Below are 72,089 nucleotides of genomic sequence, written 5' to 3' on the forward strand. Positions count from 1 at the left end.
CACTCACTCCAAATCAAGAAAAGGAAATCAGTACTGAGTTAACTATATATGTAATACAAAACCTATGCAAGGATCCACTTTTCTATACATCACCTTCCAGTAGATATATTCTGTTTATTTAGCTAAACTTCTAAAGTGCTTAAACCTTTACAAGCTACATCTTGTTCTCCTCCAAAAGAACAGAAAAGAAACAAGAAAATACAACTGTTAAATCACGAGATCTCAATCATGAAATCATTGTAAGCAATGTGATTCACGAGAGAGGCTCCGGACATCTTGGGTTCACCCTGCTGCAATTCATGAATCTATGATTGTTTGAGAATCAAGTGTGATTGTACCTCGAGACAATGTATTCTGCAGTTGCCAATGCTTGACGTCAAACCAGGGAATTCTATTCCAGCCCCAGAGATACTATGGAAATCCTCCCCCTGCAGTAGTTTGAGCGTTCAGGTTCAGATATTGACTACTTGAGATTAAAAATAAACTTTGAAGCTGATATAGTATGATGACAACCTGAATAATAACATGTGGCAAGTGAAATTGCATTGGAACCTGCTACATTTATCAGAAGTTTGGAAGCAAAATAATCTGTGGGGATACAGGAGAGTCTAGAGGATGGTTCTCCAGCTCTTTGCTTTCAGAAGTTTTGAAGGCTGTTCGATATATGTAGAACTGAATGTGCAACTTCAGTTGTGCATAAACACTACATCATGTGAGCTTCAACCACACGACCACCACACTCAATCGAACATCATTAACATCCAGAACTGTAACATCAAGCATTGTATAAAACAGCTCTGCCTAGTGCCTACATAGTCGTTGTCCAATTCCTTCGCTCATTTTCTTCAGTTACACGAGACGGCAACGCATAAGACCACTTTGATGGGTCACAACAAACAAAATAGATGGTGTGCACAACAGAAGACCAAATTACCTATAGTAGATTGAACAGTCCACACCAAATATTGACTGCTTTCTCATAGTAATTTTCAGGGACTGGTTTTAAGCTTTGCATAATCCTATTGTCGCAGTTGCATTGCTCTTTGCTACACACATGAATCAACCAATGAAATCAAGTGAAAAAGAAAGCAATGTTATTTATATGTAAAAGAATGACAGCAAAAATTTCAGATGCCTTTGACTGAAAAAAGTGATGCTTGTAATCATCACTAAGCTAATAATAAAGTTGATACCAACAAAAATTTAGCATGCAGCTTCAAGTAGCCCAACTATTATCAAAGAGGAATATAGCCGCTGCAATTCATCATAACAGAAAGGTAAATTTCTCAAGTTCAGTACCCTGTTCAGAACAGAAAAACAAATCTGCTTAATTAGGATGCACCTTATGCAGATGTATAAAAGTTAAGTACCCTGTTCCTCCTTCCCAAATCTGCAGTTCCTTTCTTTCCAAATCTACCAGACTGCTTAATTTTCAAACAAAGAAATTGTGATGCTTGCCATGGAAGAGATGGAGGCGGGGGAAACAAAAACATGTTGTTGTGCTGCTTGCCGTGGAAGCAGGGCCGGCCCTGAGGGGGGGCAGGGGGGGGCGGCCGCCCCGGCCCCCCAAGATCGAGGGGCCCCTCCCTAGGTATACACATGTTAGCTATGGTCCAACATATTTCCGGTCATCAAAAAAATTCTGTGGACTAGACGGCTGGGCCTCAGGCAGCACGATGGATCGTACGCACGATGGTCCAACATATTTGCCGCTAGGAAGGAAGCCAGCGATCGATTCGGTCGTTCCTAGTTACTACGTGCACATTAAAAAAATGAACTGATTGATCCTTTCCGATTCTTTCCTTGATTAGTTCGTGCATGTCGATAAAAAAGGAACAGATTGATCCCTTCTTCCATCTCGCACGCAGTTCACGCAGCGATTCCCAATTTCTGAGCGGCCCTTTCCTTCTAAAACAAAATTTCCTCACTAATTCAGATCAACCGCCGATTTCAATTCCCTGCCTCCATGGGGCCGTCGAAGCCTTGCCTTGCTCTCCGTCCGTCAACGATTCGACCATCCGAGGTATATCTTCTATTCATATTGAGGTTCCTAGTTTATTAGATGAATAGCCGACACATCGGTACTGTTCAACAATTGTCAATTGATGCAATTTATTTATTTATTTTCAGCATTGTGTCTTATATATCCTGTCATCCATAAGAAAGTTGTGGATGAATTAGTACAATCACAGAGTAGAAATATTCATAATTTTTTCTAAGAGAGTTGGCATTCCATAGAGGAAGGGCAACCAACTAATGGCAATTAAGAACTTGATCAGCGACAAGAAAATATCGACACCAACAGCAACGATAACAACGTAAGGTGCTCTGACCTCTGAGTATGTAGGTAATTCATTGGATGTATATGTACAGTCAGCTAGTGATCATGAACAACCAGTTTATGCTACTGATATTTATGAAAAAATTAGGATAATCTTGATAAAAATACAAGAAACATCTTACTTGAGAAAGGGTCTATGAGAGAGGACAGAAAATGCCATACCATCTACATGATGCAGGAAGATGTTTTTCATATGGTCATTATCATAGGAAATTAAGAAATGGGGAGGAACATGATAAAATGACTAGTTTATTCAAAAGATGTCGACAAAGCTTTTTGCTTCCATTGTAAGACCTTCAAGTCTAGCATTAGTAGGAGTTTATTCCAAAGGTTGACAAAGTTTTTTGCTTCAACTATAAGATCTTCATGTCTACCATTAGCACGAATCAGAGATCATCAGCACATGATGGATTAGGACATTTTTAGGTAATATGTGTAAATTATTTGATATATATACTGATTTTGGATGCATGTAGGTGTTATTGGCAATATTTCATACATATGCAGATTAATTTTTATCGCTATTATGTCTACATTAAGGGCCCCGGGTTTTAGTCTCGCCCCGGGCCCCGAAAATCTCAGGACCGGCCCTGTGTGTATGAAGAGAGGTTTGAAGCGCCAGGCTATAGATGCTCTTATATTTATTTTTTTTGCGCATGGAAATTTCAAATCTTGCTGCGATTACGGATATCATTGTGAAATCACAATACATTGATGAGGGCAAAGCTTGCTGAAGCTTTTAGCACATTATACGTTTGTTCTCCTCACATGGAAATTTCAAATCTTGCTCCGATTACGGATATCACTGGCTTCGCAATATCACCGTTTAATTGCAATTCATTAAGGAGGGCAAAGCTCGCTGAAGCTTTTAGCACATTGCACGGTACTGTACTATGATGATCACAATCTCATTCCGTTACTGAAGTTATCCATCAGGAACTGAATTTATCCCCGCAGAAGATGCCGGTTCCGGTAAATGCATAATTTTGACTGACTTCACAAAATTACAGTCAAGTTAGCCGTTCCGTAAATACAAACTCGAATTGCTTTGAGTGAATTATATTGATTTGTTTTAGCAAAGAGTGAATTATATTGATGCAAAATTCAGCTCGATTTTCAGGCTTTGCCCAAACCCAAACAGTGCCGTGAGCGATGTATGGGCTTTGCAACGTGGGCTGTGAGGGCCATACAAAGCCCAATCAACGTGAGGACTCACAAACCCTAAATCAACGTGGCAGGCCCAGGCCGCACCCATCGGCCAGCCGGCGCCGCAAACTCTGCTTTCCGTCGGCGAGCGACGCGGCGGCGACTCCGTACGGTCGCCCGCCGGCGCAAGCCCAAGCGGCTTCCCCGCGGCGGCCGCCCGCCGGTGCAAGCCCAGGCAATCTCAGGTCCGCGGGCGGCCGCGGCGTGTGAAGCAGAAGCAGCGGCGACTCCGTGCGGCCGCCGGTGCAAGCCCAGGTCTGTCGTCCCCCCCCCCCCCCCCCCCCCCCCCCCCCCCCCCGCAGAAACGTCGGAGCGGGCGGCGGCCCCGCGGGGTGCCTGACCAGGTTCGCCCCTCAGCTCATCTATCGCAGCTCCCAACTCAACTTGGGGTTTCAATGGTGACCGACAGACTGAGCAACTATACATTTTCAATGGATCGGCAGGCTCGTCATGTCGTCCTTCACCGGCGTGTCCATCATCGACGGCGAGCAGTGCTGTTGCGAGGCGTCGGCCGTGGTGGATGCCGGCGGCGCGGACAGCGGGTACCACCTGCTCGTGGTCCGGGGATACTCGCGTACCAAACAAGAGTTGTCCGCCGGCGAGAGCATCACCTCCGATGTTTTCACCATAGGAGGCCATTGCTGGTACATCGAGTACTACCCCAACGGCGAAAACCCGGACTGCGGCGACTTCATTTCTCTCTTTGTTACCAATTACGACAACAGTCTCAAAGAGCCCCTGGAGACTAAGTTTTGTTTCAGCTTCGTTGACGAGGTTGAGAAGCAGACGCCAATGTACATTCGTGCGGCTGGTAAGACTTACAGATTCACCGACGGCCATTGTTCCTGGGGCACCGACAAGTTTGTGAGAAGAGATGCCCTTGAGCGATCATCGGACCTAAAGGGTGATTGCTTCACCATCCGGTGTGATGTCATGGTCATTCGCAAGGACCCCAAAGCCGAGGATGCCGGTGGCCATGACACCAAGGTGCTCCTGTCTGACATAGACCAGCATTTTAACACTCTCCTTCAAACCAAGGTGGGTGCTGATGTGACATTCGAGGTCAGCGGCGAGACCTTCGCCGCACACCGGTGTGTGCTCGCTGCCCGATCCATGGTGTTCATGGCACAACTATTTGGCCCCATGAAGGAGACGTCCCCCGTCATACAGATCAAAGACATGGAAGCAAAAGTGTTCAAGGCACTGCTTAGCTTTATCTACACAGACTCATTCCCTGTGATGGAGAAGGACAGCATGGAGGAGGATGCAATGGTAGAAGTTATGGAAGATGGGCAAGAAAAGGAGGCAGCAGAGGATGAAATGTTGCTGCAATGGCTTCAAGACTTGTTGGTAGCGGCTGACAGATATGATGTCCAACGGCTCAAGTGCATCTGTGAGAAGCAGTTGTCTGAGAACATAGGTGTGAGCACGGTGATGTCTGCTCTTGCTCTAGCCGAGCAGCACCACTGCAAGGGATTAAAGGAGGCGTGCTTGAAGTTTATCCAAGTCCAGTCCCCCTCGTGCTTGCAAACAGTAATGGCAACGAATGGCTGGGATCATGTAGTTTTGACCTATCCCTCGGTTTTGAAGGAGCTCTTTCTCAAGTTTGCTTCGAACCAGCGAAAGTAACACCCTGCATACGGTACGTTATGCATGTTCCTTAGTTAGACCTGAATTGACACTCTTTTGTATATATGTGGGATCCTCTAGAGAGATGGTAATCTGTGTGTATTGCTTTTGTCTCATCATGTATATAATTTGCCCATGTGCTGAATCAGGGAAATCCTAAAATATGGCAAATTGTCTTTTCATGAAATGGATGGTTTGTAAATTCAGGAGTAAGTGTCAAATTTATCGGCATATCAGTAATGTGCAGCTTCCTAGCTCGTCATTTTATCCTTAGTTGTCTGCATTAGTTGTCTTGTATACTGTTGCTTTGTGCCTTCCCTGTTATGTTTAACCCTTGGTTATCAAAAAGAACAATGTAGATGTTTTGGAAAGGCATTTTATGAACCTGAATTTAGGGGAAACAATTTTTTCTTATTATAATCACAGCGTCAGTGTGAAACCTTGATCGAGTACCCAGGAACCTTCTCCTGGGTGCTTGATGTTTTCATTGTGCGGCGCTTCCCATGGGGGGTGAATGGGGGAGCTTTAAATGTTTTTGCAAAGTCCAATGCTTTAGTTGTTTTCTGTACCTGAAAATATTACTTTCATCCTGGTATATTTTGGAGCACAGATGGTTGCTGTCAGTTTAGAAAAGCTGGGGAAAGCTTTGAGTGCACAGACAGGGCCACAGGGGCTATACTTTTTCTTTATGTAACAAATAGCTTTTGGTCAACCTATTTGGAGGTATGCTGGTGTTGATGTCTGAGCTAGTCTTGCTGTGTTGGCTGCCACATTTTCCCCCATTTCATCACAGATGAGTTGGTTCCTGCCTTTATGCATTTCACCTTATATATCGTAGACGCCCCTGAAAAGCCAAAAAATTAAAATGCCTGTGCAACGTATGCAAGGAAACCGGCTGATTGGATAATCAATGGGAGGTATCTTCGAGAAAATATGAATCATTCACCCTTTTTAGGACATGATGAATGGACAAGCAGTGAATGTAATTTCTGTTCCTATTTATTACTATCATGCAAACGTGTACTGGTGTGAGCTATTACCTAGAGCATTGCTTGACCACAGAAGTTCTCATTGGAGATCAACTACCAGGCTTGTAGTGCTAACAGCTAAGCAATCAGAATATTCCGCAAAAAAAAGAAAAAAGCTAAGCAATCAGAACAACCACATTTTTTTAATTGTATTCATTACATCTTCCGACTTGCCATCATGGCCCCATTGATACATTTTCCAGTTGTTTTTTATCGGAATTTGGTGTTTCTTGCAATTTCCAAGTATCTTGATGCAGATATGTGCACTTACCTACTCATTGTTTCCAGTGGGATGGGTCCAGATTTTCAACATACATATTATATAATTTTTCTTTATATAATAAATATCATTTCGTCAGCTTACTTGGAGCTATGCTGGTATTAACATAGGTTTGAATTAATTGATCCCACCTAGCTGCTCCTGTAAAAAAATTCCAGGTTTATACATGTTATTTCCCATACTGCAGGACACTAGAATCAAAACATTTATCAATGAACACATTGTTGTTTCTTAATGTCAGTTTGCAGGAAATCATATGAATCATCACTCTTATCTGTTTGCATGTTCCGTCAGGCTCAGTATTATACAAACATATACGAGTTGGTGTCCGTTGCATCTTAATTTCTTTGCGTCTTTGTGTTTTTACCCACACACCTAATTATTTGAACTGACATTTGCTGCCCATGCTAATGCTTGTTGTGTCTCTGTTCAAAATCAGTGGCAGCATCCTGCTGCAAATTGCACCCTGGGGCACCTTTCGCATGGCTATTAATCTCCAGACTAGTAGTGCTTGTGAAGATGTCTCTGAGGTAAGCCAAGGGCGTTTTTGGGAGCTTGTACCTGGTCATGCTGTTGGTTGCTTCTCCTCTTCTGATCTGGGTAAGACCATGTTTCATGACAACTTAAGCTCACTTGTCGATACTTTATGGTACTCGGATGACTGAACCGGTGCATTGGCTGTGTGTATGTATAGGTGAAGAATGGCGGCGGTGACCAGTCGGTGCTTGGATTACGTGTATGGATTGTACCAAGGAGGATCTGCGAATACATGGCCTGACCATCCATCCAAATTGAAGAGTTGTAGATGCAAGCAACAAGATATCTTTGCTTGTCTAGTGTAGAAGTTGTTCATACGTGCTAGAAAGACCACGAAATTGTTGGAGCTGCCTGTTACTCTCTCCATTGACATTACACTAGTGTCAAAAAACTTCTTACATTATGGAACGTTCACTGTTTTATCTGAATACTGAATATTAGTACCTTCAAAGATATTGTTCATCAGGGTATGAACAATTACGGGATATACTATGTAATATGGCTAATGGTTTGCCAGGTCATTTTTTTTTGACTGGTCAGTGACTGGTTCGTCCGCCCGGGTGTTTGAGGGGTGTTTAATGCACCTGGCTGTAGATGTTGTTAGAAAATTTCTGTTTTGGTGATAGAAAAGATCAGGCAAGTTGTGTTTACCATTCCATAAACACTATTTTTTTAATGTAATATGGCTAATTGTTTTTGACTTAATTGTATTATTGCATCGCACAAAATTCAGCGCGATGGGTTTTGCAGTTGGGGCCTTGAGGCCCAATGACGTGGTGAGCCGACAGCGCATTGCCTCAAAAAAAAAAAAAACAAGCTGACGGCGCACCACTTTCTGTTTCCGGCGGCGTTGGCGGCGCAGCTAGTGGGGCGGCGGCGTGAACTCCCTTTCAGGCAGCACGAGCGGCCCAGCGAGCGGCGCGTCTTAGTGCGGCGGCGAATCCGCCAGACGGGTCCAGCCCCTCAGCTCGCCGCAGCCTCTGTTTCGGGGAGAAGCGGCGGTGTCTTCGTGCGGCGGCCACTCCGTGGGGTGCTCGCGGCTGCCGGACGTGGCCAGGTTTGGCCCCCACCCACCCACCCACCCCCCTCCGAGTTGCAGCGACGGCTTTGGCGTGGTGGTGGTGTTGAGGTCGAGTTGGTTGTTTCCTAGCGGCGGCTGCTTTTGACGACGTCGATCTAGTGGCACGGCGGGCGTTTGAGACCTCGCATGGGGTCTTTTGTCGGCGCTACTCTGGCCCCGGCAGCCCAGGACCTGCATATTCCGGCGTCTATGGTTTGCCAGGTCGTTTTTTTTTTTTTTTGACTGGTCAGTGACCGGTTCATCCGCCCGGGCATTTGAGGGGTGTTTAAGGCACCTGGCTATAGATGCCGTTAGAAAATTTCTATTTTGGAGATAGAAAAGATCAGCTACGTTGTGTTTACCATTCCATAAACAATTTTTTTAATGTAATATGGCTAACTGTTTTTGACTTAATTGTATTATTGCATCGCACAAAACTCAGCGTGATGGGCTTTGCAGTTGGGGCCTTGAGGCCCAATTACCATGTGGCGAGTTGTTTGTTAACCCTATGCAGGCCCAGGTAGCACGCACGCACGCACGCACGCAACAAGCCGACGGCGCACACTCTCTGTTTCCGGCGGCGGCGGCGGCGGCGCGAACTCCGTTTCCGGCAGCGCGAGCGGCGCAGCAAGTAGAGAGTCGTATTCGTGCGGCAGCGGATCCGTGCGGTGCGTGCTGCCGCCGGACGGGTCCAGCCCCTCAGCTCGCCGCAACCTCTGTTCCGGGGAGAAGCGGCGGCGTCTACGTGCGGCGGCCGCTCCGTGGGGTGCTCGCGGCAGCCGGACGGGACCAGGTTTGCCCCCCACCCACCCCCCTCAGCTCATCGATCCCGAGTCTGAAATTTGTGGAGTGTGAATGGTGACTGAGCAGATTTACTCTCAATGGGCTAGCAGATTCCGTCATGTCGTCGTTCGCCGGTGTGTCTGTAGTCGACGGCGACAAGGAGTGCTCTTGCGAGACATCGGCCGTCCACGCCGGCGCCGACAGCGGGTATCACCTGCTCATGGTCAGGGGCTACCCGCGTACACAGGAGGGGTCATCCACCGGCGACAGCATCACCACTGGTATTTTCAATGTAGGAGGCCACTATTGGTACATCCGGTACTACCCTAACGGCTTAACCCCGGATTGCGCCGACTACGTTTCCCTCTATGTAGCCCTTGTCTACGACAACGACGATGCCGAGCGTGGCCTGGCCGTGGAGGCCAAGTTCAGTTTTAGCCTCGTCGACCATGTTGAGAAGCAGAATCCAATGTACATTTGTGAAGCTAGCAAGACTTGCACCTTCTCCGGCAGTGCTACCTCGTGGGGCTGTGACAGGTTTATGAGAAGAGATGCCATCGAACGATCATCGGATCTGAAGGGTGGTTGTTTCACCGTCCGGTGCGACATCATGGTTGTTTGCCAGGATTCCAAAACCGAGGACGCCGGTCGCACCCTGTCTGGCATACACCACCATTTTAACAATCTTTTGCAAACCAAGGTGGGTGCTGATGTGACATTCGAGGTCAGTGGCGAGAGGTTCGCTGCACACCGGTGTGTGCTTGCAGCCAGGTCTAAAGTATTCATGGCACAACTCTTTGGCCCCATGAAGGAGGGCACCACTACATCCACCGTCATACAGATCAAAGACATGGAAGCAAAAGTGTTCAGGGCTTTGCTTATCTTCATCTACACGGATGTATTTCCCTTGCCTTTGAGAGAGGAGCACAGGATGGGGGAGGATGAAATGTCAGTAGTTATGGAAGAAGCAAAAGAAGCGGAGGCAGTTCAAGATGAAATGAGGCTGCAATGTTTGCAACACTTGTTTGTGGCAGCAGACAGATATGATCTCCAACGGCTCAAGTTCATCTGTGAGCAACAGCTGTCTGAACACATAGGTGTGACCTCGGTGATGTCCACTCTTGCTCTAGCCGAGCAGCACCACTGCCAGGGATTGAAGGAGGCGTGCTTCAAGTTTATCCAAGTCCAGTCTCCCTCGTGCTTGCAAACAGTAATGTCAACTAATGGCTGGGACCGTGTATATACGACTTATCCCTCGGTTTTTAAGGAGTTCATTGCCAACCTTGCTTTAAACCAGCGGTAGTAACACCCTGTGTACGGTATGCATGTTCCTTAGTTAGACCTGCAGTGACAATCTTTTGCCTTGCGCCTTCCCTGTCAGCTACCTCTATGATGTGTGTGTTGCTTTTGTCTCGTCATGTAATTTGCATATATGCTGAATCAGAAAAATGCGACATATGGGCAGATCGTCTCTTCATGGAATGGAAGGTCTGTAAATTCAGGTGTAGGCGTCAAATTGATTGGTGCTACAGTAATGTTCAAGTTTCCTAGCTAGTTGTTTCATCCGCATATATTTCTCTGTCCGTTAGTTGTCTTGTATATTGTTGCTTTGTGTCTTCCCTTTTCTTGATGTTTTCGTAAAGGCATTTTATGAATCTTGATTTAGGGGAAATAATTATTTCTGATTACAGTAATAGCGTCGGTCTGAAATCTTAATCCAGTAGCCAATAACCTTCTCCTGGGTGCTTGATGTTCTCCTTGGGTGATGCCTCCCATGGGAGAGGAAGGTCGGAGCTTGAAAGGTTTTGCAAAGTCTGGAACCATACAGTCAGAATTCATGGAAAGCCGTTCGGGCCGTTCGGGCCGAGAGTTGTGTCAGTTTTCAGTTGAAGTCACCACCGATAATAACTGGAGTGGTAACTAAAGCAATCTTAGCGCGGCTCACTTGCGTGGCAACAGTGAGGACGAAGCGCTGAGAAAGAAACGGCTGAAGGACCAATTAGAAGTAAACCACCCAAATGGCTTGTCGCTAGCACCCATTGCCACGTGAATTTCTCTTGAGGGTCAATTGATTTGAGATCAAAGTAGGAGAATTCGGCCCTGATCGTTTCTTGGAGCGCAATGCGATCAATATTTTCTTGGGACATATATATTCTTTCAGCTGGATTCTGCGTCTCGTTTGCCTAAAACCCCTTATGTTCCAGAACAGGATCCTCATTGGAGGATTCTTTTACGGAGCCGCACCCCTTTGGTGCCCATGAATTTTGCTTTGGCAGCGGCGAGAGACGAGGGCACACTCGGCCCAGCTGGTGCTTGGTCTGAGACCACAAAAAAACCTATAGCAGCAGTCGATGGTGTCGTCCTCTTCGTCGACCTTCCGCCTGGGCGGCGGCGAAGCAGGAGGAGAGGGCCGTGCTGAGGCGTTCATACATGCAGCGGTGCAATTGGGGTTAATCGTGAGCGAGGCGATCGAGGCCGTACGACGGCGATCGATTAATTTTCGTTTTCCTGCTGATTGATTGCAGGAACTGAATCAATCGTGGCCTTCAGGACCCGATGTACCCACGGGGAAATTAAGAAGCTGTCCTCGACCAAATCCTAAGCCGATCTATATCAACCATTGGATCTAACTTAATACTGCCCCTCCAATTTCGTTGTATGATGTACCGTAAAAAATCTCTTTAGTTTTTATGCTATTTTTAAAGTCAACAAAGCGATCCCGCAGCAACGCGCGAGGTATCATCTAGTTAATTACAGTGCTACTGCCTCCGCCATGACAAGAATCGCGTAGGGCGCCGTTTCAGAGATCGGGGAACCAGTCGTCCTCGCCGTCGTCGTTGAGGTAGCGGCGGTAGCGGTCGAGGTCCTCGTCGGCGAGGCCGTAGCGGCGGCGCCAGTACTCGAGCCTCGCCTCCGCCCCCCGCATGTTGCTCATCACCCTCCGGTATAGTGGGGAGACGGGGCTGCCGGTGAAAACCGTGCTATGACTCGGGTCATGGCGAGCGATGGCGGCGTTTTCGCGTCGTTATCTTGTTGAAGACATCGCCTTTGCAGCTTCTGTCGACTTGCTTGCGCTGCTCTGGGTGAAAACCTTGATCCGGAGTTTCCGGATCGGACGATGGCGGTGCTTTTGGGCGTCGTTTTCCCTCATGGGGGCATCGTTTTTTGAGCAGCGGCTGGATGCAGGACCAGAGGACGGATTCTTTGGTGGAGCGGTGCAGCATCTCACTCATTGATGGCGGCGGATCTCGGCGGCATAGCGCTGTGGTGACTCTGCGTCCGATGCGCGGAAATGGACTCGCGCAGGAGGGTGACGCGGTCTGGCGTCGTGGTGGCGTCGACGGCAGCTAGACCGGGCAAGGTAGATGCATCAGTACAGCTCTGAAGATGGATTGGTGGCAGGTGGCTGCGGCGGCCTCAGACCCGGCAGACGTCCTGGTTGAGGAGTACGCCGGACTGGTAGGTGACCCATACCCGGCAGGCGTCCTGGATGGGACCTCAGATCTTAGATGTTAGGCTTGGCTGCGAGGTCTGTTTGGTACTAGGCCCAGACTATCAGCATCCCTTCATCAGTTGGATAGGAGTAGCGACACTTTTGTTGCCTAGTCGGTGGCTTCAGTCTTACTGTTGTATGACTTTGTAAGGTCTTGTGTGAATAATTAATAAAGTGGCTGCATGCATCCTCCAAATGGAGAGGCCGGGGGTCCTCCTCCATTTCAAAAAAAAAAACCCCTCCGGTACGCCGCGTTGATCCGCTGGAAGTCCACGCGGTCGCTGTTTTCTTGGCGCACGACGTCCGGGTGGTACTGCAGTGCGAGGCGGTGGAAGGCCTTCTTGACCTCGCCCCTGGTGGCCCCCGGCGCCAGCCGCAGCGTCCGGTAGTGGTCCTCCTCCAGAGCCACGCCCGGGGTCGCCGCCGGCCTCTTTTCCCGCGTCGCCCCGCACCTCACCGCCGCTGACGACGACGCCCTACGCCGCCGCCCCACCGCCGGCCACGCCGAAGACGACGGGCCGCGCAGGCTCAGCACCACCCCTCCTCCGGCGGCAACCGCCATGGATGTGCGCGCACGCGTGGCAAGAAACGTAATCGCGAGGTCGATCTGGAGTTCTGGGCGAGTTCTGACGGTGCAGGCTCTGGGAGCTCGGATCTGGATGCGTTTGTTGTGTTGACCGCGTGGTGTTTCGCTGGAATGGATGAGGCTGCCGCGTAGTGGCGCGTGGAATCTATAGGGAGGAGGAGGCGGCTGCCGTTGGTTCGGGCTCGCCGGAAGGAGCGGCACGTTTGGGCAGGCTCGCCGTTGTTTCTCACGTTGCCATTGCTCGCACGTTTCGGTACAGACAAAAACTCGACGATACGGAGAGAGGGGACACCGCGGCGTCCATATCCGCTCCGTTGCCGCAAGCGTGACTATTCCTTCCTTCTGGAAAACAGAGGAAGCTTTCACGTAATGTAAAAAAATGTGTTCTACAATTTCAGCACTCAACAATTGACCGGGTACCTTTTTTTTTTTTTTTGCAAAAGTACATATTGCAAACCGGATAAGTAGATACCTTGTTCCCCCTCGGTATCTGGTACACCCGTTTCTGGTTTATATACTATATATACTACTCTGTCCAATAATATAATACGTTTTTGCAAGCTGTTTTAGTTTGCAAACAACATCCTATATTATGAACAGAGGAAGTACTTTATAGTAAAAAGTTGTGAAAAAACTGGAAAATATATGATAGTTTTTTTTAATACTAGCACACATGCTCGTGCGGTTATAAAAATTGCACTATCTGACTAACCATGGCTCAAGCACCACGCATGTTCACGTTCTCCATTTTAACACATCAACCCACCCGTGCCGCATCATATGAGTAGTACAACTCCTCACGCAATGAGTAGTACAACTCCTCACGTATGCCGAGTGACATCCTTTCATATGGTTGAGATTGCGCCCTGAGTCCTTGCAAAAAAAAAGATATTGTGCCCTGAGAGAGAAATTCTTTTCATGTCCCCCAATAAATTGAATTAAAACAGCGCCTTAATACTGAAGAATACAAGAAAATGCATTGAATAAACACTAATCCAAATCTTTAATTTTGTGATCGAACATGGCATCAATTGCATGTAGATTTAATATGTAGGTAAGAACCCATGCACTGCAATGGATACAGAATATATAAATATGTCTTTACAAACTTGAAGAATAATTTACCACTCAAACAACACGGCTAGTACAAAAGATTAAAGAACATTTATCATGCCCATATAGAAAGTTGTCCACCATCCGATCAGTATTACAACAAAAACTAACAAATACTAAATCCAAGATATGTTCGGTAGCATCCAAGATCTGAATGACGACAAAGCATTTGAAAGAAAATATTGGTAAGATAATAAACATAAGAGCTTGTATGCTAAACTTTGAGTTCGTAATGATGTAACATCAAGTTCGGATAACTAAAAGGCACAATATGTTGAGACACGGGAGAAAGATACACCTTCAGTTCACCAATGGAAATGAGGTGATTCTCAACGCTAATGGCAGGCTCAGACAATTCGACCTGCACGACATTCGTCAGCCTCGGATAAAACACGCAACCTGGTACAAAACATCGCAAAATTGAAAATTGTTTGTGTGCTTTCATTGTAAAAGATTTTTTCCATCATACTCAACACACTCACCTCTATTTCTCGAAATCTCACGAAAGCTCCAAATTTCTTATTTCTCTACATTTTCAATTTATGAAATAAAGGTTAAGAGGTAAAAACACACATTTCCCCTCCGTTTCCTTAACAAAACATTGACTTTAAATTGATTGTTGTGTATTGGAATTCCCTGACCGCAGCCCCATTATGGTACTGCTATTTAGGTGATGTATTCCCACTTATCGTGATTGTACCGTTTATTACGTGATATATGTGGAGATGTAAATAGGGTAGTACTCCCTCCATTCCGTAAACAAGGCTACAAACTCAAATTACAGGTACCAAGGTAAAATTTAATGACTACTTTGCAAGCCAATTTTTCTTCTTGTTAGCCAGGATCGTATTATACGCCCGCATGCATGCAAGGAAGAAATGAGAAGGAAGTAACACATTGTCATTATGACTAAATACATGCAAGTATTAAACAAGTTGCTACTACGAGGAAACATCATTAATTTTTTCCTCGACTACTGTTAGTGGCCTTGTATAGATGTAAAATGTATTTTTCATAATGGTCTTGTATAAGGGAATGAAGGGAGTACTACTCGAAATAGTCATCTGGTCTGCTCCACAAAAGCCCAGCGAACTGTAACAAGCTCAAATGCTCAATGTTGCGTTCATCTATATGCAACAATGGCAGTGGCGGGGCGAGCATCCATACGTTGTGATGTCACATGGATCTGGTGCAGTCGATTTTTTCAACTTGTTTGATCAGCAGTGGTATACACATACATGAGGTTCTCCTGCATGCCAAATTCATGTGTAATCACTAAACTACACAGCTACAACGTGGCTTCGCCACTGAACAACGGCCTTGTTGGTAAAAAAAAAAGAACTCATCAAATCATTGCAACAAATTCCAACGGCAACGCGGGGTATCATTTCTAGTATAATACTACCTCTGTAACATAATACTGTCTCTATATAAAAATATAAGATGTTTTGGTAATCTAAAGTAACCTATCAAAACGTCTTATATTTGGGTACGGACCTCTCTCCTGCGACCGCGTCACGCCCGTGGGCGACCGGCCACACCCCCAGCGCCTCCTCCCCGAGCCTTCCCCTTTCCTCCCTCCCCACCGCCGTCATTGGCGTCCGGCACCGGGCCTGGCCTGGGCGGCGCTGGCGGCGGCCCTTGGCCTTTCCCCTCTCGGTGTCGCGCTGACGCGGGGCGGCGCGGCGCTGCAGGGTGCTCCTAGGCGGCGGGGCCCTTCGTCGTGGTGGCGGGCGATTTGCTGGGCGGCAGCGCTGCCGTTGGCAGCGGGGTGGCGCGGCGGCGTGATCTGGCGGGGCCCGCTCGACCCAGATCTGGGCCCCGTCTAGGTGTGGGCGGGCCGACGGCGCGAAGGGTCGACGGCATGGCTTCCGGGAGGCGGGGGAGTGGCGATGGGCGATCGGGTGTTGGCGGCGCTGGCGCCAACCTGCTGCAGCATTTTGCGGGCTCGTTCTGGGCCTGGCCGGGCCAGGGTGGGCCTGGTATGCCCTGCTGTCGCTTCCGGATGGTGATTGCGATGGTGCCAGAGTCACGGGTCTCCCGCACAACGGCGGTGGGGATGGTTCCCTCCCGCGCAGCTCCAGTGTTGTTTCTCCCTTCGCCTGGTGCTTCTTTCTCCGTCCTCTTGGCCTCGTGGTGGTGACGACAGTGAGGTGGTATGGGTGGCGCATGCTGGTGGGCAGCGAGTTGGCTAGTTGGCTTCGGCTCGATTGGGCAGTGGGGTTTGGAGTACAGGAGCAATCCTTGCCGGTTCTTCCGGCTCCAATGTGGTGAAACCTGCGGGTGCCGCCATTTCTTCCTGGAGGGTGTCGCTGGTATCCATCCCCCACTCCCTTCCGCGTGCCGGGGAAACCCTAGGACACGTCCGGGAAGTAGTGTTGTCGGTGTCGCGTTCCTTCTTGGAGGTGCTGGTTGGTACGTGATGGATTGGAGCCTTGTACTGTGGTGGGTCGAATCCGGAGGGCGCGGCGGGGGCGGGTCATCCTCACTTTGTCGAGCTGGCGTTATTGGCATTTGTTTCTTCTTTTTTGTTCTATTTTTTTTGGACTTGTTGTGCTACTCGCCCCAACAATTGACATGTGATCGGTGTTAGTTACTTTGTAATACAAAGCGAGAAAATCTTTTTTGGTATATTTGGGTACGGAGAGAGTACAAGATACTCCCTCCTTTCCGGTTTATAGAGCTTATCTCAAAATTTTAGTTTTTTTTATTTTATACGGCTCAATTTGGTTGTTCCTCATCACATGTTCAGATTCCAAGGTGCATTAAATCATTGCATGCAAGTATTAAGAGAAAATTGACCAATGCATGTACTTTATGCATGCACGCATTACAATGCATTGATAAACATATTTTTTTGAGAAAAACAAGAGTATTAATTAGATTTTTTGCAAACTACAAAAAATATTCCACCACTCGCCATCTACCTTGGTTGGTGAGATTTTTAAATTGAGTCCTATAAACCGAAAAGAAGGGAGTATTATTGCAGTTTAGATTATATGGCTAGGGATAAGAATTCCTGTGCAATCAGCTGGGTGGAGACGAGTCCAGCCGGGAACGTCGCAGTCTCTAGAAACATGCACGTAGTGTCGTTTTTTAAAAACAGAGTGCACTTTCACTGGAGTATTTTTTACTTTTCGTACGCACGGGCAGGAGCTAGCGGGGTTCCGATCGATCACCCTACAGACATAACACTGTTCCGACGACCCTCCCTCGGCGCTTCCACACGGCAGCGACTCGACCGGCCGGGCAAGGGGAGGTGCATTCTCCCTGTTCCCGACTGATCGCCGGGTCCTCCACGCTTCTACTAACCGCGGCTCGATTGGAACCGCCTGCCCGACTTGGATGTCAATGTGAACCCCGGCTCGATTGCTTTGCCGTATCGGACGAAACGAAAGAACTGCCCACGCAGTTTCGCTGTGCTGGTCCGTGGTGTGCACGTACCACTAGGAGGCAAATCGTACGCAGACCTAGTGTGACTAATTTTTCGACAAAGCGAATACATTAATATCACGGAGATGTCACTCCCGTGCAACTAACTGAATGAATGCTTGCGTCGGTCATGGAGTGATGCCTCCACAGGAACTTTTCAATTGATGGGAAATAGTACTTCCTGGAGGTTTTAGTGCAGACCAAGCAGAGCAGATTGGGTGCGCGTGATCGCCGGACAAAGCTGATGTTGAAGCGACTTTCACAAGTCAGATGGTGTTCGTCGAGGAGAGTCGTGAGTACTTGATGCCATAAAGGGAGCTTGCGAGTTTGATGGTCTCTTTTTGCTGTTTATGTGGGAATCTGCCATAATGCAGAACTCTGTCAGATCATGAGTACTATGATGTGCAACTACCACCGCCACAAATTCATATGTTTGAGTAGCATCCGCCCCCTAATGAACCATGCAAACCACAAGTTCGTACACAGACAAAGAAAAACCCAATAATTAAAATAATGATTTACTTATAAACCATACTTATGTGTTGGCCTACGCACACCAGCTTCGCACCTTAATTCGGCATATGACCTTTAGACTATTTTACATCACTTCATGAATTCGTGACTTCTGACTGTGGGCTTGCGGCACGAATTTTCTGAGAGCATCTACAATCCTGTGCCTCAAACACCCCTCAAACGCCCTGGCAGGCCACCCGGTCACTAAACGGTACAAGAAAAATCAACCCAATCGGACCCCTCAAACTGGCGTCACATGCCCGGGCTGTCCAGCGTCCTTCATATCCAGCCAAATGTTGGGTGGATATAGGGTGGTCCGGGTGCACCCGGGCGCTTCCGCCACGTCAGTCCGGCCCACCCGACCTCACAAGCATCCCATCTGATGAAAATCCTAGACAGCAATCCGCTAAGTCCACTCCACTCTCTTCGTCCACTCCTCTTTTCAATTCACCACTTCCTCACCATATCTGATCCATGACGGATGACCGCAGCAGCTCTGGCTCCAGCGGCGACGAAAGCGACGTTGATGTGACCGCTCTCCGCATCGCTTGCGCCACTCACGTCTAGATCGGGGCGGTAGTAGCGGCGGCGGCTCCCCTTCGCCCGTCGTCACAGTGCCGGTGACGTTGCCGGGCCCTCCTGTATGCCGCGCGACATTGACAGTAGCACCGCCCGCTCCACCCAACTCCAGGTACGCTGTCCACTGACACCGTTTGGTGCTTGTGCCCTCGCCGACGCTGGGCCAGTCGAGGACGCCCGAGTCGGAGGCGCGGGCCGCGTGGCGCGAGTGACAACCCGCGAGGCCCTGGCGATGGGCGACGCGTCGGCGGCGCATCAGGGATCGGATTTGAGTTACAAGGGTGCGGATGCACCAAAATAAGGAGTGACCGGTCACTGTCCCCTCACGCGTCCGGACGCGTCCGCGGACGTGTAGGGGGTCTGATATGAAAATCACAGTTGTAGATGCTCTGAGTCTGAAGTGCAATTGTTGTATCAAAATATTTACGATGGGTTTGATCAATCACGTCAGATTGAGTCCTAGAGCAAGCCAGCTTACAAACAGTAGAAGCAGCCCAAGGGAATCGTTTATGGAGAGCTTTGTGCTAGCTGTGCACGTATGGATCAAGTTATTTTGATTTTTTTATATCGCAAGTATGGATCAAGTTATTCCACGAAGCTATAGCTTAGTGGCTAGAACATTATGTAGTGAAGGGCAGGTGTTGTGTTCGAATCTCAGCATAGAACCAATTTTTTAGCTGGTCAATGGAGCCGTGTACGGGTATTTCGAGCAGGCCCATCAATATGTCTTTTACCTGACGATAAAAAAAAGGCAAAGTCCCATGGCGGACAAAAAATCAGCCGGGTCCCACCATAAACGAAAAAAGTGGAGAAACACTCCATCCTTTAATATTAGATATAGATATAGATAATTCTAAAAAAAATAGATATAGATATAGATATAGAATTGCTTAGGCCTGCTTGCTGAGATCGTACATTTTTTCCCGCAAAAAAGAGAGATGGTATTATTTTTCTTTTGTGAAACAGATTGTCTCTTTTGTTCGCTGTATGAACACGAGAACGATATTATACATGCCAATTTTACTTTTAGTCACGACCATTCTAATTATAATCATCGAAATATATTATCATCAGCTTATGCTTATATTAATCAAGTCTTATTGCGCAATGCAGAACATTATGTCTATGATGGAAAAGGAGAAGGTAAAGGAGGAAGGGATGTCGTGGCCACTTGAATGTCTTCTGAAGAAGAGGATTTTTTACACGCAGTCTTGCATTCATCCAAAGCTGTGTAGCAGTGCTCATCTACAAGACAGCAGAAGCAAATAACTGCAGTGGTGCAAGGACTGAAACGCTTGCATAGCCCGGCAGGTAGATTGATCTTCTCGCTATGAGTCTTGGCCATGGTACGGCCTATGTAAATAACAAACGTATAATTGTTATGCCATTATTCTCAACAGATTAGTCAAGACACAAAAAAGCAAGTCTTCAGTAGCTATAGTACATACTTCTTAGAAAAGCGAAAGAACTTTTTTTCTTTTGCGAAAGAGAGAAGCAGAAGAACAACACATTCATAACCGGTGGACTAAATTCAAGAAGAGTTGTAAAGAAAGAGAAATATCAGCCGGTGTGCTTACATTGAGCAATAGTAGCAGAACATACGAGTAGTGCAAGCATGCACATCGTGTACTTGTCCATCCTCGCATACATCAATACGCAGGAACCCAGTTTTGATTCTCGATGAGAAATATTTGTTCGACTATATTTTGCTGGCAATCAACATATGACTGATATAAATAGGAGATCTCTACTCCTAAAGAGGGAGTTCGTACGTCATTCATCGTTACCCAGTCATTAATACAAACAGATTTCATCGGTTCTCGGTCATTAATTCAAACAGATTTCATCGGTACTGAGTCATTAATGCAAACAGAGTTCATCGGTACTCAGTCATTAATGCAACCAGATTTCATCGGTACTCAGTCATTAATACAAACATAATTTGGAAATGAAGCACCAAAATCAATTGGAAAATCAAGCCATTACCTACATCTAAGTAGGGATTTTTTCGAGTCAAATCAATTGTAAAATTGAGCCATTGATGCAATTCATTAATAGTCAAAGACTTAATTGAAATGCAAATAATTAATAGTAGGAGTTACTTCAATCGTATCTCTACTCCTAAACGGGCAGTACATAGGTCAGTCGCTCGTTCATCACACCTCCCACCGGTTTTTGTTCCACCTCACACCGATTTTTTCAACAAAGGAACAACCCATCGATCTTTTTTAAGCGAATCCCACATTTGACTGGGTTACTCCTAAAGAGGGAGTTCGTATGTCGTTCATCGGTACTCAGTCATTAATACAAACAGATTTCATCGGTTCTCAGTCATTAATGCAAACATATTTCATCGGTACTCAGTCATTAATGCAAACAGATTTCATCGGTACTCAGTCATTAATACAAACATAATTTGGAAATGAAGTACCAAAATCAATTTGAAAATCAAGCCATTACCTACGTCTAAGTAGGGATTTTTTCGTGCCAAATCAATTGTAAAATTGAGCCATCAATGCAATTCATTAATTAGTTAGAGACTTAATTAAAATGCAAATAATTAATAGTAGGAAGTTATTTCAATCGTATCTCTACTCCTAAACGGGCAGTACATAGGTCAATCGCTCGTTCATCACACCTCCCACCGGTTTTTGTTCCACCTTACACCGATTTTTTCAACAAAGGAACAACCCCACCGATCTTTTTTAAGCGAACCCCAGCTTTGACTGGGGTTTTTTTCTCTTCTCAGATTGTTTTCGCTCCATTCCGATTTCTTTTCATCAATCCTTCCCGATCCATCATATAAAAAAACACATCCCGATCCATTCCCAATTCATTTTTCTTTCCAAACCCAGTGCTCCCTAGTCGGGGACGGCAGTGGAGACGGCATGTGCCAAACTATATATTTTTTAAATTTCAGACAGCATGTTGTTCAGGTCATGTGGAACATATTGAGCTCATAGAAACATATCTCCAGTGTTGGAAATATGAGCAATTTACGGAATGATTTTATTGACAGAAATACTAGATAAAGCATGACTAATATAGCAAAGATAAAACAAGTCATGCAATTCGACTGAGAGAAGGTAAATAGCATTTGCATATATGAACTGTAGCCTAGCATATGTAGAGCAGACAGTAGAGGTAGTTGCATATGTGGAGTAGAACCTAACACATCTAGGGCAAGTACTAGTACGAGAAACTGTGGCGGGACATCTAATAGAAAGAAGAAGAACACATACGTGACAGCAGCAGCAGCAGTACTGGACTTGGGGTCGGTGTCCTCGCCAGCCATGTCGTCGAGGAGGTTGTCGACGTCAGGGAAGTAGTCGTCGTCGGGGAAGTAGTCGTCGAAGTCCGGGGCGTTCGTGACGAAGGAGTCAGTAGTCGCGCTGAGCGCTCCCCAAAAACCTTATCACCCTTCTCCCGTACAGGACTCAAAAGGTGCAGTTTCAGAGGCCTACTGTCCCAACCTGCGGTGCACGCCGCAAGTCGGGATGAGGAAGATCGTAGCAGCAACGCAGTGCTCAGGAATTTTGTGGCGAGAGGAAGAGGATCTTCTGGTGTGTCTCTCTGGAGAGGAGCGACCTCTCTTATATAGGCACAGGAGAGGAACGCGAACAGGCTGCGACGGGAGGTGAAGCAACGGAGGGAGACGAAGCGAACAGGCAGCGGCCGAAGATGCGCGCCGTTCAAATTCAGTGTCCACTACAGAAAATGTTTCAGCTCCCGTGTGACCTTTCGTATACCCATGGCTCATTCCCGCAACCCGCGGCGCGTCGTGGCGAGGCGTGGCATGGCGTGGCGAGGCTGGCGGCGGAGGAGAAGCGCGCGTGGATGTCCCTCTTTTTTTCATGCTCATACATGTGGGGAAAGAACCTCCCTTATAAAGAGGTCCAACTCCCTCTAAACTAGCAATGTGGGACTAAACTTTAGTACTCCCCTTGCCTTGCACGAATGGGCTAAGTGGGCTGATGACCCACAAGTATAGGGGATCTATCGTAGTCCTTTCGATAAGTAAGAGTGTCGAACCCAACAAGGAGCAGAAGGAAATGATAAGCGGTTTTCAGCAAGGTATTCTCTGCAAGCACTGAAATAATAGGTAACAGATAGTTTTGTGATAGGATAATATGTAACGAGCAACAAGTAACAAAAGTAAATAAAGTGCAGCAAGGTGGCCTAATCCTTTTTGTAGCAAAGGACAAGCCTGGACAAACTCTTATATAAAGGAAAGCGCTCTCGAGGACACATGAGAATTATCGTCAAGCTAGTTTTCATCACGTTCATATGATTCGCGTTCGGTACTTTGATAATTTGATATGTGGGTGGACCGGTGCTTGGGTGCTGCCCTTACTTGGACAAGCATCCCACTTATGATTAACCTCTATTGCAAGCATCCGCAACTAGAACAAAAGTATTAAGGTAAACCTAACCATAGCATGAAACATATGGATCCAAATCAGCCCTTTACGAAGCAACGCATAAACTAGGGTTTAAGCTTCTGTCACTCTAGCAACCCATCATCTACTTATTACTTCCCAATGCCTTCCTCTAGGCCCAAATAACGGTGAAGTATTATGTAGTCGACATTCACATAACACCACCAGAGGATAGACAACATACATCTCATCAAAATATCGAACGAATACCAAATTCACATGACTACCAATAGCAAGACTTCTCCCATGTCCTCAGGAACAAACGTAACTACTCACAAAGCATATTCATGTTCATAATCAGAGGGGTATTAATATGCATAAAGGATCTGAACATATGATCTTCCACCAAATAAACCAACTAGCATCAACTACAAGGAGTAATCAACACTACTAGCAACCTACAGGTACCAATCCCAGACTTGGAGACAAGAATTGGATACAAGAGATGAACTAGGGTTTGAGAGGAGATGGTGCTGGTGAAGATGTTGATGGAGATTGCCCTCTCCCGATGAGAGGATCGTTGGTGATGACAATGACGATGATTTCCCCCTCCCGGAGGGAAGTGTCCCCGGCAGAACAGCTCTGCCGGAGCCCTAGATTGGTTCCGCCAAGGTTCCGCCTCGTGGCGGCGGAGTCTCGTCCCGAAAGCTTGCTTATGATTTTTCTTCGGACGAAAGACTTCATATAGCAGAAGATGGGCACCGGAGGGCCAACTAGGGGCCCACGAGGCAGGGGGCGCGCCCAGGGGGGTAGGGCGCGCCCCCACCCTCGTGGCCAGGTGGAGGCCCCCCTGACGTATTTCTTCCGCTCAATATTTTTTATTATTTCCAAAAATAACTTTCATGGAGTTTCAGGACTTTTGGAGTTGCGCAGAATAGGTCTCTAATATTTGCTCCTTTTCCAGCCCAGAATTCCAGCTTTCGGCATTCTCCCTCCTTATGTAAACCTTGTAAAATAAGAGAGAATAGGCATAAGTATTGTGACATAATGTGTAGTAACAGCCCATAATGCAATAAATATCGATATAACTGCATGATGCAAAATGGACGTATCAACTCCCCCAAGCTTAGACCTCGCTTGTCCTCAAGCGAAAGCCGATAACGATAAATATGTCCACATGCTTAGAGGTATAGGTGCCGATAAAATAAAATACGGACATGAGGGCATCTTGATTATTCTTATAACAGCAACATATATGGATATTGCCATATGATTTCTTATGCTCAAGTAATAATCTATTCACAATGCACAGTATGAATCAGAAACTTTATTGAGAACCAACAAACTATAATCTCAGTCATTGAAGCAATTGCAATTTATCATAACATCAGAAAGAGTCCATGCCAGAGCTTTCTAGCAAGTCCACATACTCAACTATCATTTAGTCTTTCATAATTGCTAACACTCACGCAATACTTGTGGTTACGGAGTTTTAATCGGACACAGAGAAAGATAGGGGCTTATAGTTTCGCCTCCCAACCTTTTACCTCAAGGGTAATGTCAACAATAATAATTCATGCTAACTTACATCCAATTAGATATATCTATCAGGATCTTTCCAACATCCTGTGCTTGCCAAAGGATAAAATATAAAAAGGAAAGGTGAAGATCACCATGACTCTTGCATAAGGTAGAAGATAATAATAAAAGATAGGCCCTTCGCAGAGGGAAGCAGAGGTTGCCATGCGCTTTTAGGGTTGGATGCACAAAATCTTAATGCGAAAGAACATCACTTTATATTCCCACTTGTGATATGAACCTTTATTATGCAGTCCGTCACTTTTATTTCTTCCACATCGCAAGATCGTATAAAGCTTATTTCCTCCACACCAATCAATCACACATATTTAGAGAGCAATTTTTATTGCTTGCACCGATGACAACTTACTTGAAGGATCTTATTCAATCCATAGGTAGGTATGGTGGACTCTCATGGCAAAACTGGTTTAAGGGTTTTTGGAAGCACAAGTAGTATCTCTACTTGGTGCAAAGAATTTGGCTAGCATGAGGGGGAAAGGCAAGCTCAACATTTTGGATGATCCATGACAATATACTTTATCTCAGATATAAGAAAACATAACCCATTACGTTGTCTTCCTTGTCCAACATCAACTCTTTAGCATGTCATATTTTAATGAGTGCTCCCAATCATAAAAGATGTCCAAGATAGTATATTTATATGTGAAACCTCTCTTTCTTTATTACTTCCTATTAATTGCAACGATGACCAAAGCTATGTTTGTCAACTCTCAACAATTTTTAATCATCATACTCTTTCTATGTGAAGTCATTACTCTCAATAAGATCAATATGATCTCTTTGTTCCTTTTTATTCTTTTTCTCTTTTCTTTTATTCACTCAAGATCATAGCAAGATAATCAAGCCCTTGAATCAACACTAATCTTTATTATATAGCTCACGGACTCGATTACAAAGAGGGATCATAAAGCAAAACTCAAAACTAGATCATACCAAAACTTTATTCTACTAGATCAAGATACTACTAAAAGGATCGAACTAAGAAAAACGGTAAAGATAGGAGATGTGGTTGTGATACGATACCAGGGCACCTCCCCCAAGCTTGGCAGTTGCCAAGGGGAGTGCCCATACCCATGTGATTATATCTCCTTTGCTGGTGAAGAAGATGATGGTTTAGTTGATGGCGTAGTCTTCTTCCTTAATTTGTGCTTAAGGACAAAATTTTGATCCCTCAAGGCATCAATCTCCTGCTCCAGGCTTAATATCTTTTTGCACAAGTCCTGCTTGTTTTCTTGCAAGAGACGAAAAGGGATAAACTCGATCTTAAATTTCTTCGCTCTATCAGGGAGGCTTGACTTTTTGAACTCCACATGCATGTCCCCAGGTTGAGGTAATGGGACTTCATCTTCATCTGAGCTCGTCTCCTCCTTTCTCTTGGGCTCATAGTCCTCTTCTTCTTCCGTAGTCCAACCACAATGCTCCACATCTCCATAGACCTTGGGATTTGCAAGGTAATCAGCCACATAGCTTTCTCCTTCAGAATCCTGGGACGACATGTTGCTCTAATCTGCAGCAGGACAGCTCGAAACGAAAACAGAGGATATTTGCGTGATACCATGGTCAAAACCTTCGGGAGATTATATAATGAATTTTTACCGACCAAAATACGTATCGTGCAAGAAAACGGAGTCCGGAGAGCACACGAGGTGCCCACGAGGCAGGGGGCATGCCCAGGGGGGTAGGGCGCGACCTCCACCCTCGTGGAGCCCTCGTGTCCTTCCCGGACTGCTTCTTATTTTTCTATTTTTCTAAATATTCCAAAACGGAGAAAAATTGCCATTAGAACTGTTTTGGAGTCGGTTTACTTACCGTACCACGTACCTATTCCTTTTTGGAGTCTGAAACGTTCCGGAAAGTGTCCCTTATGTATTCCTCCGGGTTTACGGTTTCAATAACATTGGTTTCAACATTTATGGGATTACCTGAGATATAATGTTTAATTCTTTGACCGTTTACCACCTTCGGATTTGTGCCTTCGAAGTTATTGATTTTTATGGCACCGGAACGATAGACCTCCTCGATAACGTAAGGGCCTTCCCATTTAGAGAGAAGTTTTCCTGCAAAAAATCTTAACGAGAGTTGTATAGCAATACATAATCACCTACATTAAACTCACGCTTTTGTATCTTTTGTCATGCCATCTTTTAACCTTTTCTTTAAACAACTTGGCATTTTCGTAGGCCTGGGTTCTCCATTCATCAAGTGAGCTAATGTCAAATAACCTCTTCTCACCGGCAAGTTTGAAATCATAATTGAGTTCTTTAATAGCCCAATAAGCCTTATGTTCTAGTTCGAGAGGTAAGTGACATGCTTTTCCATAAACCATTTTATACGGAGACATACCCATAGGATTTTTATATGCGGTTTTGTAGGCCCATAATGCATCATCAAGTTTCTTGGACCAATTCTTTCTAGATCTATTAACAGTCTTTTGCAAAATTAATTTCAGCTCTCTATTGCTCAATTCTACTTGACCACTAGACTGCGGGTGATAAGGAGATGCAATTCTATGATTAACATCATACTTAGCAAGCATTTTACGAAAAGCACCATGAATAAAATGTGAACCACCATCAGTCATTAAATATCTAGGGACTCCAAACCTCGGAAAAAATTAACTTCTTTAAGCATTTTAATAGAGGTCTTATGATCAGCACTACTAGTTGGAATAGCTTCTACCCACTTAGTAACGTAATCAATAGCAACTAAAATATGTGTGTATCCATTAGAGGCAGGAAAAGGTCCCATATAATCAAAGCCCCAAACATCAAATGGTTCAATAACAAGTGAATAATTCATACGCATTTCTTGACGTCTACTAATATTACCAATTCTTTGACATTCATCACAAGATAAAACAAACTTACGGGCATCCTTGAAGAGAGTAGGCCAATAAAAACCGGATTGCAATACCTTATGTGCAGTTCTGTCTCCAGCGTGGTGTCCTCCATAAGCCTCGGAGTGACACTTGCATAGGATCTGTTCCTGTTCATGCTCAGGTACACAACGTCTAATAACACCATCTACTCCTTCTTTATAAAGATGTGGGTCATCACAAAAGTAATGTCTCAAGTCATAGAAAAACTTTTTCTTTTGTTGGTATGTGAAACTAGGTGGTATAAATTTAGCAACGATGTAATTAGCATAATCAGCATACCATGGAGCAGTACGAGAAGCATTTATGACATTTAATTGCTCATCAGGGAAGCTATCATCAATAGGTAGTGGGTCATCAAGAACATTTTCTAACCTAGACAAGTTGTCTCCAACGGGGTTCTCAGCTCCCTTTCTATCAATAATATGCATATCAAATTCTTGTAACAAGAGAATCCATCTAATAAGTCTAGGTTCAGCATCTTTCTTTTCCATAAGATATTTAATAACAGCATGAGCAGTGTGAATAGTTACTTTAGAATCAACAATATAAGGTCTGAACTTATCACAAGCAAATACAACTGCTAAGAATTCTTTTTCAGTAGTAGCATAATTTCTTTGAGCATTGTCTAGAGTTTTGCTAGCATATTGGATAACATTTAATTTCTTATCAACTCTTTGCCCTAGAACAACACCTACAGCATAATCACTAGCATCACACATAATTTCAAAGGGTAAATTCCAATCAGGTGGCTGAACGATAGGTGCAGAAATCAATGCTTTCTTAAGTATTTCAAATGCTTCTACACAATCATCATCAAAGACAAATGGTATATCTTTTTGTAATAAATTGGTTTCGGCACATGCCTGATAATTCTTGGAGGATGCCAGAATCATTCTGGAAGCTTTTTGGAATTTTCTGAGATAAAAACCGGAAATGTTCCGGAGCTGCCGGAGCCACTTCAGATGCGTTTCGCAGATGAAAATCACTAAAACCGGAATTGTTTCGGAACGCGTTGAAAATCATTTTAGTGGGTACTGGAAATGTTCTTAGCCCACATAAATATTTTCAGTTCGATCAGACGCTGAAAAATGTCGTCGTGAATAGTGAAAATCAGCTTTATGGTTACTTTATGGAAAGCCACCTTTTGGGGCTTTGCTCCAAAAGATCTTGGGGATGACATGGATGGATAGGAGCCATTTTTTGGGCCCCTCATGGGGGTGTGGCCGGCCACATGAGGTATCCCCCCTTGGGGACCCTCTTGTTCCTTGGTTTCACTCCTAGGTCCTTGTGGAAGGACTTCATTCATGTGCATTTTGGGTTTTTTGTGAAACTACCCTACCCCCTTGGGATTTCCTATAAATAGAGGTGGAGGGGCAGCCCTCCACACTCATCCCTTGCTCTCATACACATGCCATGCATTATCTGGCTTCTTCTCTCCCTCCCACGAAAAGAGTTTCGTAGAGCCGTAAGGCTGTCTGGGTTCCGGCAGGAACTAGTTCTGGACGGCGAAGCCCTGCTGGATAGATGACACCGTATGTGTGAAACTCTGTAGAGAGATCGTAGTTTCGGTCTTAGTTCGTGAGTGCCTCCCGAAGGGCTGTCCGTGTGACCGTCCGAGTTTCGAAGGTCCTCCCGAAGGGCTGTCCGAGTGACCGTTCGAGTTTCGAAGGTCCTCCCGAAGGGCTGTCCGCGACACCGTCCGGGGGGGTTGTTCGACCGCCTCCCGGAGGGCTGTCTGAGGAGCAGATGAGGGTACACATCCTCGCGGTTGGGAGGTTGTAAATCCTAGCTGCGGGGATCTGCACCGCCGATCGTCATCGACTCTACTTCCCGCTGCGCTACGAGTCGGTAACGAAAAAAGATCAAACCATGTATGCAGTCTCCATAGTGGTCCTGGGCTGGTGCGTAGGTCGGAAATTTTTTGTTTTCTGTTGCGTTCCCCTACAGTGGCATCAAGAGCCGTGCTATGCGTAGATGCAGGTTTCGATCTAGAATACATGGAGATGTATGGGTATTGCATAATATAATTAGGTAGTAGATGAGATCTATTGCTGAAAATTATTTATGCGGGTGACAGATGAAATCTGTTACCCGAGGTTCTTGTTGCTTCCCTAGAATTTGCGTTTGCTCAATCTCGAGACAGCATGGTGGAGTTTGACAAAGTTCTGGCAATCCGTGATCCTGATTGATCATGGAAGTGCTATCAGTTCTTTGGGTTCTGCCGTAGTCAAAAGAAAGATGAAATTCGCAGATGAAAGGGCATTGCAGATATGATCTGCACGGGGGTCATGCGTATGACGAAGTTTAGTATGGGGCTCGAGATTTAATTATGCCGTGTTTCATACACCCCGAGATGTTAATCTAGCAACCTGAATAATCATACTTGATGATAAAACGTTGGTAGCTGCGGTTTAAGTCAAAACCTTAGAAGCCACGTAAAATAAAATTTTGCATAAACCTATTAGAGGCGTCTAACTTGGTTTTGCAGGATGTGCATGTGATGTGGTATAGCAGTGCTCATACTAATTCGATTATGTATGAGATGACTATATGATGTAATTTGATTAACATGACCTACGTGTCATGATTCGGCATGATGGCTGGAGCCATATGATTGCATTTTAATGACCTGCGTGTCAACCTTGTTGTAATGCATTATTTTGTTAGCTATAGAGATAGCAATATTATCTGGTGCATCGACAAGGTGGTGGCAATCTTCGTGAAGGTGACCACCGACGCGAATGCCGAAGACGAAGAAATGAAATACTTCTCCGTCAGAAAGGGCTATACCATATCATGCTATTATGAATTGCCTGAGATGTTTATCCCTTATGATGCACCCTTCTTGATTGCGCGGTAGTCGCTTTTATTAGGGTGATCTCTCACTTAAAATATCAAGTAGTTAGTGTTCTCCCAAGTGTAGCACCGTCACGGCACCTATCTTTTCGGGGTGCACCATGGATGCATGGGTACGAACGATTAGAGAAGTGTGAGGCGGGTGAGGTCAGACCTCGCAGCAAGATCACTTGGTTGTCTTGACGTTCATGGCAGGATCGTCCTGAGCTCGGAACACACGCATCGAAAGATGAGCAAGAGTCACATAGAGATGTGATCGGCAAGTTGGCCTACCGATTAAAATTCCCGTTATGAGATGATGATTCTATGGCGATGAATTGAAGTCTGGATCTTGTATCACTCAAAATTAATTGTGAGAGATATTGATTTGAGTGGGAGCGCACTGTTGAATTAACATGTTTAATTCTCAGTGCAATAAGTATGAACAGTGTCTAAGTGTTTCTTGCAAAATAGTTGTAGAATAATGGCTCGCGTTTCCACCTTCCCTATTAAAATTGAATAACTGTTAAATATCTGGTTAAAACTTTACGATTGGTAACGTAATATGAGGATTGTCCTCAAAAGTGCCGAGAAGGACTTTGTCCTATCGCATGCTTTCCGTATCCTCCCGCTAAAGCTATGGATCATGTGACTCTTGTCCTTCGATCCAAAAGCTATAATTCCGTTTCAGTCAAGTGCAATATGTTTGCTTCCATGAAACCCAAACTTCGAAAGTTGGGATAGTTATATGATATTCATGGAACTGACAATTATTTTCAGATACAAACAAAGCAATGTTTGTTTGCAAGTATTAGTAAAAGTGTTTACTATGCATTTGACTGTTGGGAAAGGGATCCAGAAGAACGCCTATCATATAATGAAAGGTGAATAAAACAACAACTTAAAGAGAAAGGAAGTCTCCAAAGGGTGTTAGTATGACTTACACGCCTAGGTAGTCCGGGGCTAACGCCACTCTTAAGTTGGGTGCTTCTTTTGCGAGTAGGAGAAATACTAAAAGTTAAACTGTTAGAAGTAAAAAGGCACAAAGAAAGATGACTGGAATATCCAGCTCATGTATGAATGTCATACAAGTTTTTGTTGTATAGTAGGCTGGTCAAAGATATAGTTCTTGGGAATTCTGGTTAAACATGTTAATCACTAATTCTTGGGTATTGTGAGTTAATCACAAAGATACCCGCTTGATTGCATTCAATTGCGAATCACTGTAAGAGCTACTGTGGCCTAAAAAGACTAGCCAGAAATGAGGTTAAGGTATACACAGGGAACATAGTAAATGTTACTATACCTTCCATCGGTGTATTGCCGTCTGTATTTATTTTCATAATTCATTTAGAGTTTTACAAACTCTATCCCATTGCATAAGATATCTTGCAAGAAGGTTGTTCATAAGAGAACTTTTTATGTTCGATGTTATGAATAACACAAGGGCCATACTTTCATTATGAATGAGATGTATGTTATGAATATTGATAATAATACAATACCTCTGGGTTTACTTTCATAATTCATTTTAGAGTTTCATACACTCTAGCCCATTGCACAATGTTTGTTGCAAAAGAGTTGTTCATAAAAACAACAATTGTTGTTAAGTATTATGAATAACATAAGGGCCATACTTCCATCATCGATGGGACGTATGTTATGAATATTGAGGGTAATATGATACATCCATAACACTGACGCTAAATATCGCAAGACTAAAAGAATACCACACAAGTGTGGCACTACATTTGGTCACATTTGAGAAACCCGCATGGAAAATTCCATTATGATGGATTTTGAAGTCTTTTTGATTTTGAATCATCTGACACTTGCAACTTTCCTCCGAAAAGTGAAGTGACTAAAATACTGTTCACAGGCCATAAGGAACGAACAACAAACTTATTAGTGATCATACATTTGATGTGTGTAGTTCGATAAGTGTTGTTAGTGGTGGATTTATTTATCTGCAGAAATGACTCAAGTAGATATGTGGATATTTACTTGATGAGACGTAAGTCTGGATCTTTTGAAATCATTCAAAAGGTTCTCAAAAATAAAGTAGAAGTTATTGTAACAAGAAAATTATGCTTCTGCAATTTGATTGCACAAAGGAATATTTGAGTTACATGTTTAGCGAATGTCTGATGAGTTGTGAAAGGGGTTTCATAACTTGCACCTCCCGGAACACCACTGCAAGTGGAAAGTCCGTGGAGATGTAATCAAACCATTTATGACATGGTAAGGTCAAAGATGACATAAATAAATTTGCCATTATCCCTTTTAAAGTGATGCTTTAGAGACTGCAGCTTTTACACTGAAAAGAGCTACATCGGGTCTGTTGAAATGAAGCCATGGTATGGTACGCCCAACCATGTTGTATCTTTTCTTAACATTTGGAATATGCGGCTTGTGTAAAAGGTTACAAACCTATTCCAAATCAGACAAGTGCTACTTTGTAGGTTATCCCAAGTCATTGGGTATTCCTCCCTCACTATACCGAGGCAAATAGGTTTGCCACAAAGAACGGTATGCTTTAAAAGAGAATGGTTCTTTCTAAAAGGTGAGTGGGAGAATAGTGCAACTCGACGAGATAAACAGTATCTTCATCAGATCAAAGGAAAGAGACCTTGGAAGTAATTCTAGAGTTTCCTACTGCGACTGATACGGAAGTCTCTACAATAAAATGTATGAACTTCGGTCGAACTTGCAGCTGAACCACGTAGGCAAGGCTCGTGCAAACCTCTCAGGTGCGCAAATGAGATATTGTTGTTAGACAACATTATACCTACGATACACAAGGAAGCGTTGATGGGCCCTGACTCCGGAATTGGCTAAATGCCAATACAACCCGAGTTAGTTTCCATATAAGTGATTCAAGATTAAAACCTTGATACACCTTTCGGAAGACTTAGAGTCTAACGAATATTTATGGAACTTAAAACTGATATGGATAAATTGATTTATCCATAAAGCTCGACTTGTTGAAATAACAAGTTCAAGAGTTGACTACGATGAGGTTGTTTTCATCGTAGCGATGCTTAAAGTCGGTTCGGGTTGAACTAGCAATTATTACATATTTCAATCATGAGATATGAAACATGGATGATAAAAGCATTTCCATCTGATGGAAATGAAAGCTAGGACTTGTATATGATACAGTCCAAAGTAATTTGTCGATCCAGAGGATGCTAGTAGGTATGCAAACTTCAGAGTTCCAGCAATGGACAGAAGAGAGCAAAATGGAGTTGGAATCTTCGTGTTTTGATGAAATGGTCAAAGGGGTTTTGACTTCATCAATGGGTAACGAAGATGCTTGTAATTCAAGAAAGTAAGTGGGAGCGTAATAATATTTCTAAAAACCTTATGTGCTTGGCACATTGGTAATTGGAAATAAATTTCTTGACACGAATTAGGACTTCATTTGAAAATAGTTTTTCGATGAAGTGCTTAGGCTAAATAGCCTCAATATTAGGCATGATGATCTATGGAGATAGATTTACCTAATGGGGCTAAGCAATGAATACATATTGACAAGATGCTAAAACCTTTTAGCATTTAAAACGCCAAGGAGTGATTCTTGCCAAAGTCACATGGAAGGAGTTTTTGCAAGACTCGGTGTCCCAAAACACTGATGAGTAAAATACATGATGCAGATTCCACACACTTTTGTGTTTGGATTAATCATGTATTCCATGGTATGTAAAACAACCAGATATGTCCAATACTCCCAAGGTGTTGCGAGTATGGATACTAAAGTGATCAAAGTACTGATCGTGGGACAACAGTGAAAGATGTCATTGAGTACTAGAGTAAGTACTGATGATATGTTTTCTTGCAAGCGGAGATCATGAAGAGTTCGTTGTAAAATGTTACATCGATAGTCTTCATCTTTTCACCGTGCAATTTTCGATTTAAGTTAAGGGTTTTGTGTAACACACAATGTGGTGGCACAGTTAGTTGGAATTTGTTCAAACTAGTTACTGTGGCGAATTCTATAACAAGGGCTAAGTATGTTGACGCTTTAGAAGCGACAAAGAAGATGTTGAATCATATAGTTCATTCATGAACTTAGTATAGTTCCAAGATGGCTTTTGACAATGGGACACTACTGCAGGTAGTTGCTCCATAACTCAGTCTGAGGAATCCAGGTTCGACCTGTGATTCACATACATACAAAGCCAAGTCCACACAAAATATGAATTTTGTGAAAACGTGAAAACGCGAGGACATACAAAGATACACACGGAACTGAAGTCGTCAGATCCGTTGGACATCAGGCTATACCACAAGCGAAGCATATTTACACCGGTGTTCCACAGGTGTGAAGTGCATTAGCATAAGCTAGATTATTGACTCTAGTGCAAGTGGGAGTCTGTAGGAGATATGCCCTAGAGGCAATAATAAATGATATTATTTATATCCGAGTTCATAATTATGTTTATGTTCCATGCTATAACTGCAATGATTCTCGAGTCTGCAATATCCACGAGGCTCGGAGGAAGACTCAAATGCACGTGTGCAATAATAAACGGTAAAAAGTATTCCTAGTGTGGCCTCTAAGACTAGCTCAAGTGTTGCATGATGATTCTGTTTTCCTGGTCATGGGCATGTCTATGCCAGCAACTTTGAGGGCACAATGTTAAGAGAACATTTGTGTTGAATCGACCCGGATTGATGTTATGCTATGAGATTCATTCGTCACAAGTTTATTGGTACATAACACAAAGATGGTTAACGTTTGCATGATTCCTTAGACCATGAGAGTATCGAGTTTCTTCATGCTTGCTTCATGAACTTTGGGGTTTGTTAAACGTCATCCGTAAATGGGTGGCTATTACGGCGGCTTACGGGTTCATGGAAAAGTGTGTCAAGTAACTTGATAGCTCAAGATTGGGATTTGCTCCTCCGACGATGGAGAGATATCTCTGGGCCCTCTCGGTGTTACGGTATCCATCATCGTCTGGCCAGACACTTTGTGATTTGATCACGGGGATGCCGGAACACGATAACGAGAAAAGAGAACAATACCGGTAACGAGGTAACTAGCATAGTGGACAAGTTGTTGATCCACAGGAATGCCAACATGTCTCACCTCGGGTATTTGTAACATATCGCGAAGCAACAGGAATAGCACACGGCAACTGGAGGTTCACTCGAATATTTATTCGTGTGGGTATAGGGGTCAATATGGGTGTCCACGGCTCCGATGTTGATCATTGATCGGAAGGGGTTCCGGGTCATGTCTATACTTCACCGAACCTATAGGGTCACACGCTTAAGGGTCATCTATCTGCTGAATACTAGACAGGGAGTCTGAGAGAAAATCACCGAAAAAGTTTCGGACAGCGGAATCGTACCGCAGAGAGAGGTCATCGGATAAGTTTCGATGATACCGAAAAGTTGTTTCGGGATACACCATTAAGTCAAATTGGTTTCGGCACATGCCTGATAATTCTTGGAGGATGCCAGAATCATTCTGGAAGCTTTTTGGAATTTTCTGAGATAAAAACCGGAAATGTTCCGGAGCTGCCGGAGCCACTTCAGATGCGTTTCGCAGATGAAAATTACTAAAACCGGAATTGTTTCGGAACGCGTTGAAAATCATTTTAGTGGGTACTGGAAATGTTCTTAGCCCACATAAATATTTTCAGTTCGATCAGACGCTGAAAAATGTCGTCGTGAATAGTGAAAATCAGCTTTATGGTTACTTTATGGAAAGCCACCTTTTGGGGCTTTGCTCCAAAAGATCTTGGGGATGACATGGATGGATAGGAGCCATTTTTTGGGCCCCTCATGGGGGTGTGGCCGGCCACATGAGGTATCCCCCCTTGGGGACCCTCTTGTTCCTTGGTTTCACTCCTAGGTCCTTGTGGAAGGACTTCATTCATGTGCATTTTGGGTTTTTTGTGAAACTACCCTACCCCCTTGGGATTTCCTATAAATAGAGGTGGAGGGGCAGCCCTCCACACTCATCCCTTGCTCTCATACACATGCCATGCATTATCTGGCTTCTTCTCTCCCTCCCATGAAAAGAGTTTCATAGAGCCGTAAGGCTGTCTGGGTTCCGGCAGGAACTAGTTCTGGACGGCGAAGCCCTGCTGGATAGATGACACCGTATGTGTGCAACTCTGTAGAGAGATCGTAGTTTCGGTCTTAGTTCGTGAGTGCCTCCCGAAGGGCTGTCCGTGTGACCGTCCGAGTTTCGAAGGTCCTCCCGAAGGGCTGTCCGAGTGACCGTTCGAGTTTCGAAGGTCCTCCCGAAGGGCTGTCCGCGACACCGTCCAGGGGGGCTGTTCGACCGCCTCCCGGAGGGCTGTCTGAGGAGCAGATGAGGGTACACATCCTCGCGGTTGGGAGGTTGTAAATCCTAGCTGCGGGGATCTGCACCGCCGATCGTCATCGACTCTACTTCCCGCTGCGCTATGAGTCGGTAACGAAAAAGATCAAACCATGTATGCAGTCTCCATAGTGGTCCTGGGCTGGTGTGTAGGTCGGAAATTTTTTGTTTTCTGCTGCGTTCCCCTACAATGTTGTGATGTGATATGGTCAAGACATGATACTGAATTTTATTGTATGAGATGATCATGTTTTGTAACCGAGTTATCGGCAACTGGCAGGAGCCATATGGTTGTCGCTTTATTGTATGCAATGCAATCGCCATGTAATTGTTTTACTTTATCACTAAGCGGTAGCGATAGTCGTAGAAGCAATAGTTGGCGAGACGACAACGATGCTTCGATGGAGATCAAGGTGTCACGCCGATGACGATGGTGATCATGATGGTGCTTCAGAGATGGAGATCACAAGCACAAGATGATGATGGCCATATCATATCACTTATATTGATTGCATGTGATGTTTATCTTTTATACATCTTATCTTGCTTTGATTGACGGTAGCATTATAAGATGATCCTTCACTAAATTATCAAAGTATAAGTGTTCTCCCTGAGTATGCACCATTGCGAAAGTTCTTCGTGCTGAGACACCACGTGATGATCGGGTGTGATAGGCTCTACGTTCAAATACAACGGGTGCAAAACAGTTGCACACGCGGAATACTCAGGTTAAACTTGACGAGCCTAGCATATAACAGATATGGCCTCGGAACACGGAGACTGAAAGGTCGAGCGTGAATCATATAGTAGATATGATCAACATAGTGATGTTCACCATTGAAACTACTCCTTCTCACGTGATGATCGGACATGGTTTAGTTGATATGGATCACGTGATCACTTAGAGGATTAGAGGGATGTCTATCTAAGTGGGAGTTCTTAAGTAATATGATTAATTGAACTTAAATTTATCATGAACTTAGTCCTGATAGTATGTGCAAATTATGTTGTAGATCAATAGCTCGCGTTGTTGCTTCCCTGTGTTTATTTTTGATATGTTCCTAGAGAAAAATTATGTTGAAAAATGTTAGTAGCAAAGATGCGGATTGGATCCGTGATCTGAGGATTATCCTCATTGCTGCACAGAAGAATTATGTCCTTGATGCACCGCTAGGTGACAGACCTATTGCAGGAGCAGATGCAGACGTTATGAACATTTGGCTAGCTCAATATGATGACTACTTGATAGTTTAGTGCACCATACTTAACGGCTTAGAATCGGGACTTCAAAGACGTTTTGAACGTCATGGACCATATGAGATGTTCCAGGAGTTGTAGTTAATATTTCAAGCAAATACCCGAGTTGAGAGATATGAAGTCTCCAACAAGTTCTATAGCTAAAAGATGGAGGAGAATAGCTCGAGCAGTGAGCATGTGCTCAGATTGTCTGGGTACTACAATCGCTTGAATCAAGTGGGAGTTAATCTTCCAGATAAAATAGTGATTGACAGAATTCTCTAGTCACCATCACCAAAGTTAGTAGAACTTCGTGATGAACTATAGTATGTAAGGGATGACGAAAGTAATTCCCGAGCTCTTCGTGATGCTGAAATCGACGAAGGTAGAACTCAAGAAAAACATCAGGTGTTGATGGTTGACGAGACCACTAGTTTCAAGAAAAGGGCAAAGGGAAGAAGGGGAACTTCAAGAAGAACGGCATGCAAGTTGCTGCTCAAGTGAAGAAGCCTAAGTCTGGTCCTAAGCCTGAGACTAAGTGCTTCTACTGCAAAGGGACTGGTCACTGGAAGCGGAACTACCCCAACTATTTGGTGGATAAGAAGGATGGCAAAGTGAACAAAGGTATATTGGATATACATGTTATTGATGTGTACTTTACTAGTGTTTATAGCAACCCCTTGGTATTTGATACTGGTTCAGTTGCTAAGAGTAGTAACTCGAAACGGGAGTTGCAGAATAAACAGAGACTAGTAAAAGGCGAGGTGACGATGTGTGTTGGAGGTAGTTCCAAGATTGATATGATCATCCTCGCACACTCCCTATACTTTTGGGATTAGTGTTGAAACTAAATAAGTGTTATTTGGTGTTTGCGTTGAGCATGAATATGATTTGATCATGTTTGTTGCAATACAGTTATTCATTTAAATTAGAGAATAATTGTTGTTCTGTTTACATGAATAAAACCTTCTATGGTCATACACCCAATAAAATGGTTTGTTGGATCTCGATCATAGTGATACACATATTCATAATAATGAAGCCAAAAGATGCAAAGTTAATAATGATAGTGCAACTTATTTGTGGCACCGTTTAGGTCATATTGGTGTAAAGCGCATGAAGAAACTCCATACTGATGGGATTTTGGAATCACTTGATTATGAATCACTTGATGCTTGCGAACCGTGCATCATGGGCAAGATGACTAAAACGCCGTTCTCCGGAACTATGGAGAGAGCAACAGATTTGTTGGAAATCATACATATAGATGTATGTGGTCCGATGAATATTGAGGCTCGTAGCAGGTATCATTATTTTCTGACCTTCACAGATGATTTGAGCAGATATGGGTATATCTACTTAATGAAACAGAAGTCTGAAACATTTGAAAAGTTCATATAATTTCAGAGTGAAGCAGAAAATCATCGTAATAAGAAAATAAAGTTTCTATGATCTGATCGTGGAGAAGAGTATTTGAGTTACGAGTTTGGCCTTCAGTTAAAACAATGTGAAATAGTTTCACTACTCACGCCACCTGGAACACCACGGTGTAATGGTGTGTCCGAACATCGTAACCGTACTTTATATGGTGCGATATATGATGTCTCTTACCGATCTACCACTATCATTTTGGGGTTATGCATTAGAGACAGCTGCATTCACGTTAAATAGGGTACCATCTAAATCCGTTGAGACGACATCTTATGAACTGTGGTTTGGCAAGAAACCAAAATTGTCGTTTCTTAAAATTTGGGGTTGCGATGCTTATGTGAAAAGGTTTCATACTGATAAGCTCAAACCCAAATCGGAGAAATGTGTCTTCATAGGATACCCAAAGGAGACAGTTGGGTACACCTTCTATCACATATCCGAAGGCAAGACATTCATTGCTAAGAATGGATCCTTTCTAGAGAAGGAGTTTCTCTCGAAAGAAGTGAGTGGGAGGAAAGTAGAACTTGATGAGGTAACTGTACCTGCTCCCTTATTAGAAAGTAGTTGATCACAGAAATCTGTTCCTATGACTCCTACACCAATTAGTGAGGAAGTTAATGATGATGATCATGTAACTTCAGATCAAGTTACTACCAAGCCTCGTAGGTAAACCAGAGTGAGATCCACACCAGAATGGTACGGTAATCCTGTTCTGGAGGTCATGTTATTTAACCATGATGAACCTACGAACTATGAGGAAGCGATGATGAGCCCAGATTCCGCGAAATAGCTTGAGGCCATGAAATCTGAGATGAGATCCATATATGAGAACAAAGTATGGACTTTATTGACTTGCCCAATGATCGGCAAGCCATTGAGATTAAATGGATCTTCAAGAGGAAGACAGACAATGATAGTAGTATTACTGTCTACAAAGCAAGAATTGTCGCAAAAAGGTTTTCGACAAGTTCAAGGTGTTGACTACGATGAGAGTTTCTCACTCGTATCTATGCTTAAGTCTGTCTGAATCATGTTAGCAATTGCCGCATTTTATGAAATATGGCAAATGGATAAACAAAACTGCATTCCTTAATGGATTTATTAAAGAAGAGTTGTATATGATGCAACTAGAAGGTTTTGTCAATCCTAAAGGTGCTAACAAAATATGCAAGCTCCAGCGATCCATCTATGGACTGGTGCAAGCATCTCGGAGTTGGAATATACGCTTTGATAAGTTGATCAAAGGATATAGTTTTATACATACTTATGGAGAAGCCTGTATTTACAAGAAAGTGAGTGGGAGCACTACAAGATTTGTGATAAGTATATGTGAATGACATATTGCTGATCGGAAATAATGTAGAATTATTCTGCAAAGCATAAAGGAGTGTTTGAAAGGAGTTTTTCAAAGAAAGACCTCGGTGAAGCTGCTTACATATTGAGCATCAATATCTATAGAGATAGATCAAAACGCTTGATAAGTTTTTTCAATGAGTACATACCTTGACAAGATTTTGAAGTAGTTCAAAATGGAACAGTCAAAGAAAGAGTTTCTTGCCTGTGTTACAAGGTGTGAAATTGAGTAAGACTCAAAGCCCGACCACGGCAGAAGATAGAAAAAGAATGAAAGTCATTCCCTATGCCTCAGCCATAGGTTCTATAAAGTATGCCATGCTGTGTACCAGATCTATTGTATACCCTACACTGATTTTGGCAAGGGAGTATAATAGTGATCTAGGAGTAGATCACTGGACAGCGGTCAAAATTATCCTTAGTGGAATAAGGATATGTTTCTCGATTATGGAAGTGACAAAAGTTTCGTCGTAAAGGGTTACATCGATGCAAGTTTTGACACAGATCTGGATGACTCTAAGTCTCGGTCTAGATACATATTGAAAGTGGGAGCAATTAGCTAGAGTAGCTCCGTGCAGAGCATTGTAGACATAGAAATTTGCAAAATACTTACGGATCTGAATGTGACAGACCCGTTGACTAAAATTATCTCACAAGCAAAACATGATCACACCTTAGTACTCTTTGGGTGTTAATCACATAGCGATGTGAACTAGATTATTGACTCTAGTAAACCCTTTGGGTGTTGGTCACATGACGATCTGAACTATGGGTGTTAATCACATGGTGATGTGAACTATTGATGTTAAATCACATGGCGATGTGAACTAGATTATTGACTCTAGTGCAAGTGGGAGACTGAAGGAAATATGCCCTAGAGGCAATAATAAAGTTATTATTTATTTCCTTATATCATGATAAATGTTTATTATTCATGCTAGAATTGTATTAACCAGAAACATAATACATGTGTGAATACATAGACAAACAGAGTGTCACTAGTATGCCTCTACTTGACTAACTCGTTGATCAAAGATGGTTATGTTTCCTAGCCATAGACATGAGTTGTCATTTGATTAACGGGATCACATCATTAGGAGAATGATGTGATTGACTTGACCCATTCCGTTAGCTTAGCACTCGATCGGTTAGTATGTTGCTATTGCTTTCTTCATGACTTATACATGTTCCTATGACTATGAGATTATGCAACTCCCGTTTACCGGAGGAACACTTTGTGTGCTACCAAACGTCACAACGTAACTGGGTGATTATAAAGGTGCTCTACAGGTGTCTCCAAAGGTACTTGTTGGGTTGGCGTATTTCGAGATTAGGATTTGTCACTCCGATTGTCGGAGAGGTATCTCTGGGCCCACTCAGTAATACACATCACTATAAGCCTTGCAAGCATTGTGGCTAATGAGTTAGTTGCGGGATGATGTATTACGGAACGAGTAAAGAGACTTGCCGGTAACGAGATTGAACTAGGTATCGAGATACCGACGATCGAATCTCGGGCATGTAACATACTGATGACAAAGGGAACAACGTATGTTGTTATGCGGTCTGACCGATAAAGATCTTCATAGAAAATGTGGGAAACAATATGAGCATCCAGGTTCCGCTATTGGTTATTGACCGGAGAGGTGTATCGGTCATGTCTACATAGTTCTCGAACCCGTAGGGTCCGCACGCTTAACGTTACGATGACAGTTATATTATGAGTTTATATGTTTTGATGTACTGAAGGTTGTTCGGAGTCCCGGATGTGATCACGGACATGACGAGGAGTCTCAAAATGGTCGAGACATAAAGATTGATATATTGGAAGCCTATGTTTGGACATCGGAAGTGTTCCGGGTGAAATCGGGATTTTTCCGGAGTACCGGGAGGTTACCGAAACCCCCCGGTAACTTAATGGGCCTTATTGGGCCTAGGTGGAAGAGAGGAGAGGAGGCCAGGGAAGGACCGCGCGCCCCTCCCCCCAGTCCGAATAGGACAAGGAGAGGGGGGCGGCGCCCCCCCTTCCTTCCTCCCCTCCACCTTTTCCCCCTTCCTCTCCTAGTCCAACATGGAAAAGGGGGGAGTCCTACTCCCGGTAGGAGTAGGACTCCTCCTGGCGCGCCTCTCCCCTTGGCCGGCCGAACCCCCCCTTGCTCCTTTATATACGGGGGCAGAGGGCACCTCTCTACACACAATTGATCATTGATCTCTTAGCCGTGTGCGGTGCCGCCCTCCACCATATTACACCTCGATAATATCGTAGCGGTGCTTAGGCGAAGCCCTGCGTCGGTAGAACATCAATATTGTCACCACGCCATCGTGCTGACGAAACTCTCCCTCAACACTCGGCTGGATCGGAGTTCGAGGGACGTCATCGAGCTGAACGTGTGCTGAACTCGGAGGTGCCGTGCGTTCGGTACTTGATCGGTCGGATCGTGAAGACGTACGACTACATCAACCGCGTTGTGTTAAACGCTTCCGCTATCGGTCTACGAGGGTACGTGGACAACACTCTCCCCTCTCGTTGCTATGCATCACCATGATCTTGCGTGTGCGTAGAATGTTTTTGAAATTACTACGTTCCCCAACACTTTTTTGTGCAAACAGAGATATAAATTTCACGCTCGATCTTAGTTGAACTGCACAAATGATATCCAAATTATAGTTGAGCATTCCAGGAGCTTCACAACCAACCTTGATGTTGCTCAATTTTATTGCAACTAATGAAGAAGAAGCTCTGTGGGTTTCGTATTCTGATGGAAATGGAACCGGGGCTGGAGCCCTTTTCTTAAAAGAAATTGAAGAAGAAGCTGCTAGCACACGGGACATTGCTTCATTTTAGGTGAACTGCACCAAAAGGTCCCATGAATTGAATCATCCATTTTGGTGACTGAAAGAGCCAGCTTCAGCATCCCAGTCTAAGCACCCCGGCCTCCATCCTTACGACGCACGGTACACCTCGTTTGCCACCTGCTCGACCCTAGTGTCACTGATAAAATGAAGTAATAATACAGTTAAAATAGAGCGAGTGTCATCTCTATCATTTCATTTCCAATGTAGATAAAGAAAGTGCTTCTCTTTGTTAATGTATGTTTCATCAACTAGTCCCATTGTTAATGTTTAAGCGTTTCTGCAAACTGGGGTGCTTAATTTTAGTTGATATGTACAAAAATAGAGATTTGAATGTCTCAAGGCGCCTCCTTGTACTACCGCTGTACACTGATGTTCATCACTGGCAGAAGGTGTATCTGGGAGACTTGGGACGATGTCCAGTATGAGGCGTACCGTATGAGGCGTCGCAGCTGGGCCCATCTCGCCCTCGCAGCATGGCATACTATGATACTATCGCAATATTTTCTTCTATTTATTTTGTGTGTTTCATCAACTAGTGCCACTATAATGTAATCACGCTTTTTCATTATCTGTGCAAACAGAGTTATTCAGCTGCATTTTGGTGGAACTGCACAAATGTACGTATGGAACCGGCATATATGCAGAGTGCAAGGTGTGCCAAGTAAAAATTACCGACACCAACCATGCTGCATGCACGCATTGGCATCCACCACCACCAGTGGGATGTGTGGCGCTCTCTGTGGACAGATTTTCTCGGCAGCAAATCATCTAACAAAATACTAGTAGCTTATATTGGCAGTTTTCTAGGGAGTACTCTTTTCTGAAAGAAGCACCAATCTATTTTTCTTTATTTGTACACTGTGTCACAACTTTGACCCAAAGGTCCAGAGCTATTTTAGGGTGATTAGCGTAGTACTCGGAGACTGATTGTAAGCATGATTTTCATTAGCTGTCACACTGATTGTAAGCATGAGCAGGTGGAAGATTAGGTTAGTGCGAAGCTTACGTTAAACCCTACCGCCGCCGTTGAAACAAGGCGAGCGTCGAGGGAATCGTGGAGAACGGCGGGGAAGCGACGTCGCGCCATCTGGCCTCCTCTTGCGGTGGGAGAACGAATACTCCTGTGGCTCCGGCTGGCTCTGCACCCTCACAAACGGCACACCATACTCGATCGATTCGTTATCCTCTGGGTGCTCGACCTTCGACCTGTACGCCCACCACCTCTGCCTGACTGTCGCCTCGGGCAAATCTGTCTGCTCCATCTCCCAGAGGAGATACTCGATGAACTCGGAGGACTGCGGCGTGACTGCCGCCGAGGAGTACATGTACATCGCCGCCCTCATCGCCGCCGTCTCGCTCTTTCGCATACATTGCCACATGGCCCGCACCGTCCTAGAAATCTCCCACTCATTGTCAAACCAACTAAGGATCTCCTTCAACCTGGCTAACTTTGCCTGGTCGCCACCGGCGATCTGCCTGATTCGCTGCTGCATCCTCTCCATAGATGTCCTTCTGAGTGGTCCGGTGCTAGCTTTGGAAGATGGGAGGAGAGACGGTGGTCTTGCAATAGAGAAGAGGGAGAGGCGAGACGGTGGTTTTGGAATGGAGATGATGGAGAGGAGAGGAGGTGGTTTTGCAATGGAGAAGATCAGAAGAGGGAGAGGCGAGACGGTGGTTTTGGAATGGAGATGATGGAGAGGAGAGGAGGTGGTTTTGCAATGGAGAAGATCAAAAGAGGGAGAGGCGAGACAGTGGTTTTGGAATGGAGATGATGGAGAGGAGAGGAGGTGGTTTTGCAATGGAGAAGAGGGAGAGGAGCGTGCGGCAGCGATTTAGGATTAGACGAGAGGGCCGACGCGCTGTGACTGGATCAAAATCAAAATCAATTTACCCGTCTAAGAAAGCGACCCCACATTAACTAGTCTCCCTTTTCTTCTGGGTCATAATTGACCATGATTTTCGCACATAAAATATATGTTATACGTTGCAAAAATAATATAATTTGAAAGTACATTCAGATACGAACCAAACGATACAATTTTTGGTGACATGCATTCACATTTTGCTTGTCAAATACAGTACGTGGTCAAACTTTGACCCAAAATACGCAAAACAACAAAAAATACTTCCAAGACCAGCGCCGCTCTTCCGCTCTTCTCCTCTTAAACCACCGCCGCTCCTCTCCTGTTCCAATCTAAATGCAGCGCCGCTCCTCTCCTCTTCCATTTCAAAACCACCACCCCTCCTCTCCTGTTCCAGTCCAAAACCAGCGTCGCTCCTCTCCCATTCTAATCCAAAACCAGCGCTGCTCCTCTCCTCTTCCATTCAAAAACCACTACCGGTGAGTGAAGGTGCTGTGGAGAAGTAGATCGATGGAGGAGTACAACCGATACGTGAGGATCGCAGACGGCGACCCTGTGAAGCTAGCTAGGATGTTGGAGATACAGTCTTGGTTTGACAACAAGGGCGAACTAGCGGCGACGGCGACATCCATGGCCAAATATCTGCAACAGAGCGAAAAGGTGGCGATACTCCCGGAGGGAGTCGCGCCGGAGTACATAGAGCTGCTCCTCTGGGCCATGGAGCAAACAGATTCACCGAATCCGATCGTGAGGGAGCGGTGGTGGGAGTATCGATCCCAGATGGAGCATCCACCAGAGAATGAAGGATCGAGCATCTACAGGGTGCCGTTTGTGAGGGTGTCCTGCCAGAGCGAGCCGGTGGAGTCTTCGTCGACCGAACCCAACTGCAAGAGGAGAAAAGCAGTTGGCCCGACGACGCTTCCCCGCCATCGTCTCCCTCGCCGTTCACATTGTCTCACGGGGCGGCTGTCTGCCGCCGAGGAATAGGAGGGGGCTGCCCCCAGCCCAATAGTCGGGCAGCTTGTGAATTGTCAGGAGGAGCTTAGGGTTGTCAGTATTTGCAGTTTGTGAATTGTGTTTTGTGTTGTGTATTTTGAGAGTACTTTCAGATATGAATGTCTTTTGAATTTCAGATTTGCAGTACTGAGCATATGAAGTATTTTATGAATTCTAGAGATCTATTGTTAGCACTTAAAAAAATGTAGTTTCATAGGAGTATAAAAGTGCAGACAATGTGATTCTCAGAGAAGAAACTGCAAGTTTCAGTTTCAGATAAGAAACTGCAAGTTCAGTTTCAGATAAGAAACTGCAACTTTCAGAGGCGGAGCATTTATATTAACACGGCCTTTTCAAACAGGGTTAACATCGTGTTGGAAGTTTTATTCATGGTCAAAAATGGAACTACCAGCCAGTTAACATCATGCTGATCAACATTCATGCATAACACATCTTCATATGATGCACAGTCAAAATGCCCACACAATGTCGAGTGTGCGAAACACAGAGAAAACGAGGGACGAAGTTTTGGCAAGTGTTGGACGTGGTTTTGGGCTGCCCCGCCTAGGCTTTCATTTTTAACATGCGCAGCCCACGACCTCGGATGGGAGGTCCATAGGCCTGTTTGTATTTTCTTAGGGCCGTCATGTATCGACCGGCCTATGGACCTCCCATCCGAGGTTTTATTTTTGGCAGCCCAATTTATGTATTTTTTTGAAGAAAACACAGAGGTATGTTCTATTTTTCTATATAAGAATAGGAACGCCTGGTCCAACTTATGTTTCCCTTCTAACTATATTATATATATTTAAATTATTTTATATGTTATTATATATTATTTTTATTGTCATCATATATTTAACAGATACTTACATATGTAAGAAAACAATATCCCACATCTTATTAACTTATAAAAATAATTTCTTAACAAATAAAATCCTGGATTGTTTTGGCACGAAAATCCTAGTGATTGTGTACAAAAGCTTTTAAGATTTAAGGATGAATGTAATAATATCACTTATTATTTAAATATATTTATAACAAAATGCTCAGCCCCTTTTTATTTTTTGATAACATTGCTGGCCCAACCCAACATTATAATTAGAATCAGCCCAGCAAAATCGTGTATTTCGAGAAAGTGCAAATGGCCTGTAATTTTCTAGGAAATAAAATAAATGGGCCGCATGGACGCTACATTATTTGTTCACCCAGCCCAGCTAATGGTTGTAATTCAAAAAAAAAGATAAAATTGACTGTAAATTCTACCGCGCAAAAAAAGACTGTAAATTCTGAAAAAATGGGTTGAATACGTGCCACATTTTTGGAGGCTGAAATGTGGGCCAATAGGTCGAAGCCAACGCAAGTCGTTGTCAATTTAGTCAACAAATGGTTCTGACATGTTAGCCGTTGGATTTACATCCAACGACCGGCATCCATCTTCAATCTCTCGTATTCTTCCTCCAGCACCGCCGGGACCACCTCCCGCCTCCTGCTGCTAGCAGCTCTGCTTAGCACGCTTCGCTATGAAGCGCTACTCCACCGTTGGCCAGGCCATCCCTCCACCCCTCCACACCTGCTGTGCTTCTCCACCGACTGCCGAACCACACCGCACTAGAACCAGTTAACCCTCGTACACCTCTCCGTCTGCGACTCTACTCCCGTGTCTTCTCATCTCCGGCTCGTTGCTGTCCGGGGCCTTGCCGTCGTCCACCACCTTGGATGCGCTCGGCGCGACGTGGTCAATGAACGACACCATCGGAAGTAGACTGTGCGTCGAGAGGCTGACAGCTGGGTCCACGGCCGCACACAAGGAAATGCCTCCTTATTACGCGCAAAATAACGATTCCTCCACCTGACATCTGGGACCCACCGGAAGGGCCTCTGTATTTCGCGAAAATAACGTGCCCCCCGCTGACATGTCGGACCCACCAGCTATCTTCGCACGCAAGGAAGTGCCTCCTTATTACGCACAAAAAAATGAATACTCCCCCTGCCAGCTGGAACCCAGCATAGTGGGAGGCTGACTTGTGGGCCTACCAAGTTGACGGGGACGGAGGGCTTTGTCAACTTAGTCAATATGAACGATTCTAGCTCCTGTTACCGTACGATGTTCATCCAACGGCCGTAGTGCTTCTTCAACCTATGGTCTTCTTGCTCCAGCCGCCCAAACCAGCGCCGGTCGTGCCGCGTGCTCCTGCCTCCCGTGGCCGGCTGTGATGCCGCGGAGGCCTCACCACCCCCTACTACTCCCACCGCTGGCCAGGCCATCCCTCTACTCACCCACACCCCCTGTTATTCTGCGGCGACAGCAGCCTCACACCGCAGCCGAATCTGTGAACCCTCGTACTCCTCTTCGCGTGGGCATCCACTTCTGCGTCTTCCCCGGCTCTGAGTCGTCCACTTCCTAGTCCTCGCCGTCGTCCACCGCCGTGGTGCTCTCGGCGCGGCGTGGTCAATGTGGTCAAGGAACGACTTCCATCGGACGTGGACTGTACGTGGAGAGGCTGACAGCTGGGTCCACGGCCGCAACAAGGAAGTGCCTCCTTATTACGCGTAAAATAATGATTCCTCCACCTGACAGCGGGGACCCACCGGACGGGCCACCGTATTTCACGAAAAAAAGGTTTCCCCCTGACTGCTGGGACCCACCAGCTACATCTTCGGACGCAAGGAAGTGCGTCCGGGCAAAAAAAATGATTCGCCCCCTGACTGCTGGGACCCACCAGCTACATCTTCGCACGCAAGGAAGTGCGTCCGGGAAAAAAAAAGATTCGCCCCCTGACTGCTGGGACCCACCAGCTACATCTTCGCACGCAAGGAAGTGCCTGACAGTCGGGACCAACTTGGTCGAAGCGTACGTAGCGTTGTCATTCTGGTCGCGAACGTGTACGTACATATATACTGGTGGATGTAGAGGCGCGCACGTGTCGTAGTAGAGGCGCGTACATGTCGTAGTAGAGGCGCGCACGTAGCATGTACACGTGCGTACAGTGGCCAGGGTGCAAGAAAGAAAATACGGCCACGTATGTGTACATACAGGCGGGGTCTCGAACGCCTACTCGCGCATATGTACGGCCAGGGCTCGTGTACATGGCTGGGTCGGAACGGAGAAATAGCGTCGTCGTCGTGTTCATGGGGAGGCAACTGAATGCATCGTGTTCATGGGGAGGCAACGGAATGCGTCGTGTTCATGGGGAGGCAACGGAATGCTCGTGTTCATCGGGAGGCAACGGAACGCGTGGGAGCCAACCGGCTGGGTCGGAACGGAATGCGTGGTCGTGTTCATCGGGAGGGCTTGCACAGAACAGGCGATGGAAACGAGGCCTGGCGTATCGCAAAACGGAGGAAACGGACCTCCTACGTTCGGAACGGGGTCCTGTTGATCGGGAGGGGTGTGGCGTACCGCAAAACGGAGGAAACGGACCTCCTACGGTCGAAACGAGGGTCCTGTTTATCGAACGGAGGAAACGGACCTCCTACGGTCGAAACGGGGGTCCTGTTGATCGGGAGGGGTGTGGCGTACCGCAAAACGGATGAAACGGACCCTGCGGTCGAAACGGGGGTCCTGTTGATCGGGAGGGGTGTGGCGTACCGCAAAATGGACGAAACGGACCTCCTACGGTCGAAACGGGGGTCCTGTTCATCGGGAGGGGTGTGGCGTACCGCAAAACGGGACTCCACGGGATACTGTTCATCTCCACCGTCCACCTCCTCCAGCCTCCACGGGCTCCTGTTCATCCAGCCTCCACCGCGCGCTACTCCACCGGCTACTGTTCAACCACCCCTCCACCGTCTACTGTTCATCCAGCCCTCCACACCACGGGGTCCAGTTCATCCTCATCCAACCCCCCCCCCCCCCCCCGCAATGCTCACTGTTTATCCAATCGATCGGCCTCAGTTAGCAGCAGCAGCGAAGGAATCGCTCGATCGGGTTCAGTTAACAGCCATCGATCGATCGCTCGGGTTCAGTAACGCGTAGCCTGCAGTGCAATCGCTCGGGTTCAGTTAGAGCCCAACGCCTCGCTCGGGTTCAGTTAGAGCCAACGCCTCGCACACACGCGCGTATGTGCACGAGAGAAACGCGCATCGCTCGGCCCCCGACCTCCCACCGTAACCGGGAACTCCCCGAAATTTTCCTCCCCCTCGCTTCTACCACGGTTTTTCCGTCATGGACGGCCCAACGAATGTCATGCAGCTGCGTCTCCGGCCCGCCCAGGACGAAAAGCCCATTTTCTGTCATGATTTTTTGTCATAGAAGTAGGAGCCCACCACATCTATGATGATACCGGGTTTTGTCACAATTATCGTCATAGAAGTGTCATATGTATGACAGAAAAAAATTCGTTCGGCCCAAAATGTCACGGATGTGTCTTTTTTTTGTAGTGTTGCTTTCTTCATGACTTATACATGTTCCTATGACTATGCGATTATGCAAGTCCCGTTTACCGGAGGAACATTTTGTGTGCTACCAAACGTCACAACGTAACTGGGTGATTATAAAGGTGCTCTACAGGTGTCTCCGAAGGTAGTTGTTGAGTTGGCGTATTTCGAGATTAGGATTTTTCACTCCGATCGTCGGAGAGGTGTCTCTGGGCCCACTCGGTAATACACATCACTATAAGCCTTGCAAACATTGTAACTAATGAGTTAGTTGCGGGATGATGTATTACGGAATGAGTAAAGAGACTTGCCGGTAACGAGATTGAACTAGGTATTGAGATACTGACGATCGAATCTCGGGCAAGTAACATACCGATGACAAAGGGAACAACGTATGTTGTTATGCGGTTTGACCAATAAAGATCTTCGTAGAATATGTAGGAGCCAATATGAGCATCCAGGTTCCGCTATTGGTTATTGAGCGGAGCCGTGTCTCGGTCATGTCTACATAGTTCTCGAACCTGTAGGGTCCGCATGCTTAACGTTCGGTGACGATTTGTATTAGGACTTTATGTGTTTTGATGTACCGAACGTAGTTCAGAGTCCCAGATGAGATCGGGGACATGACGAGGAGTCTCGAAATGGTCGAGATGTAAAGATCGATATATTGGACGACTATATTCGGGCATCGAAAAGGTTCCGAGTGATTCGGGTATTTTTCAGAGTACCGGAGAGTTACGGGAATTCGCCGGGGAGTTTAATGGGCCAAGATGGGCCTTAGTGGAGAAGAGGAGGGGCGGCTAGGGCTGGCCGCGCCCCCCTCCCCCTCTAGTCCGAATTGGACAAGGAGGGGGGCGGCGCCCCCTTTCCTTCCCCCTCTCTCCTTCCCTTCCTTTCCCCCTCCTACTCTGATAACCCACAAGTATAGGGGATCGCAACAGTTTTCGAGGGTAGAGTATTCAACCCAAATTTATTGATTCGACACAAGGGGAGCCAAAGATATTCTCAAGTATTAGCAGTTGAGTTGTCAATTCAACCACACCTGGATAACTTAATATCTGCAGCAAAGTATTTAGTAGCAAAGTAATATGGAAGTAACGGTAACGGTAGCAAAAGTAATATTTTTGGGTTTTGTAGTAATTGTAACAGTAGCAACGGAAAAGTAAATAAGCGGAAAACAATATGTGAAAAGCTCGTAGGCATTGGATCGATGATGGAGAATTATGCCGGATGCGGTTCATCATGTAATAGTCATAACATAGGGTGACACAGAACTAGCTCCAATTCATCAATGTAATGTAGGCATGTATTCCGAATATAGTCATACATGCTTATGGAAAAGAACTTGCATGACATCTTTTATCCTACCCTCCCGTGGCAACGGGGTCCTAATGGAAACTAAAGGATATTAAGGCCTCCTTTTAATAGAGTAGTAGACCAAAGCATTAACACATAGTGAATACATGAACTCCTCACACTATGGTCATCACCGGGAGTGGTCCCGATTATTGTCACTTCGGGGTTGCCGGATCATAACTCACAGTAGGTGACTATAGACTTGCAAGATAGGATCAAGAACTTACATATATTCATGAAAACATAATAGGTTCAGATCTAAGATCATGGCACTCGGGCCCTAGTGACAAGCATTAAGCATAGCAAAGTCATAGCAACATCAATCTCAGAACATAGTGGATACTAGGGATCAAACCCTAACAAAACTAACTCGATTACATGATAAATCTCATCCAACCCATCACCGTCCAGCAAGCCTACGATGGAATTACTCACGCACGGCGGTGAGCATCATGAAATTGGTGATGGAGGATGGTTGATGATGACGACGGCGACAGATTCCCCTCTCCGGAGCCCCGAACGGACTCTAGATCAGCCCTCCCGAGAGGTTTTAGGGCTTGACGGCGGCTCCGTATCGTAAAACATGATGAATCCTTCTCTCTGATTTTTTTCTCCCCGAACACGAATATATGGAGTTGGAGTTGAGGTCGGTGGAGCACCAGGGGCCCACGAGGCAGGGGGCGCGCCCAGGGGGGCAGGCGCGCCCCCACCCTCGTGGACAGGTGGTGGGCCCCCTGGCCTTGATTCTTTCGCCAATATTTTTAATATTTTCCAAAAAATAAGTTCCGTGGAGTTTCAGGTCATTCCGAGAACTTTTGTTTCTGCACATAAATAACATCATGGCAATTCTGCTGAAAACAGCGTCAGTCCGGGTTAGTTCCATTCAAATCATGCAAGTTAGAGTCCAAAACAAGGGCAAAAGTGTTTGGAAAAGTAGATACGACGGAGACGTATCAACTCCCCCAAGCTTAAACGTTTGCTTGTCCTCAAGCAATTCAGTTGATAACTGAAAGTGATAAAGAAAAACTTTTACAAACTCTGTTTGCTCTTGTTGTTGTAAATATGTAAAGCCAACATTCAAGTTTTCGTCAAAGATTATAACTAACCACATTCACAATAACACTTAGGTCTCATGTTTACTCATATCAATGGCATAATCAACTAGCGAGCAATAATAATAAATCTCGGATGGCAACACTTTCTCAAAACAATCATGATACGATATAACAAGATGGTATCTCGCTAGCCCGTTCTGAGACCGCTAAACATAAATGCAGAGCACCTTTAAAGATCAAGGACTGACTAAACATTGTAATTCATGGTAAAAGAGATCCAGTCATAGTCATACCCAATATAAATTAATAGTAATGGATGCAAATGACAGCGGTGCTCTCCAGCTGGTGCTTTTTAATAAGAGGGTGATGACTCAACATAAAAGTAAATAGATAGGCCCTTCGCACAGGGAAGTAGGGATTTGTAGAGATGCCAGAGCTCGATTTTAAAGCAGAGATAAATAATATTTTGAGCGGCATACTTTCATTGTCAACATAACAACCAAGAGATGGCGATATCTTCCATGCTACACACATTATAGGCGGTACCCAAACAGAATGGTAAAGTTTATACTCCCCCTCCACCACAAGCATCAATCCATGGCTTGCTCGAAACAACGAGTGCCTCCAACTAACAATAGTCCGAGGGGGAGTTTTGTTTGCAATTATTTTGATTTGATTTGCATAAAGCATGGGACTGGGCATCCCGGTGACCAGCCATTTTCTCGTGAGTGAGGAGCGGAGTCCACTCCTCTTGAGAATAACCCGCCTAACATGGAAGATACGGACAGCCCTAGTTGATACATGAGCTATTCGAGCATACAAAACAGAATTTCATTTGAAGGTTTGGAGTTTGGCACATACAAATTTACTTGGAACGGCAGGTAGATACCGCATATAGGAAGGTATTGGTGGACTCATATTGATTAACTTTGGGGTTTAAGGGATTGGATGCACAAGCAGTATTCCCGCTTAGTACAAATGAAGGCTAGCAAAAGACTGGGAAGCGACCAACTAGAGAGCGACAACAGTCATGAACATGCATTAAAATTAATAAACATTGAGTACAAGCATGAGTAGGATATAATCCACCATGAATATAAATATCGTGAAGGCTATGTTGATTTGTCTCGACTACATGTGTGAACATGTGCCAAGTCGAGTCACTTAAATCATTCAAAGGGGGATACCACCCCATCATACCACATCACAACCATTTTAATGGCATGTTGGCACGCAAGGTAAACCATTATAACTCATAGCTAATCAAGCATGGCACGAGCAACTATGATCTCTAATTGTCATTGCAAACATGTTTATTCATAATAGGCTGAATCATGAACGATGAACTAATCATATTTACAAAAACAAGAGAGGTCGAGTTCATAGCAGCTTCTCTCATCTCAATCAGTCCATCATATATCGTCATAATTGCCTTTCACTTGCACGATCGAACGATGTGAATAATAATAAGAGTGCACGTGCATTGGACTAAGCTGGAATCTGCAAGCATTCAATAAACAGGAGAAGACAAGGCAATATGGTCTCTTGGGTAATTCAACAATAATGCATATAAGAGCCGCTTCAACAATTTTATCATGGTCTTCTCCTATCGACCCCCAAAGAAAAGAAAGGAAATAAAACTATTTACACGGGAAAGCTCCTAACAAGCAAAAGAAGAACGGGAAATATTTTTGGGTTTTCTTTTTAATTATTATTACTACAGCAAAAAAGTAAACTAGCTAAAAGCTACAACTAATTTTTTGGGTTTTCTTAAGGTTTATCAAACACACAAGAAGAAAGCAAGAAAAACAAAATAAGGTAGCATGGATATTACAATGAAAGAGTATGAGCACCGACAACTAGCATGAGTGTGTGAACATAAATGTAATGTCGGTGAGAAATACGTACTCCCCCAAGTTTAGGCTTTTGGCCTAAGTTGGTTTATTGCCACGGATGGCCTAGCGGATATCCAAAGTTATAACCGGGGTCGTACTGAGATGCAGCGGCTATTGCCTCCTGAGCTGCAGTGTGGCGGCGAGCTGCCTCCGCCCTCCTCTCGTACTCATCTGCCTCCTCTCTAGTAATAACATGTCTTCCTTTTGCTTGATAATCAAAGAAGGCAGGAGCAGGGAGAGTAATATGGACATCGCGACGTCTGTCAAAGATTAAGCTATACTTGAGGGACTGCTCGTTCCTCTCAAGAAAACGATGATGAACCATGGCATTATAATCTAAATAGACATTAGGCAGCTCAACATCATACTCACGTATAGGTACCTCAAGAAAATTAGCTAGACGGGTTGCATAAATTCCTCCAAAGAAATCTCCGTTAATTTTATTATTATGCAAACTACGTGCGACAATGGCTCCTAAATTATAACGTTTGTCTCCTAACACAGCACTCCTGAGAACACTGAGGTCAGGGACACACATGTGACATGCTTCATCCTTACCATTTATGAACCTACCTATGAAGAGAGCAAAATAATGTATAGCAGGGAAATGAATACTCCCTATGGTATCTTGTGTTATGTCTCTAGATTCACCCACAGTTATACTGGCAAGAAAATCTCTAAATTCAGATTTGCGAGGTTCACTAGGACTACCCCATTGTGGAAGTTTGCAAGCAGTGGTAAAATCCTCTAAGTCCATAGGATAAGAATTTTCATAAAGATCAAACAGGACAGTTTGAGAATTACGTGAAGATGAAAATTCAAACCTCCTCACAAAGGAACTAGTGAGATAGTGGTACTGACGGCACTTTTCTGCCTCGAAGTTCACAAGATCAGTGTGGTGCAAATATGCGTTAAATTCTTCCTTAATTCCTGCTCGATCCATGAAGTCTTCTGAAGGCCATTCATAAGGCCGCACTGGAGCGTCCCTTGGTGGTTCATCGTCAGCATCACGCATTGCAAGCCTGGGTCCTTGCTTCCTTGAAGAACCACCTTGGTACATTTTCCTAAGCATCTTTCTGCCTCTGAAAAATTTCTGAAATTTTTAGTAACCTCAAATAAAATTGAACCAAGCTCAACAAAATTGATAGCAACTACTCCTACAAGTGCCTAGGGCCTATATCATGCATTAGAACTACTTGGAACCATATAAATTTGACATGCAAGCTCAAGAACATGGTCACCTAGGCAGCACAAATTTGCAATGAATAAAGCACTAGAATAAAAACTAATTGGAGCAATGGAGGAGTCACATACCAAGGAACAATCCCCCAAAGCAGTTTTGTGAGAGGTGCTTCGAGCAAGGAGATCGAAAATCGCAGCAAAATGAGCTAGAACTCGTGCTTGAGCTGGATGGTGATTTTTTGGGGAGGAAGAACAAGTGTGTGGGTGCAGGAATAAGTGGAGGGGAGCCACCATGGGCCCACGAGGCAGGGGGCGCGCCCTGGACCCTCGTGGCCAGGTGCTTGCTCCCCCTGCTGTGTTCTCAGTGCCAGATATTCTCAAATATTCTAGAAAAAATCATATTAAATTGGCAGGGCATCTGGAGAACTTTTATTTTCGGGGTATTTTTATATTGCACGGATAATTCAGAAAACAGACAGAAAATTCTATTTTTACTTTATTTCAACTAAATAACAGAAAGTAGAGAGAGGGTACAGAAGGTTGTGCTTTCTAACTTCATCCATCTCATGCTCATCAAAAGGAATCCACTAACAAGGTTGATCAAGTCTTGTTAACAAATTCATTCCGAATAACATGGAACCAGAGAAATTGTGAATAACACTATGTTACCTCAACGGGGATATGCACATCCCCAATAATAAGAATATCATATTTCTTCTTGACAATAGGTAGAGGAAATTCAAAACCTCCAAAAATAATTGATGGAATTTTTCCAACAGAATTGATACTATGAACTTGAGGTTTTTTCCTCGGAAAGTGTACCATATGCTCATTACCATTAACATCAAAAGTGACATTGCCTTTGTTGCAGTCAATAACAGCCCCTGCAGTATTCAAAAATGGTCTTCCAAGAATAATAGACATACTATCGTCCTCGGGAATATCAAGAATAACAAAGTTCGTTAAAATAGTAACGTTTGCAACCACAACAGGCACATCCTCACAAATACCGACAGGTATAGTAGTCGATTTATCAGCCATTTGCAAATATATTTTAGTAGGTGTCAACTTATTCAAGTCAAGTCTACGATATAAAGAGAGAGGCATAACACTAACACCGGCTCCAAGATCACATAAAGCAGTTTTAACATAATTTCTTTTAATGGAGCCTGGTATAGTTGGTACTCCTGGATCTCCAAGTTTCTTAGGTATTCCACCCTTAAAAGTATAATTAGCAAGCATGGTGGAAATTTCAGCTTCCGGTATCTTTCTTTTATTAGTAACAATTTCTTTCATATACTTAGCATAAGGATTCATTTTGAGCATATCAGTCAAACGCATACGCAAAAAGATAGGTCTAATCATTTCAGCAAAGCGCTCAAAGTCCTCATCATCCCTTTTCTTGGATGGTTTGGGAGGAAAAGGCATGGGTTTCTGAACCCATGGCTCCCTTTCTTTACCGTGTTTCCTAGCAACAAAGTCTCTCTTATCATAACATTGATTCTTTGATTGTGGGTTATCAAGATCAACAACAGGTTCAATTTCTACATCATTGTCATTGCTAGGTTGAGCATCAACATGAACATCATCATTAATATTATCACTAGGTTCATGTTCATTAACAAATTGTGTTTCAGCATCAGAAATAGAAATATCATTTGGATTCTCAGGTGTTTCAGCAGTCGGTTCACTAGAAGCATGCAAAGTCCTATCATTTTTCTTTTTCTTCTTTTTAGAAGGACTAGGTGCATCTATATTATTTCTCTGAGAATCTTGCTCAATTCTCTTAGGATGGCCTTCAGGATACAAAGGTTCCTGAGTCATCTTACCAGTTCTAGTAGCCACTCTAACAGCATAGTCATTATTCTTATTATTTAATTCATTGAGAAAATCATTCTGAGCTTTAAGTACTTGTTCTACTTGAGTGGTAACCATAGAAGCATGTTTACTAATGAGTTTAAGTTCACCTTTAACTCTAGACATATAATCACCCAAGTGTTCAATCATATAAGCATTTTGTTTTAATTGTTTACCAAAATAAGCATTAAAATCTTCTTGCTTAACCATAAAGTTATCAAATTCATCCAAACATTGGCTAGCAAACTTAGTAGGAGGGCTTTCAGCTTTATCATATCTATAGAAAGAATTTACCTTTACTACCTGTGTCGGGTTATCAAGACCATGAGTTTCTTCAATAGGTAATGGATTAAGATCATATATTTCTTCAACAGGCGGTAAATTAAGACCATGTATTTCTTCAATAGGAGGTAAATTCATAACATCTTCAGCTTTAATACCCTTTTCTTTCATAGATTTCTTTGCCTCTTGCATATCTTCAGGACTGAGAAATAGAACACCCCTCTTCTTCGGAGTTGGTTTAGGAATAGGCTCAGGAGTTGGCTCAGGAAGTGTCCAATTATTTTCATTGGTCAACATATTATTCAATAGAATTTCAGCTTCATCCGGTGTTCTTTCCCTGAAAACAGAACCAACACAACTATCCAGGTAATCTCTGGAAGCATCGGTTAGTCCATTATAAAAGATATCAAGTATTTCATGTTTCTTCAGAGGATGATCAGGCAAAGCATTAAGTAATTGGAGAAGCCTCCCCCAAGCTTGTGGGAGACTCTCTTCTTCAATTTGCACAAAATTATATATTTCCCTTAAAGCAGCTTGTTTCTTATGAGCAGGGAAATATTTAGCAGAGAAGTAATAAATCATATCCTAGGGACTACGCACACAACCAAGATCAAGAGAATTAAACCATATCTTAGCATCACCCTTTAATGAGAACAGAAATATTTTAAGAATATAGAAGTAGCGGGTTCTCTCATCATTAGTGAACAGGGTGGCTATATCATTTAATTTAGTAAGATGTGCCACAACAGTTTCAGATTCATAGCCATAGAAAGGATCAGATTCAACCAAAGTAATTATATCAGGATCAATAGAGAATTCATAATCCTTATCAGTAACGAAGATATGTGAAGTAGCATAAGCAGGATCATATTTCATTCTAGCATTCAGAGTTTTTTGTTTAAGCTTAGCTAATAATTTTTTAAGATCACTTCTATCATTGCAAGCAAGAAAGTCTCTTTTAGTTCTTCATCCATAATATAGCCCTCAGGCACAACAGGCAATTCATATTTATTAGGGGGAGAGTCTTCATCATCACTATCATCAATATTATCAGTTTCAATAATTTCATTCTCTCTAGCCCTAGCAAGTTGTTCATCAAGAAATTCACCAAGTGGCACGGTAGTATCAAGCATAGAAGTAGTTTCATCATAAGTATCATGCATAGCAGAAGTGGCATCATCAATAACATGCAACATATCAGAATTAATAGCAGAAGCAGGTTTAGGTGTCGCAAGCTTACTCAAAACAGAAGGTGAATCAAGTGCAGAGCTAGATGGCAGTTCCTTACCTCCCCTCATAGTTGAGGGATAAATTTTTTTCGCGTCTTTCAAGTTCTTCATAGTGACCAGCAGATATAAATCCCAAGTGACTCAAAGAATAGAGCTATGCTCCCCGACAACGGCGCCAGAAAATAGTCTTGATAACCCACAAGTATAGGGGATCGCAACAGTTTTCGAGGGTAGAGTATTCAACCCAAATTTATTGATTCGACACAAGGGGAGCCAAAGAATATTCTCAAGTACTAGCAGTTGAGTTGTCAATTCAACCACACCTGGATAACTTAATATCTGCAGCAAAGTATTTAGTAGCAAAGTAATATGGAAGTAACGGTAACGGTAGCAAAAGTAATATTTTTGGGTTTTGTAGTAATTGTAACAGTAGCAACGGGAAACTAAATAAGCGGAAAACAATATGTGAAAAGCTTGTAGGCATTGGATCGGTGATGGATAATTATGCCGGATGCGGTTCATCATGTAACCGTCATAACATAGCGTGACACAGAACTAGTTCCAATTCACGAATGTAATGTAGGCATGTATTCCGAATATAGTCATACGCGCTTATGGAAAAGAACTTGCATGACATCTTTTGTCCTACCCTCACGTGGCAGCGGGGTCCTAATGGAAACTAAGGGATATTAAGGCCTCCTTTTAATAGAGTACCGGACCAAAGCATTAACACATAGTGAATACATGAACTCCTCAAACTATGGTCATCACCGGGAGTGGTCCCGATTATTGTCACTTCGGGGTTGCCGGATCATAACTCATAGTAGGTGACTATAGACTTGCAAGATAGGATCAAGAACTCACATATATTCATGAAAACATAATAGGTTCAGATCTGAAATCATGGCACTCGGGCCCTAGTGACAAGCATTAAGCATAGCAAAGTCATAGCAACATCAATCTCAGAACATAGTGGATACTAGGGATCAAACCCTAACAAAACTAACTCGATTACATGATAAATCTCATCCAACCCATCACCGTCCAGCAAGCCTACGATGGAATTACTCACGCACGGCGGTGAGCATCATGAAATTGGTGATGGAGGATGGTTGATGATGACGACGGCGACGGATTCCCCTCTCCGGAGCCCCGAACGGACTCCAGATCAGCCCTCCCGAGAGGTTTTAGGGCTTGGCGGCGGCTCCGTATCATAAAACGCGATGAATCCTTCTCTCTGATTTTTTCTCCCCGAACACGAATATATGGAGTTAGAGTTGAGGTCGGTGGAGCACCAGTGGGCCCACGAGGCAGGGGGCGCGCCCAGGGGGCAGACGCGCCCCCACCCTCGTGGACAGGTGGTTGGCCCCCTGGCCTTGATTCTTTCGCCAATATTTTTAATATTTTCCAAAAATAAGTTCCATGGAGTTTCAGGTCATTCCGAGAACTTTTGTTTCTGCACATAAATAACATCATGGCAATTCTGCTGAAAACAGCGTCAGTCCGGGTTAGTTCCATTCAAATCATACAAGTTAGAATCCAAAACAAGGGCAAAAGTGTTTGGAAAAGTAGATACGACGGAGACGTATCATACTCCAACTAGGAAAAGAGGGAGTCCTACTCTCGGTGGGAGTAGGACTCCTCCCTGGCGCGCCCTCCTCCTGGTCGGCCGCGCCCTCCCCTGGTCCTTTATATACGGGGGCAGGGGGCACCTCTAGACACAACAATTGATCTCTTGATCTCTTAGCCGTGTGCGGTGCCCCCCTCCACCATATACCACCTCGATCATATCGTAGCGGTGCTTAGGCGAAGCCCTGCGTCGGTAGCATCATCATCACCATCACCACGCCGTCGTGCTGACGGAACTCTCCCTCAAAGCTCGGCTGGATCGGAGTTCGAGGGACGTCATCAAGCTAAACATGTGCTGAACTCGGAGGTGCCGTACATTCGGTACTCGGATCGGTCGGATCGTGAAGACGTACGACTACATCAACCGCGTTGTGCTAACGCTTCCGCTATCGGTCTACGAGGGTACGTGGACACACTCTTCCCTCTCGTTGCTATGCATGACCATGATCTTGCGTGTGCGTAGAAATTTTTTGAAATTACTATGTTCCCCAACAGTGGCATCCGAGCCAGGTTTATGCGTAGATGTTATATGCACGAATAGAACACAAGTGAGTTGTGGGCAATACAAGTCATACTGCTTAGCAGCATGTCATACTTTGGTTTGGCGGTATTGTTGGATGAAGCGGCCCGGACCGACATTACGCGTACGCTTACACGAGACTGGTTCTACCGACGTGCTTTGCACACAGGTGGCTGTAGGGTGTCAGTTTCTCCAACTTTAGTTGAACCGAGTGTGGCTACGCCCGGTCCTTGTGAAGGTTAAAACAACACTAACTTGATGAACTATCATTGTGGTTTTGATGCGTAGGTAAGAACGATTCTTGCTCAACCCGTAGCAGCCACGTAAAACTTGCAACAACAAAGTAGAGGACGTCTAACTTGTTTTTGCAGGGCATGTTGTGATGTGATATGGTCAAAGCATGATGCTATATTTTATTGTATGAGATGATCATGCTTTGTAACCGAGTTATCGGCAACTGGTAGGAGCCATATGGTTGTCGCTTTATTGTATGCAATGCAATCGCCCTATAATTGCTTTACTTTATCACTAAGCGGTAGAGATAGTCGTAGAAGCAATAGTTGGCGAGACGACAACGATGCTACGATGGAGATCAAGGTGTCGCGCCGGTGACGATGGTGATCATGACAGTGCTTCGGAGATGGAGATCACAAGCACAAGATTATGATGGCCATATCATATCACTTATATTGATTGCATGTGATGTTTATCCTTTATGCATGTTATTTTGCTTTGATTGACGGTAGCATTATAAGATGATCTATCACTAAATTTCAAGATAAAAATGTTCTCCCTGAGTATGCACCGTTGCCAAAGTTCGTCGTGCCGAGACACCACGTGATGATCGGGTGTGATAAGCTCTACGTTCATCTACAACGGGTGCAAGCCAGTTTTGCACACGCAGAATACTCGGGTTAAACTTGACGAGCCTAGCATATGTAGATATGGACTCGGAACACTGAGACCGAAAGGTCGAGTGTGAATCATATAGTAGATATGATCAACATAGTGATGTTCACCATTGAAAACTACTCCATCTCACATGATGATCGGACATGGTTTAGTTGATTTGGATCACGTGATCACTTAGATGATTAGAGGGATGTCTATCTAAGTGGGCGTTCTTAAGTAATATGATTAATTGAACTTAAATTTATCATGAACTTAGTACCTGATAGTATTTGCATATCTATGTTGTAGATCAATAGCTCGCGATGTAGTTCCCCGTTTATTGTTTGATATGTTCCTAGAGAAAAATAAGTTGAAAGATGTTAGTAGCAAAGATGCGGACTAGCTCCGTGATCTAAGGATTATCCTCATTGCTGCACAGAAGAATTATGTCCTTGATGCACCGCTAGGTGACAGACCTATTGCAGGAGCATATGCAGACTTATGAACGTTTGACAAAGCTCGGTATGATGACTACTTGATAGTTTACTGCACCATGCTTTATGGCTTAGAACCGGGACATCAAAAATGTTTTGAACGCCACGGAGCATATAAGATGTTCCAAGAGTGGAAATTGGTATTTCACACTCATGCCCGTGTCAAGAGGTATGAGATCTCTGACATTACTTTGCCTACAAGATGGAGGAGAATAGCTCAACCAGTGAGCATGTGCAAAGATTGTTTGGGTACTACAATTGCTTGAATCAAGTGGGAGTTAATCTTCCAGATAAAATAGTGATTGACAGAGTTCTCTAGTCACTATCACCAGTTACTGGAAATTCGCGATGAACTATAATATGCAAGGGATGACAAAAATGATTCCCGAGCTCTTCATGATGCTAAAATCGACGAAGGTGGAAATTAAGAAAAGCATCAAGTGTTGATGGTTGACAAGACCACTAGTTTCAAGAAAAGAGCAAAGGGAAGAAGGGGAACTTCAAGAAGACCGGCAAGCAAGTTGCTGCTGAAGTGAAGAAGCCCAAGTCTGGACCTAAGCCTGAGACTAAGTGCTTCTACTGCAAAGGGACTGGTCACTGGAAGCAGAATTGCCCCAAGTATTTGGCAGATAAGAAGGATGGCAAAGTGAACAAAGGTATATTTGATATACATGTTATTGATGTGTACTTTACTAGTGTTTATAGCAACCCCTCGGTATTTGATACTAGTTCAGTTGCTAAGATTAGTAACTCGAAACAGGAGTTGCAGAATGAACAGAGACTAGTTAAGGGTGAAGTGACGATGTGTGTTGGAAGTGGTTCCAAGATTGATATGATCATCATCGCACACTCCCTATACTTTCGGGATTAGTGTTGAACCTAAATAAGTGTTATTTGGTGTTTGCATTGAGCATGAATATGATTTGATCATGTTTATTGCAATACGGTTATTCATTTAAGTTAGAGAATAATTGTTGTTCTGTTTACATGAATAAAACCTTCTATGGTCATACACCCAATGAAAATGATTTGTTGGATCTCGATCGTAGTGATACACATATTCATAATATTAAAGCCAAAAGATGCAAAGTTAATAATGATAGTGCAACTTATTTGTGGCACTGCCGTTTAGGTCATATTTGTGGCGCATGAAGAAACTCCATGCTGATGGGATTTTGGAATCACTTGATGCTTGCGAACCATGCCTTATGGGCAAGATGACTAAGACTCCGTTCTCCGGAACAATGGAGCGAGCAACTGACTTATTGGAAATAATACATACTGATGTATGCGATCCGATGAGTGTTGAGGCTCGCGGCGGGTATCGTTATTTTCTGACCTTCACAGATGATTTGAGCAGATATGGGTATATCTACTTAATGAAACATAAGTCTGAAACATTTGAAAAGTTCATATAATTTCAGAGTGAAGTGGAAAATCATCGTAACAAGAAAATAAAGTTTCTACGATCTAATCGTGGAGGAGAATATTTGAGTTACGAGTTTGGTCTTCATTTGAAACAATGCGGAATAGTTTCGCAACTCACGCCATCTGGAACACCACAGCGTAATGGTGTGTTCGAACATCGTAACCGTACTATATTAGATATGGTGCAATCTATGATGTCTCTTACCGATTTACCACTATCGTTTTGGGGCTATGCATTAGAGACGGCTGCATTCACGTTAAATAGGGCACCATCTAAATCCGTTGAGACGACACAATATGAACTGTGGTTTGGCAAGAAACCAAAGTTGTCGTTTCTTAAAGTTTAGGGTTGCGATGCTTATGTGAAAAAGTTTCATCCTGATAAGCTCAAACCCAAAATCGGAGAAATGTGTCTTCATAGGATACCCAAAAGAGACAGTTGGGTACACCTTCTATCACAGATTCGAAGGCAAGACATTCGTTGCTAAGAATGGATCCTTTCTAGAGAAGAAGTTTCTCTCGAAAGAAGTGAGTGGGAGGAAAGTAGAACTTGATGAGGTAACTGTACCTGCTCCCTTATTGGGAAGTAGTTCATCACAGAAATCTGTTCCTGTGACTCCTACACCAATTAGTGAGGAAGCTAATGATGATGATCATATAACTTCAGATCAAGTCTACCGAACCTCGTAGGTCAACCAGAGTGAGATCCGCACCAGAATGGTACGGTAATCCTGTTCTGGAGGTCATGTTACTTGACCATGACGAACCTACAAACTATGAGGAAGCGATGATGAGCCCAGATTCCGCGAAATGGCTTGAGGCCATGAAATCTGAGATGGGATCCATGTATAAGAACAAAGTGTGGACTTTGGTTGACTTGCCCGATGATTGGCAAGCCATAGAAATAAATGGATCTTCAAGAGGAAGACGGACGCTGATAGTGGTGTTACTATCTACAAAGCTAGACTTGTCGAAAAAGGTTTTGACAAAGTTCAAGGTGTTGACTACGATGAGATTTTCTCACTCGTAGCGATGCTTAAGTCTGTCCGAATCATGTTAGCACATTGCCACATTTTATGAAATCTGGCAAATGGATGTCAAAACTACATTCCTTAATGGATTTCTTAAAGAAGAGTTGTATATGATGCAACCAGAAGGTTTTGTCGATCCTAAAGGTGCTAACAAAATGTGCAAGCTACAGCGATCCATATATGGATTGGTGCAAGCATCTCAGAGTTGGAATATACGCTTTGATGAGTTGATCAAAGCATATAGTTTTATACATACTTGCGATGAAGCCTGTATTTGTATGAAAGTGAGTGGAAGCACTACAACATTTCTGGTAAGTATATGTGAATGACATATTGTTGATCGGAAATAATGTATAATTTTCTGGAAAGCATAAAGGAGTATTTGAAAGGAGTTTTTCAAAGAAAGACCTCGGTGAAGCTGCTTACATATTGAGCATCAACATCTATAGAAATAGATCAAGACGCTTGATAAGTTTTTTTTCAATGAGTACATACCTTGACAAGAGTTTGAAATAGTTCAAAAGGGAACATTCAAAGAAAGAGTTCTTGCCTGTGTTACAAGGTGAGAAATTGAGTAAGATTCAAAGCCCGACCACGGCAGAAGATAGAAAGAGAATGAAAGTCATTCCCTATGCCTCAGCCATAGGTTCTATAAAGTATGCCATGCTGTGTGCCAGATCTATTGTATACCCTACCACTGAGTTTGGCAAGGGAGTACAATAGTGATCTAGGAGTAGATCACTAGACAGCGGTCAAAATTATCCTTAGTGGAATAAGGAAATATTTCTCGGTTATGGAGGTGATAAAGAGTTCGTCGTAAAGAGCTACGTCGATGCAAGCTTTGACACCGATCTGGATGACTCTAAGTCTCAATCTAGATACATATTGAAAGTGGTATCTATTAGCTAGAGTAGCTCCGTGCAGAGCATTATAGACGTAGAAATTTGCAAAATACGTACGGATCTGAATGTGACAGACTCGTTGACGAAAATGATCTCACAAGCAAAACATGATCACACCTTAGTACTTTTTGGGTGTTAATCAGATAGTGATGTGAACTTGATTACTGACTCTAGTAAACCCTTTGGGTGTTGGTCACATATCGATGTGAACTATGAGTGTTAACCACATAAAGATATGAACTATTGCTGTTAAATCACATGGCGATGTGAACTAGATTATTGACTCTAGTGCAAGTGGGAGACTGAAGGAAATATGCCCTAGAGGCAATAATAAAGTTATTATTTATTTCCTTATTTCATGATAAATGTTTCTTATTCATGCTAGAATTGTATTAACCAGAAACTTGATACATGTGTGAATACATAGACAAAACAATGTGTCACTAGTATGCCTCTACTTGACTAGCTCGTTGAATCAAAGATGGTTAAGTTTCCTAGCCATAGACATGAGTTGTCATTAGATTAACGGGATCACATCATTAGAGAATGATGTGATTGACTTGACCCATTCCGTTAGCTTAGCACTTGATCGTTTAGTATGTTGCTATTGCTTTCTTCATGACTTATACATGTTCCTATGACTATGAGATTATGCAACTCCCGTTTACTGGAGGAACACTTTGTGTGCTACCAAACGTCACAACGTAACTGGGTGATTATAAAGGTGCTCTGCAGGTGTCTCCGAAGGTACTTGTTGAGTTGGCGTATTTCGAGATTAGGATTTGTCACTCCGATCGTCGGAGAGGTATCTCTGGGCCCACTCGGTAATACACATCACTATAAGCCTTGCAAGCATTGTAACTAATGAGTTAGTTGCGGGATGATGTATTACAGAACGAGTAAGGGACTTGCCGGTAATGAGATTGAACTAGGTATTGAGATACCGACGATCGAATCTCGGGCAAGTAACATACCGATGACAAAGGGAACAACGTATGTTGTTATGCGGTTTGACCGATAAAGATCTTCGTAGAATATGTAGGAGCCAATATGAGCATCCAGGTTCTGCTATTGGTTATTGACCGGAGACGTGTCTCGGTCATGTCTACATAGTTCTCGAACCTGTAGGGTCCGCACACTTCACGTTCGGTGACGATTTGTATTATGAGTTTATGTGTTTTGATTTACCGAAGGTAGTTCAGAGTCCCGGATGAGATCGGGGACATGACGAGGAGTCTCGAAATGGTCGAGATGTAAAGATCGATATATTGGACGACTATATTCGGACATCGGAAAGGTTCCGAGTGATTCGGGTATTTTTCGGAGTACCGGAGAGTTACGGGAATTCGCCGGGGAGTTTAATGGGCCAAGATGGGCCTTAGTGGAGAAGAGGAGGGACAGCTAGGGCTGGCCGCACGCCCCCTCCCCCTCTAGTCCGAATTGGACAAGGAGGGGGGGCAGCGCCCCCTTTCCTTCCCCCTCTCTCCTTTCCTTCCTTTCCCCCTCCTACTCCAACTAGGAAAAGAGGGAGTCCTACTCCCACACTCCCGGTGGGAGTAGGACTCCTCCCTGGCGCGCCCTCCTCCTGGCCGGCCGCCCCGTCCCCTGGTCCTTTATATACGGGGGCAGGGGGGCACCTCTAGACACAACAATTGATCTCTTCATCTCTTAGCCGTGTGCGGTGCCCCCCTCCACCATATACCACCTCGATCATATCGTAGCGGTGCTTAGGCGAAGCCCTGCGTCGGTAGCATCATCATCACCGTCACCATGCAGTCGTGCTGACGGAACTCTCCGTCAAAGCTCGGCTGGATCGGAGTTCGAGGGACATCATCGAGCTGAACGTGTGCTGAACTCGGAGGTGTTGTACGTTCGGTACTCGGATCGGTCGGATCGTGAAGATGTACGACTACATCAACCGCGTTGTGCTAACGCTTCCGCTTTCGGTCTACTAGGGTACGTGGATACACTCTCCCCTCTCATTGCTATGCATCACCATGATCTTGCGTGTGCGTAGAATTTTTTTGAAATTACTACGTTCCCCAACACTATCACGTAATGTGATAGATAATGCGTCGAGGGAGATGGGTATGAGGCCCACAATATGAGTTGATCACAGTGGTAACCTATTCTTTGTGAGCGGAGATCCCGTGAATTAGATGTGGAAGACAAGCTGTTGGTCAACTGAGAGGAGAGTATCCTTACTATCAACAATACCACTCCATGAAGATGCAATACTCTCCTAATCTGCATGGCAGGTTGATGTATATCTTAATGTGTTCTAAGTGTCTCATTGAAGCAGAGATGTCGTCCTGCAGAACATCTTTTGAAGAACACACCTATATGAGTCTGATTGTCAAACGTCGCAATCTATGAGAGTAGGGTTCTCTCTAGTAAACTCATGAAAGGTCACGGAGTATGACGCATAAGCTCCACCCGCGGGGAAGACCCACGGTAGCCTAGTATCGGTCAAGGCTTTGTGTGAAGCTAGATTCGCAGAAAACTTGCAGTTCAAGGCCCAGTCCACTGTTCAAGTTGCCTACTAGTGTAGCATAGAGTTCTAGGTGGAAGTTCAACTTAACAGTCTCCACTGCAGTACCGGTATATAAAACAGTGTTTTGGAACCAAAGGCAAATTTTGTGTGCCTCTGGGATCTGGTGGGGGATTGCTGGAATTTAGTCTTTTTTGGGGCAGCCCAATAACTATTTCAGAAATTCCTAATAAATCCTAGAGGCCCGTGATACGTCCATTTTGCATCATGCTTTTATATCGATATTTATTCCGTTATGGGCTGTTACTACACATTATGTCACAATACTTATGCCTATTCTCTCTTATTTTACAAGGTTTACATAAGGAGGGAGAATGCCGACAACTGGAATTCTGGGCTGGAAAAGGAGCAAATATTAGAGACCTATTCTGCGCAACTCCAAAAGTCCTGAAACTCCACGAAAGTTATTTTTGGAAATAATAAAAAATATTGAGCGGAAGAAATACATCAGGGGGGCCTCCACCTGGCCACGAGGGTGGGGGCGCGCCCTACCCTCCTGGGCGTGCCCCCTGCCTCGTGGGCCCCCAGTTGGCCCTCCGGTGCCCATCTTCTGCTATATGAAGTCTTTCGTCCGAAGAAAAATCATAAGCAAGCTTTCGGGACGAGACTCCGCCGCCACGAGGCGGAACCTTGGCGGAACCAATCTAGGGCTCCGGCAGAGCTGCTCTGCCGGGGACACTTCCCTCCGGGAGGGGGAAATCATCGTCATCGTCATCACCAACGCTCCTCTCATCGGGAGAGGGCAATCTCCATCAACATCTTCACCAGCACCATCTCCTCTCAAACCCTAGTTCATCTCTTGTATCCAATTCTTGTCTCCAAGTCTGGGATTGGTACCTGTAGGTTGCTAGTAGTGTTGATTACTCCTTGTAGTTAATGCTAGTTGGTTTATTTGGTGGAAGATCATATGTTCAGATCCTTTATGCATATTAATACCCCTCTGATTATGAACATGAATATGCTTTGTGAGTAGTTACGTTTGTTCCTGAGGACATGGGAGAAGTCTTGCTATTAGTAGTCATGTGAATTTGGTATTCGTTCGATATTTTGATGAGATGTATGTTGTCTATCCTCTAGTGGTGTTATGTGAACGTCGACTACATAACACTTCACCGTTATTTGGGCCTAGAGGAAGGCATTGGGAAGTAATAAGTAGATGATGGGTTGCTAGAGTGACAGAAGCTTAAACCCTAGTTTATGCGTTGCTTCGTAAGAGGCTGATTTGGATCCATATCTTTCATGCTATGGTTAGGTTTACCTTAATACTTTTGTTGTAGTTGCGGATGCTTGCAATAGAGGTTACTCATAAGTGGGATGCTTGTCCAAGTAAGGGCAGCACCCAAGCACCGGTCCACCCAGATATCAAATTATCAAAGTACCGAACATGAATCATATGAACGTGATGAAAACTAGCTTGACGATAATTCCCATGTGTCCTCGGGAGCGCTTTCCTTTATATAAGAGTTTGTCCAGGCTTGTCCTTTGCTACAAAAAGGATTGGGCCACCTTGCTGCACTTTATTTACTTTTGTTACTTGTTGCTCGTTACAAATTATCCTATCACAAAACTATCTGTTACCTATTATTTCAGTGCTTGCAGAGAATACCTTGCTGAAAACCACTTATCATTTCCTTCTGCTCCTCGTTGGGTTTGAAACTCTTACTTATCGAAAGGATTACGATAGATCCCCTATACTTGTGGGTCATCAAGACTCTTTTCTGGCGCCATTGCCGGGGAGTGAAGCGCCTTTGGTAGGTGGAATTTGGTAAGGAAAAATTTATATAGTGTGCTGAAATTTACTGTCACTCGTTACTATGGAAAGTAATCCTCTGAGGGGCTTGTTCGGGGTATCTTCACCCCGACTAGTAGAGAAAAGAGTTACTCCTCAACCTACTGAACCTACTGAAAATTAAAATGTCTACTTTGAGATTCCTTCGAGTATGTTAGAAAAACTGCTAGCTTATCCTTTTGCAGGAGACGGAACAAAGCATCCTGATGAGCACCTAATATATGTGGATGAAGTTTGTGGATTATTTAAGCTTGCAGGTATACCCGGTGATTTTATTAAGAAGAAGGTCTTCCCTTTATCGTTGAAGGGAGATGCATTGACATGGTATATGCTATGTGATGATACGAGATCATGGAACTACAAACGATTGAAATTGGAATTTCACCAGAAATTTTATCCTATGCATCTTGTTCATCGTGAGCGCAATTATATATATAATTTTTGGCCTCGCGAAGGAGAAAGCATCACTCAAGCTTGGGGGAGGCTTAAATCAATGTTATATTCATGCCCCAATCATGAGCTCTCAAGAGAAATGATTATTCAAAAAATTTATGCTTGGCTTTCTGATAACAATCGCACCATGCTCAATACTTCTTGTCCCGGCTCTTTTATGATGAAGACTATTGAATTCAAATGGGATTTATTGGATAGAATTAAACGCAACTCTGAAGATTGGGATCTCGACGAAGGTAAGGAGTCAGGTATGACACCTAAGTTTGATTGTGTTAAATCTTTTATGGATACCGATGTTTTCCATAAATTTAGCACTAAATATGGACTTGACTCTGAGATAGTAGCTTCTTTTTGTGAATCTTTTGCTTCTCATATTGACCTCCCTAAGGAGAAGTGGTTTAAATATCATCCTCCCATAGAAGTAAAAGTAGCTGCACCTATTAAACTTGAAGAAAAGACTATCACTTATAATGATCCTATTGTTCCTACTTCTTATGTTGAGAAACCACCTTTCCCTGTTAGGATAAATGATCATGCTAAAGCTTCAACTGTGGTCCGTAAAAGCAATATTAGAACTTATACATCTCCTGAGCAAATTAAAGTTGAACCTAATATTTCTATTGTTAAAGATCTCTTAGCTGATAATATTGATGGGCATGTTATTCATTTCCGTGATGAAACTGCTAGAATTGCTAAACCTTGTGCTAAAGATAAACATAGACCTGTGGTAGGCATGCCTGTTATTTCTGTTAAAATAGGAGATCATTGTTATCATGGCTTATGTGATATGGGTGCTAGTGCTAGTGCAATACCTATTGAC

At 44.2% G+C, this 72,089-nt stretch overlaps 2 protein-coding genes and 1 long non-coding RNA gene across 4 annotated transcripts; 1 reads left to right on the forward strand and 2 right to left on the reverse strand.

Moving 5' to 3' along the window:
- Positions 1-3,836: 3,836 nt before the first annotated feature.
- Positions 3,837-10,418, forward strand: LOC109781587 (uncharacterized). Its single transcript, XM_073504566.1, has 5 exons — positions 3,837-3,891; positions 3,991-5,175; positions 6,924-7,014; positions 8,589-8,874; positions 8,975-10,418. Exons 2-5 carry the CDS (start codon positions 3,998-4,000, stop codon positions 10,165-10,167), a joined length of 2,748 nt encoding a protein of 915 aa, XP_073360667.1. The 5' UTR covers positions 3,837-3,891; positions 3,991-3,997; the 3' UTR covers positions 10,168-10,418.
- Positions 10,419-11,528: 1,110 nt separating this feature from the next.
- On the reverse strand, positions 11,529-13,216 carry LOC109781588 (chaperone protein dnaJ 1, mitochondrial-like). 2 transcript variants are annotated; one of them, XM_073503112.1, is made up of 2 exons: positions 12,606-13,216; positions 11,529-11,827 (listed from the first exon to the last, which is right to left on the reverse strand). In XM_073503112.1, the coding sequence occupies exons 1-2, from the start codon at positions 12,917-12,919 to the stop codon at positions 11,665-11,667; spliced, it is 477 nt and encodes a 158-aa protein (XP_073359213.1). In that variant the 5' UTR covers positions 12,920-13,216; the 3' UTR covers positions 11,529-11,664. The 2 variants fall into 2 exon arrangements, with proteins under 2 accessions (XP_073359213.1, XP_073359212.1); XM_073503111.1 differs by having other exon boundaries at positions 11,529-11,801; positions 12,595-13,210.
- A 6,403-nt stretch (positions 13,217-19,619) lies between these two features.
- Positions 19,620-20,553, reverse strand: LOC120969688 (uncharacterized). Its single transcript, XR_005764039.3, has 2 exons — positions 20,158-20,553; positions 19,620-19,933 (listed from the first exon to the last, which is right to left on the reverse strand). It is a non-coding gene; the product is annotated as an uncharacterized lncRNA (long non-coding RNA).
- Positions 20,554-72,089: the final 51,536 nt, after the last annotated feature.

Source organism: Aegilops tauschii, chromosome 7 (genome assembly GCF_002575655.3).
Source record: "Aegilops tauschii subsp. strangulata cultivar AL8/78 chromosome 7, Aet v6.0, whole genome shotgun sequence".
NCBI classification, from domain to species: domain Eukaryota; kingdom Viridiplantae; phylum Streptophyta; class Magnoliopsida; order Poales; family Poaceae; genus Aegilops; species Aegilops tauschii.

Bases quoted from the DNA above. Each gene is read 5' to 3' on its own strand.
- LOC109781587 (XM_073504566.1), top strand. From the start codon at position 3,998: ATGTCGTCCTTCACCGGCGTGTCCATCATCGACGGCGAGCAGTGCTGT. The intron at 7,015-8,588 runs GTAAGCCAAGGG...GTTTGTTAACCC, and splicing joins CTTGTGAAGATGTCTCTGAG to TATGCAGGCCCAGGTAGCAC. The intron at 8,875-8,974 runs GTTTGCCCCCCA...ATGGGCTAGCAG, and splicing joins CGGCAGCCGGACGGGACCAG to ATTCCGTCATGTCGTCGTTC.
- LOC109781588 (XM_073503112.1), bottom strand. From the start codon at position 12,919: ATGGCGGTTGCCGCCGGAGGAGGGGTGGTGCTGAGCCTGCGCGGCCCG. The intron at 11,828-12,605 runs GTACCGGAGGGG...TTTCACCGGCAG, and splicing joins TTCCAGCGGATCAACGCGGC to CCCCGTCTCCCCACTATACC.